At 43.6% G+C, this 72,089-nt stretch overlaps 1 protein-coding gene across 1 annotated transcript; it reads left to right on the forward strand.

Annotated features, from left to right (window-relative positions):
- The first annotated feature begins 17,240 nt into the window (after positions 1 to 17,240).
- LOC126161526 (UDP-glucosyltransferase 2-like) lies at positions 17,241 to 56,280 on the forward strand. The gene is made up of 7 exons (XM_049917446.1): positions 17,241 to 17,296; positions 24,467 to 24,651; positions 29,681 to 29,862; positions 34,285 to 34,744; positions 38,057 to 38,279; positions 49,732 to 49,951; positions 53,935 to 56,280. Exons 2-7 carry the CDS (start codon positions 24,475 to 24,477, stop codon positions 54,212 to 54,214), a joined length of 1,542 nt encoding a protein of 513 aa, XP_049773403.1. The 5' UTR covers positions 17,241 to 17,296; positions 24,467 to 24,474; the 3' UTR covers positions 54,215 to 56,280.
- The last annotated feature ends 15,809 nt before the right edge of the window (positions 56,281 to 72,089 follow it).

Below are 72,089 nucleotides of genomic sequence, written 5' to 3' on the forward strand. Positions count from 1 at the left end.
ATATCTTCTGTCCAATGTGAAAGTCACGGCGTGTACAAACCTGTTTTTGCTGTCTTCTCCGGCGCTCTGCGGCACGTTTGATATTGTTGAGTGCAATGTCAATTATTCCATGATGGCGTAGTCGACGCGATGTAGGAAAGGATACTAATTCTTTAATTTTGTTAGGTGGTTCAACATTTTTCAGTATAACAGACGGAGATAGCATAGTGGATTCATTTGGTATGGAATTAATTATATCCTGGAATGAGAGTATGTGTGTGTCCCAATCAATATGTTTTTATGGCAGTATATTCTACACAGTTTACTAATTTCTTTCATTAATCGTTCACAAGGGTTCGAAGAAGCATGGTACCTGGATATATAGATCGAAGAAATGTTTCTAGCTCGTAACATACGTATCCATATAGCAGATCGAAACTGTGGTCCATTGTCGGAAATTACTTTCGACACATGCCCTACTTGAAATAGAAAATGTTTTACAAATGCTTTCGAAACAGTTTTAGCAGTAGCTTTGCGTAACGGAGTGAAGGTAACAAATTTTGAAGTGAGTTCAACAGCGACAAAGATGTAGCAAAAACCTCTATTAGTTCTGGGAATCGACCAAAAATGTCTTTAGCGGCCATGTGTCTCAATTTAACAGGTATAATGGGATGTAATGGAGGAATATGTGAAGTCGTATCTGACTTAGCTTTCTGGCAGAGTTTGCATGGCGCTAAACTCGTCGAATACGTTTCTCCATGGTGGTAAAATAACAGTTCTGTCTCAGTATAAGAAAAAAATTTCTGGCTCCGTAATGTGCGTAACTTAAATGAGTATACCAGATTAATTTGTTAACAAGCTCGTCAGGAATGCATAATAACCAATTGTTGCTGTCAGGGTGAGAGCGGCGAAACAGAATATTATTGCGTACAGTGTAATGGTTTCTAATGGTAACATTATTCCTATCTTGCCAAAGGTGTTTAAACTCTTTCCATACGTTGTCTTTACTCTGCTCTTGCGTTATGTCTTGTAATGACGACGAAATGAAATTTTCAAATGCAACTTGTTGAATGTACATGACGCTGAAATGTGCTTTGCAGAAGTTGGTTGCGATGTCTTGCTGGTTGTTGCTGAGAGAACGGGATAGTGCGTCTGCGACAATATTTTGTGTGCCGGGAATGTGAACAATTGTAGAATTAAATTCCTGCAAATAAAGTTTCCATCTGCTTAATCTGTCGTGAGTAAATTTAGCCGAAAGTAAAAACTGTATCGCTCTATGGTCTGTATATACGGTCGTATGTCTTCCATAAAGGAAATGCCGAAATCTCGTAAATGCCCATACAACACATAATGTTTCAAGTTCTGTAACAGAATAATTACGTTCAGCAGGTAACAGAATGCGACTCGCAAAGGCTATGTTTTTAATTACTGTAGTGCCATCTTCTTCAATTTCCTGAATAATATGTACGCCTAAAGCGTTGTTAGAACTGTCGGTGGCAATGGAAAAATTTCTAGTAAGATTTGGGTGCGATAAAAGTGGTGCATTCAACAAAGCATGTTTCAGGTTCATAAATTCAGAATGTGCTTGCTTATCCCAGGACCAAATAGTGTTTTTACCTGTCAATTAACATAATCTAGGGGTGTCTAAAGCAGAGTAATGAATAAATTTACGAAAAAAGTTAATTAAACCCAAAAAGCTGCGTAGTTGTTTCTTCGTCGTAGGAACAGTAATGTCACGTAAAGCTTGAAGTTTTTCCGGGTCAGGCGCAATGCCTTCTGCTGAAATTACATGTCCAAGAAATTTTATAGAAGTTTTGCCAAAGTGCGATTTACTGAGATTAACTGTGAGTTCTTGTGCACGAAAAGTTCGTAACAGTGGTTCAAGGATCAGAGTGTGTTCAGACCAGTTAGCTTCTGCAATAATAATGTCGTCTATATACGTTGTGATTCTGTCTTTTAATGCAAAAGTGTGTTATCGGATGTCGTCAAAAGTAATAACATTTTCGTGAACAAGATTCTCTGTGTCAAAAGTATTACTTGCATTACTGGAAGATGCAACCTGTACTGTATCTAGTCAAATTCTATCTGATATGCTATTATTTTCGGGAGGATGCTGTGGCATTTCAACTATTTGTACGGTTTTGTTATTTCTTACGTTCGGGATGATATCTACTGTCTGGTTCATTCATGATAATATGTTGTTGCGGATGATTTTGCTGCTGATAAGACCTACTGTTATTAAATGTACGCTGAAAATTGTGTTCATTACTTTTACGTCTGTCATGATAGTCATTTCTATACGGTGCATTGCGATAGGAATTGAAATGCTGTGTTTTCTGTACGTAAATTCTCGTATCCAGTTCAAAGCGTGTACCTGTGCTCTGTCATTTTTAAATACCTTAGATTTTTTTACGGATAAAAATTGCTTATAATCAACGTTATCGTCTCTGAATGTGTGAACAGGTTCAGGATTGCATAAGAATCTGTTTGTCTGTGTCACTTCGTATTCTAAGTCACGTAGTCACTGTAAATTACTTATACTGGCTGTGTGTGTGTGACAAATGTTCGGAATGTGCCGTATGCTGTGACGTGTTATTGACTGAAATATTTTTCATCTCTGTCACTTCTTGCTGTAAAGTTGACAATTTTCTACGTAATGTATTATTAGACGAATCTATCTCACTGATCGTCTGCTGTAAATTTTGAAATTCAGGTGTTTGATTAAACGAAATCGGTGAAGTATCGTCTGATTTGCTGTCATTATTACTTTGAATAACGTCAATACGACTGGCCAATTCATCATATTTTTCAGTCAGTATTTTTACCTGATCATCGTTTTTAGTGTCACAAGCATTAATTTACGTGTGGTGTCGTTCAATTTTTTAACGTCTACTTTGATGGCATCGGGATCCAGTATTAATTCTAATTGTTCAAGTCTGTCGGTCACTGTCTGAAAGTCTACTGTGTGTGTATCTGTTTTTGATTTAAGATCGGAAATTTCATCACGCAATTCGGTGTTCAACTGTTTGATAGTATTAATTTCGTCTGATACTGTAGCAATATTGTTGTCAACGTATGCTTTTGCTTTCGTAAACAATTTACGTTTATCTTCCTGTCTCTGTGCGGTAAATGTTTCCATGACTTGTCGCTTTACTTTATTCTGTTCCTGTATGAATTTACCGTAACGCGTTTCACTGTTTTGTAGGTGGTGATTAAAACGTTCGTCAATTTGACTGTTCTGTTGGTCGAATTTCGCATCTACTTTTGCATCCAGTGTGCGCGAAAGTTCTGCTGACATTAATTTAAACTCGTCGCGTAACTGTGTTGCGTTTTCAGAGCATTGTTTACCGACTGCACTAATTTCGTCTCTAAGTGATTCTGTTGTAGCTGCTTGCGTATTCCTTAATTCTTGAGCAACAGATCTAAATTCTTCACTACTTTTCCTAGCACAAGACTTAATTTCTTCACGTAATTGTTCTTTTGCGTCATGACATTGCGCGGCAACGGCTGTAATCTGTTCACTAAGCTGTCTAGAATTGTTGTCTAGTTTTTCATTAAGGTTGTCATGTTTTTCATTAAGTTGTTTGAAATTTTCACTAAGTTGTTTGTGATTGCTGTCTTGCTTATCATTCGACTGTTTAAGACTTTCACTAAGTTGTTTGAAATTTTCACTCTGTTGTAGCAATACTGCCATAATTTGATCCAAACCAATATTACCTACTCTATTCTCTGTGCTGTTTGATGGCATACCTGCAATTGTCACGTTTTCTGTAACCATTTGGTCATTCTGTAATTCTTGAAAAGGTTTGCCAATCGAATGTGCACTGTTGGTCACTAAATCGGAATTAAATAAATCTGACGTATTCTGATTACACTGTTCATTTTCGTTAGAAAAATTTATCTGTTCATTACGTAAATTTTGCAAACCGGGTGTGTCAAGCTGGGCAGCGTTCATTGTAACAGAACGTCCCACGTCTTCAATTGTCGTTACATTAACAGAGGACATAATTGAATTTACTTGTTTATCATTAGGATCAAAATCAATATTAGTGATCGGTACGCACTGATTGTCAACAATTAGGGGATTATCATCATTACACTGAGAGTCGCAAATACTATCGGTCAAATTATTCGAGTCGGCTATTTCACTCATTAGACATCGCGATGTACTGTTAACAGTTTTCGCGGCATTTTTCACAAAAAATCAAAATTAAGCACTAATGAAACAAGGACAATGCAAAAATGCAACAAACAATTACAACAAAGAGCAACAAATTGCCGATGATCTGTGAAAGAAAGAGTGACAAATTAGTAAATGCGTTGCGCCAGATGCAAACTACATTTAAGTAAATAAGAGCAGATATATGACTACTTATCAGAAGATTCACTAAGAAATACGATCCTGGCCGGATGTCGCCAAATGTAACCTCCCCACAGAATTATTTTTAAATTAGTAACCATGAACCAAGTGTAAACTCCCCACAGAAATATTTAAATGATTTTAAAAATTGTAACGTCTGAACAAAATTGGTTCCCATTTTTAGTCTCCGTGCAGAAATGCATTCACATTGCCGGCCGCGGTGGCCGTGCGGTTCTAGGCGCTACAGTCCGGAACCGCGGGACTGCTACGGTCGCAGGTTCGAATCCTGCCTCGGGCATGGATGTGTGTGGTGTCCTTAGGTTAGTTAGGTTTAAGTAGTTCTAAGTTCTAGGGGACTGATGACCTAAGATGTTAAGTCCCATAGTGCTCAGAGCCATTTGAACCATTTTTGAGCATTCACATTTAATGTAACCACAAAATTCAATTCCTAAACACCAAAATAATGAAAATATTCAGTATCCTAGTAAATTTTATGACGACAGCAGCGCTGCGCCTTGGCCCTGTATTCTGAATAAAAAAAAAAAGGAAAAATTCTTACCTCAATAAAAACTGCGAATATATCTGCTCTTGTGTAAAAATTTTTTTTTGGCACAGCTTCGTGCAATGCTGGCCTATATTTTTTCTGATTCTTGGAAGGAATGATCATGCATTGGAAATATTCTTTAAATTGAAATGAATGCTTTGCTTTAAAAATTACTTTATATTATAAAAATTATTATTGGGGGGATTTTTTTTTTAAAAGAAATTAATGACAGTTAATATACAATACTAGATATGCGCAACACTGCTTCTTTACCTTCTACAATAATACTCATCCTCCAGAGTCCCGACCAGAGCAGACTGCCGACACGCGCAGGCACGCGCCGACTCCTGTCGACTACAGCAGACTACTCAAGACTACTGCATACTACTGAAGACTAACCCAGACTAATGCCGACTAGCGACAAGTAACATCTAACTACATACTACTCTCTGGTCAGAGACTCTGCCATGCCTCGCCCATCGCCGGCAACGCATACGTCTTACAAAGTGTTTCCTTCAGTTTAGAAATCGAGTTGAGCTCACGAGGGCTTAAATCAGGGGAGTGCAGTAGTGTCATCACTTCTGCCTCTATGCTGTTCATTTATGGAACACAACCTAACAACCAGCTTAGAGACAAAAGTGATGACACTTTCTACAGGACCTGACCATCATTTTGCAGGACAATGCTCAAGCACATACAGTGCAAGCTGTTACTGATTTGTCTGACTGATGGGGCTGCTAAGTGCTATGCCACCTACTGAACTCCCCTGATTTAAGCCCTCGTGAGCTCAACTCGATTTCTAAACTGAAGGAAACACTTCACGGCTTTCGCTGCAGAACTGCTACAAATTCTTCGGGCAATAGACAGCACCACTCGAACTGTCAACACAACTGGCACTGCTAAGAGTATCCTGCGACTTCCACATCGCTGGAAACGGGTTATACACAATGATGGTGACTACTCTGAAGGCCAGTAAAACTTTGAAACACGTATCTATTTTGTACGAGCTGTAAATAAATAGTTGCCACTGTTAAAGTTCCAACCCTCGTAGTTATTCATGAAAAACACGCCAAAGTGATAGTAAATACATTCTGTCTCGGAACCACTCATAATAGGGCGTATGTCCGTAGCGTTTTGTTGAGAATCACTAATACTATCACCGCTCAAAGCATCCTGACTCGCCCTGTATACAGGGTGTTTCTCCTAAGATTCGTTACCCTTGATTTTCTCTGGCGTTTCGGCAGATATTTGTATTTTATTTTTTTTGTTATATGTAGCTAGAGTCAACCCAAACAAATACTGCTCACCACTTCTTTCGCGTGACGCCTAACGCCGACAGAAAGCGTTAGTTTGTTTCCAGTTATGAACGAAATGGTTTTCCAAGCGAAATTTTACGAGCCAAATTAGTCCAGTTTATTATTTGTTTCATCGGTCTGTATTAACACGGAAAGTAAAATATCCAGTACTACAGCAGCGACAGAGCAGTACTGCTGCATAGCGGTAGCAGTCAGTGCGAGCAAGGGTGGCTCTGTTACTGGAATACTGGATGTTCTTCGTGTTTTACCTTTCCTGTTGGTACGTATCGATAAAGCTAACATACACACACACACACACACACACACACACACACACACACACACACACATATATATATATATATATATATGCAGAGAGAGAGGAAGTGAAACTGGCACTTGCTTTTAGATGAATCAGGATTTATGCAGAAGCCATCCTATGGAGGGCCTAGGAGCCTCACCAGGGTTGCTTGTTTCAGCAACAGACGAACAAAAAGAAGAAGAAATTAGTTCTCCTCTCTCTCTCTCTCTCTCTCTCTCTCTCACACACACACACACACACATACCCACCCACCCACCCACACACACACGCTCACAAACAAGCACGCGTCCTCGCTCACACACACAGACACACAGAAAATCAACATAAATCATTTCCAAATACCTGTATTATCAGAAGTCAATCTGGACCAATTATTAGCGACATGTTCGCCGTCATCAGCGGCGATACGGTGCTTCATAGCGTGATAGGAGTCCAGATATGAAAGAAGCAGGAGAATGGGAGTGAAAGCAGTGGGAATCAATGAAAGCTGACCAAGCTCCTCAATACGGAAAGAGAGAAGAACGCTGGGACAACTAGAGAAAAGCATCATAGAGTAGCTTTGACCAGTACTCATTAGCTCCCTGTCAGGGAACACAATGGAATGACCAGTTGCACTGAAGCGCCCCTCTTTATATAGGCAATCGTCACCTATTTCAGGAACGCTTATCGCTGCGTAGTCAATATGATTCCTGTATGCGTAGATGTAAGCAAGCCAGGACATGCCTGCAACATCCTGTGATGAAAAGAATAAGTTTTATACCCACCTCACTGCGGCAGCACTATCGCACAGGTGCCTTCATTCCATCACACGTAGCCACCACGGCATCCTGCGATCAAAGGGTTATTATATTTCAGTGCAGGTGCACGGGTATCATATTCAAGGTCGTACGTGGGCCACCACCCGACCAGCGCTGAATGTAATACCTCCAAAAGTTTCAGGCTCACGTGCTAGAGATTGCCAGCAAGCAACAGCCAGCGGTTGAGCTGCCAGCTGCATACAACTATCTATGTTAAAGCGATCAATCCCACTTATCTAGCCTTGCTCTGGGTCCAGCCGAGATATCTAAAAAACAACGAAAACGACAGCGGCCGCCATTGCAGTTCAGCTCGCTGCTGGCGGATCGCCTGACTGGTCGTGTAATAGCGTTACGAGCATCCGTATGATCGTTCTGCGATATATAAGAAATACTGGGGGAATTTAGGCACTGTACATGATTGGTGGTAGCGGTGGTCATGAGAATGTACGGTCGCAAGAGGACCGGGTTCCAAATGGTCATGAGGGAAGGCCATCGTGTTCGCCGTATGGCTCTGGCGCATCTTACAGCATCTGTAGCAGCAATTTGAGAAGACGTTGGCACCACAGTAACACAACAAACTGTTACAAATTGGTTACTTCAAGGACAGTTCCGACTCAGAAGCCTTACTCCGTGTATTCCAGTGAGCCCAAACCACCGCCGTTTGGAAATTCGATGGTGTCAAGAGAGAGAACATCAGAGGGCAATGTGGAGGTATGTTGTGTTTTATGATGAAAAATGGTTCTGCCTCGGAGCCAGCCAGTGATGGCCGTGTGTTGACTATGACGTCAGTTGAGGGCCTGTAACCAGTCTATCTGAGCTACACACACTGGACGTACACCTGGAGTTATGGTTTGGGGTGCGATTTCACCTGACAGCAGGAGCACCCTCGCGGTCATTCCCACGCACCATCACTGCTAATTTCAACGTCAGGCTGTTGATTCGACATGTTGTGCTGTCATTCACGAACAGCAAAAAAAAAAAAAAAAAAAAAAAAAAAAAAAAAAAAAAAAAAAAAAAAAAAAAAAAAAAAAAAAAAAAAAAAAAAAAAAAAAAGGGTTCAAATGTCTCTGAGCACTATGGGACTTAACTGCTGAGGTCATCAGTCCCCTAGAACATAGAACTACTTAAACCTAACTAACCTAAGGACATGACACACATCCATGCCCAAGGCAGGATTCGAACCTGCGACCGTAGCGGCCGCGGGGCACCAGACTGTAGCGCCTAGAACCGCTCGGCCACTCCGGCCGGCCAGCACTCCAGGGGCTGTTTTCCAAGAGGATAGCGTTCAATATTAAACTTCCTGGCAGATTAAAACTGTGTGCCTAACCGTGACTCGAACTCGGGACCTTTGCCTTTCGCGGGCAAGTGCTCTACCACCTGAGCTACCCAAGCACGACTCACGTCCCGTCCTCACAGCTTTACTTCCGCCAATACCTCGTCTCCTACCTCAGATGGTAGAGCACTTGCCTACGAAAGGCGAAGGTCCCGAGTTCGAGTCACGGTTCGGCACACAGTTTTAATCTGCTAGGAAGTTTCATATCAGCGCACACTCCACTGTAGAGTGAAAATCTCATTCAGGATAACGTTCGTTCACATACCGCTGTTGCTAACCAACATGCTCTTGAGAGTGTCGACATATTGCCCTGGCCTGCTCGATCGCCAGATCTGTCTCCAATTGAGCACATATGGGACATCATCGGATGACAAGTCCAGTGCTATCGACAACCAGCATTATCCGTTCTCGTATTGGCCGACCATATGGAAGTGGCATGGAACTCCGTCCCACAAGCTTGACATTCGGCACCTGTATGTAATGCATGCACCTTTGCCTGCTCGCATTCAACGTAATGGTGGTTACACTGGTTATTAATGTAATAGCACTTGTAATTTGCAATGGCTTATCTGGCCCTTACGTGAAGCTGTGATCTTGTATCGTTAATCAGTTAAATACATTACCTAGAAAAATTTATTTTTGAAATTTCATTTCTCTACATTAATTATTTTTTGGTGTTGCGATTTTTCCGTAGCGGGCCGCGGTGCCCTAGCGGTTCTACGTGCTTCCGTCCGGAAACGCGCGACTGCTACGGTTGCAGGTTCGAATCCTGCCTCGGGCACGGATGTGTGTCATGTCCTTAGTTTAGATAGCTTTAAGTAGTTCTAAGTTCTAGGGACTAATGACCTCAGATGTTAAGTCTCATAGAGCTCAGAGCCATTTGAACCATTTGATTTTTCCTTTGGAGTATACACGGTGTAGCTAAATTCCCTTTGCAGTCTTTGAGAACAGATTCATACACTAAAACAAGAAAAAAAATGTATGGAAAACAATGGACTCTAAAATATATGGCTTGAGAGTTATGAGCACTTGTTCACTAGAGGAAATGTGTTTCACGGTAGCGAAAATGAGCAAGTACTCAGTATGTATTTCAGAGTCCTTATTTACTAGAAATGTTTTTCTTATTTTTGTGTTAGGAATCTGTCATTAAAGTCTGTCATACACGGCTTCTACAGTACAGCCCCACGTGCTTGTCGTAAAACGACCAGATTAAGTCTTTAGTGATTGTAAGTTCGCATTGCAAGAAAATGGAACATTAACGCTTGCTGTTAAACGAGCAGTAAACTGATGGTCTTTCGCAACACGAGTAAGGAAAATTCTCGTAACCAACTGCGCCATTTCGCCGTGTGGCTCATCTAAGAGGCCCTCTACACCGCAGCGAATGGAGGCGAATGTAAGTGAATGCGCATTTGCAAACAGTTCGCAAGTGTTCGCTATACTCGATTGTATAATCAGCACAGTATACAACACCATGTAGTTAGAGCTACTATCCAAAAATTTCACATTCACGGAGTATTATTTTGCTTGGCGAGCTCACTGCTCCGGACGAAGTAAGCAAAATGGTGTTAGAAGCGTGAAATGAGTGGACGTAGTGGTCTTCACACTGAATTGTAACTCTAGCTTTCCTTAACGTTAGTACAAAACTTTGCACGTAAGTCGGCTGACACTTTTCGCTGGCTTCTTATTATAGCCAGGTGTAAATTTAAAACGAGAACAGTAATTATCAAGAAGCAACATAACGTTGGTTATTAGCAACCGGAGACATTAAAGTCTATTAAGTAAGATATTGATCGGGTTAATCACTAGAAAAATGTATTTGGCAACAAACTAAACATATACATACATTATTTATGAACCAAAGAAAAATGCAGATATAAATAATAATACGTACAGTTACCAAAGTATCGATAGTTGCTTGGCATCTCTGAGGCATGCTTGAAACCAAGTTTTCCGCGTATTGCAGTGGAAGAGAACTCAAAGTCCGTCGAATTTTCGTTGACAACTGTTTCAAAGGGAATTTTGCTTGCGCTTGACGCAATGTTAACAATGGGTTCCTGAAAAAATATCAATAATAATTTTTTTTCACTTTTGGAATTACTTTACCGACTAGCCACATTCTCCCAAGTCATACACGTTTTAAGCCAATTTATACGTTCACCCACTTTTGTACGAATGACGAATGACTTCCATTTCCCAACATATTTAGACGTCGTGACGAGACTCAGTTTCGGACCTTTGGGGTGCCTACAGAGGAAAGCAGTGTCAAAACGCGATGTGTAGCTGCACTCATGTCTCTTCTTGTGTATCTAAGTCAAGAATTTAAAGTAAACTAATGCTTTGTGGACAAATGTTTCCTCTATTGGGCTATGAAAGAACTAAGACGATATCTTTTACCATCTGTGTGTAATGCCGACCACGTTTTTAATTAGCAGACTCTACGTTAGAGATGGTTTCACATTTCAGTAGTTTCTATATCCCAAATAACTTCCGCCGGCCGTTGTGGCCGAGCGGTTCTAGGCGCTTCAGTCTGGAACCGCGCCACAGCTACGATCGCAGGTTCGAATCCTGCTTCGGGCATGGATGTGTGTGAAGTTCTTAGATTAGTTAGGTCTAAGTTCTAGGGGGCTGACGACCTCAGATGTTAAGTCCCATAGTGCTCAGAGCCGTTTGAACCTTTTGAACCAAATAATTTCCGATGTGTACAGTGAGATACCTGAAGCGCTTCAAGGATTTTATTAAAGTACGCGTAAAGAAGATAACGTCAATGGAATATGATTAATGAAATATGAAATATTCATACTATTTGTCACGCTATTTGATAAATACAGCTTTATAGTTTGTTAAATGGTAGATAGAGTGATTCTAGATAAAGCATTTTTATTTATCATTAAAAATCTCTAACGTAACAGTGATTCATCTGCCTTATAATTAAAGCTATCACAGACGTAAGTAACGAGAATGATCAGGTCTAACGTGTATTTTTACCTTTAATCAGAATTCTAGATAAATATTCACATTTGTTGATTGTCATGGAAGTTCATTGTGCTTCCTTTTTAATAAAAAGAACTACAAATGTTGTGTTTATTTAGACCTTTCCCGCCTGGTGCAAGCAGCAAATGAATTTATCTCTGTATGCCCCTCTTTATCGTCTTTCTCACGTCCCCAGCAGCATGTTTGATTGCTTCAGTTATTTTATATCAGTCATATGTCTTTTCCTTTGACAGTTGAGCTGTGGTTCCCGTGGATCACAGAAGCACGAGTGATATCTATATTATTCTGTCAGCAACACTACATTCTCTTCGGAGAACTCCATCGCTCACCTAACTCACGCCAACAGCGGCAAAAGTTGATAAGACAGCAGACCAGAGCTTTCTGTAGTGCTGGTCCCGAAGGGGAGAGGCCACGAACTTTTCTGGATGGTTCGCTAAAAGACCGATAACCTGCGGAACGTAAGCGAACTCAAGCGAATACGAACGGAACACGACCGAATGCCTTTTGTCCACTTTTAATTCCCGTCCGATGTTGCACGTTCCCTTGTGTAAAGAAGGCCTAACGTTCACTAGACTCCTAAAGAGTGTCCTCTCACACAGAAGTAGGGATGAGCGCTTCACAAATGAACTAGTTTATTCATCATTTTGATTTGCAGCTCTTTGTGTTGGCCGTGTTTTCAGTTAAAATTGTTGGATGTGAGGTCCGCCAGTTATGCAAAACACCGTTTCTTCTCAGTACCCAAACCTGTTTCGGCACCACTGTACCATCATCAGTGGGTTTTCGTTTTTATTTTTTCTGTAATGTGAACATTTTTGTTAAATGATTATAAAATTATGTGCATCTTTAGTTCAGACAATAGATCGTTTCTTTTTGTAAATACCTTTACATTTGGTGTACATGAATTTTCCGGATCACTTGTGTATTAAATACTACAGATAGCTTGTCATCTGCAACCAAACGATGTTGATGAGAAAGTTTTTGCTGGGAGTTAACCTATCTTCTAGAATGTAGGCGGGAAAACATCTCGAGAAACTAAATTACATTCTAGAGGATAGGTTAACTCCCAGCAAAAACTGGAGATAATTAAATTTGTACAGAACCCTCACAGTGTGTCCTACTCACACTTGTCCGGTATTTTTCTTAGTGGAGCTCTTCCCATTTCTTTCTTGTCTAACTCAACTCGCTGTGGTACTGCCGGTTCCATCTGTGGACTCAAGAACCCTCACCTACTTGATGTTGGCAGCAATTTTCACCAGGCTGCGAATGGTCGCCTTCACCTGGTTGGGTTGTGTTTTATACCTATTCAGTCCACAAGTGAGCACATCTGTGTGGGCTCGATCTCAAAAGAGCAACTGAAAAGTGTCGTATGTTGCACATTGTTTGTAATTTCCTGAAACTCTTTCCCGTTTCTAAATTGTTTTCACGCTGCTTTATTTTTTGAAAATTGTCTAACAAGGAGACAACACGGCAAACGGATTTTTATATTTTTTATATTTAAGGAATTTGAAGTTCGGAATTCAAATGTCAGTTCCCCTAATCATTTCGACGCTACTCTGAAAAATCTTCAAGAAATATCAACTTTGAAGTTTTCTGAGTTCTTAAGAACCCTAAAGCAAGTCTTCATGGCAGGCCGTGTGGCTGCATGGTAGAATGCTCGCCTGCCACGATAACACTCTGAGTGTGATGAAAAGCATTTCTGGGAAGCGTAGAATATATAAACATGAAAACAGTTAGTGTGTTATGTATTCTTTTAATTTAAACAATCTTTAATAACAATCGTTTATAAGAGACCGACAATTAAGACTTTAAATTTGCAATGAAATTTTTTTTTGTAAGTGATATGTAGTTTGAAATAACAAGGCGTGAATTTTTCATAAAAGTGGCAACTAGATATGTTCCGAAACATCAGTCGCAATTGTGAATAATTTTGATATCAACTGCGTTATGCAGTGAAAGAATAACTATTGGTGATATGAAAATTTGTGCTAGACGGGGACTCGAACTCAGATTTCTCACTTTTCGTGAGTAGGCGCCTTAAACACTCTGCTATTCGTGCGGGATTCCAAGGTCGATCCATACCTCCACATGCCAGTGTCTACGCCCACTAGTGCCCACAGCTTTATAAGAATTCTCGCAACAGGGCTATGAGACAAAACTGTTCAACGTTGGTAGTATCGATTCAGTTTTATCGTATTGAGAAATAAGAAGGAGCGATCTGTTATACTTTGGGGAAGACTTTCTAAAGCTAAGATCGTATAAATATTTCTTTATTTTTAAAAAGGCCCTGAGCACTATGGGACTTAACATCTTACAAGGGAACCTCCCCATCGCACCCCCCTCAGATTTAGTTATAAGTTGGCACAGTGGATAGGCCTTGAAAAACTGAACACAGATCAATCGAGAAAACAGGAAGAAGTTGGCTGGAGCTATGAAAAAAATAAGCAAAATATACAAACTGAGTAGTCCATGCGCAAGATAGGCAACAACAAGGAGAGTGTGAGTTTAGGAGCGCCGTGGTCCAGTGGGTTGCGTGAGCAGCTGCCAAAAGAGAGGTCCGTGGTTCAAGTCTTCCCTCGAGTGAGAAGTTTAATTTTTTATTTGCAGACAATTATTATCTGTCCGTCCGTCCGATGCGACGTAACTGCGCCGTAGTATGGGGACGCTACACCTAAACAAACATCGAAACACACGACGTCAGTCGACTACAGCGCACGGAAGAGAGAGTATTCCTGCTAACGAGGCTGCCTGGCTGGCAGTTGACTGTTCGCTACTTTGGAGGAGAGTGCATTAAATAAGTGCGATGAATTCCGTGGGCAATATGAATCCAGCAACTATAGTTCGCACGGTTTTGCGGTGCGGTCGCAAAAGACAGACACTAAACTTATTACAGTGAACAGAGACGTCAATGAACGAACGGACAGATCATAACTTTGTGAAAATAAAGACAGTAAATTTTTCACCTGAGGTAAGAATTGAACCAAGGACCTCTAATCCCACAGCTGCTCACGGTAACCACGGGTCCACAGCGTTCCTGAGCTCGCGCTCTCCTTGATATTGCATATCTTGCGCATGGACTACTCAGTTTGTATATTTTGCTTATTTTTTTCATAGTTCTACCCAACTTCTTCCTATTTTCTCGATTGATCTGTGTTCAGTTTTTCAAGGCCTATCCACTGTGCCAACTTATAACTAAATCTGAGGGGGGTGCGATGGGGAGTTTCCCTTGTTAGGTCTACAGTCCCCTAGAACTTAGAACTACTTAAACCTAACTAATCTAAGGACACCAAACACATCCATGCCCGAGGCAGGATTCCAACCTGCGACTGTAGCGGTCGCGCGGTTCCAGACTGAAGCGCCTAGAACCGCTCGGCCACACGGGCTGGCTCTTTATTTTAACAACCAGTTTCGACAGACTTTGTTGTCATCTTCAGGTCTTCAAAAAATTTTTGTGACAGAACGTGTTCATTGTGAACTGGAACCTCATGCCAAGTTGTCATATTAGTGGATAAAATGTAGCAGATTGGTACCAATGTTGGATCATCAACGAATGGAATATGTCAAGCTAACCTGAACAAATGTGCTACTGTGCATTATTATATTGTTATGTTATAGCGTAATAATCATCTGTGAGCCCTACATGTACGGGCATGACCATGTGCACAAGGTGGTTTTTGGCTATAAATGTTTTATTTTTGACAAACCTTTGTACAACGTAAACTCACTCATCGCAAACTATTGGTTACTTCCTGTTCACATTGAATGATGATATTTGGCAAGAAACAACGTTTCACAGTACAACTAAAGGAAAAAAATGCGAAAACTGTTAATTTGTAATTATATATTACGAAAAAATATTTTAATCATTTTTCATCCGTCTATCTGTTATCTGTCCGTCTGTTAGGACCATTTTTTCTCTTGAACGAATTGGCTTATGATGTTCACATTTATGTCACATACTAAGGTCTGTGGTCTTTTGACAGTATAAAAATTTTAAACCTCTAAGAGAATGCACTCAAAAGGTACAGCCATTTCTGTGACATATTTTGATACTCGACAACTCACTCGTCAAAACCTATCTTTCCGTTGATGTAGAATCATGAAAGTTGGCAAGAAGCAAAGTTTCACAATACAAGTAAAGGAAAAACTCTGAAAATTGTTAATTCGTAATTACTTGTATATAACACGAAAAAATATTTTTTGTCATTTCTCATCCGTCTGTCTCTTTGTCTGTCCGTCTGTTATGACCAACTTTTTTCTTTAACAGATTGTCGTGTCAAGTTCAAATTTATGTCACACAATAAGATCTACGGTATCTTGGTGGCGACAAAATTTTAAGATTCTAAGTCAATGCACTCAAAAGATGCGGCCATTTATGTCAGATATTTCTAATCTCGCAAACTCACTCATCAAAATGTATAGGGTATTTCCAGTTGGCCTGGAATAATGAAATTTGGCAGGAAGAAAGGTTTCACAGTAAAAGTAAAGGAAAAAATCGGAAAACTGTGAATTTATAATTATATCACAAGAAAAACGTATTTTTGTCATTTGTTATCTGACTGTTCGTCTGTTCGTTAAGTAGCGGGCAGACATATCAAGTTAAAATTCATGTCCCATACCAAGGTCTGTGGTCCCTTGACAGTGTAATAAATGTAAGTTTCTAAGTGAGTCCAACGGAAAGATACGGCCGTACCTGTTATATATTTTGATACTCGCTAACTCAAAAACCTATAGGGTACTCCCTGCTCACCTAGAATCATGAAATTTGGTAAGAAGCAACATTTCACAGTACAAGTAAAGGAAAAAAACCGAAAATAGTCTAATTATATCACAAGAAAAAGTATTTCTTTTGTCATTTATTATCCGATGCCGAATTTGAAATTAAAAGTAGTCAGCGAATGTTGATGTAACACACAACTTGAAACGCCATATCTATGTGCAGTGATCGCTCCTGGGGATCTGATGATGGATAAATTTCGAAACGTGTCATATGACCAATAAAGTCATTCCTTCTTGATGATTGACTTTTACCATCGTGACCCACTCAGCCTGAATGGAGAACTAGTGATAATTATAATGCCTAGTGCATGACTTTATGTCACGTTTACATTATTGAAATTAAAACTGTTTGGAAAATTTCGGAATATCTAGGACCAATATCGTGCCAGTATCAGTGACGGGAACAGGCAAAAATGGACTTCGTTCTCGATTCTCGGAATGGATGAACTGACTGTATACATAATTAAGGTTGTACAGAACGATCAGTGCGCGAGTCGTTCTCGCGTATGGCGAATATTTTGCCCATCTAGACTGTAATATTTATTTTTACGCTGTACGTTCCTTCAGATGCATGACAGTTGTGCAATATCTTTCCAAGGGTCGCAGAAATTGTCGCCGAAAACGGACAGCTTCCTCCCGGAACATTTTTAATGGTAGCCGCGGTCTTTCGGGAGTACGTATACTGTGTGTGACGACACATGTCGCAACGAAGTGTAAGGCGCGCGGCAGCCGTTTATCGCGCAGGGGCTAGGCTGCTAGCTGCTAGCTGAGACGCTCCAGGGTCACCACGGCGGCGACCCTATAATAGGGTGCCGCTGCGAGACAGCGGCAGTGGCGAACCAGCCGGACGAAAGGAGAGAGGGCGCAGCTCGCACCAGACACACCAGCTCACACGGAACGTATGTTCTCTCCTGTAGCCTATGCTAGAGCACCACTCTACTCGGTATTCCGAGTACCGATCTGAAGTATCTGTAAACTTACTAATAGCAATATTCGTTCTGTAAACAGAATCGCCTTTTTCATGTTGCAGTGTAACACTAAAGTTTCAGAAGTGTTTCGCTTTTTGTATATAAAGGCAAATTCGGTTGATTACTTTCTGGAACAATACACACACACACAGAACATTACTTTAACATAGGAAAATTAAATATTACCTTGCACTCTTTCAGGAATGGTCAGTTTCCTGAACAATTAATGTGCTTGGTACTGAAGCCGTTTTATAAAAAAAACGAAAAAGGGATAATTTAGAAACTTGTAGACCTATTTCTATGCCGTCAGTCTTTGATAAAGTATTGGAAAGTCTCTATATACAAGTACTGTACAACGGTACTCCTAATTACACTGTTCTACAAAAAAAACCTTTTTTTCTATTTCTGATAAAAATATTGTGATCCTAGTTGTATTTTGAGTGCTGAATTGAAAACTGTTTTTGGTTTCTTTCTGTCAGGGATAGTTTATGAGTAATCGCAATTTTATTTCTCTTTTCAGTTTCTGATATAGTGCAGCAAACGTGAGGTGAAATTCGACAAACAAATGCACATCTTTACGATGTTATAATTTCATCACATTAATGGAGGGTGGGATCTCACATATAACACAGTAACCTTTGTGTATACACTTTGAAGCCTTTATTTGACATGAGAAATTACAGAAAATTGACAAACAATGAGCCACTGCTTTGTAATGCACGTCACTTTTTTCTCTTGTATTGTGAATCTTTCTTCTCTCGAATGATATTCCAGCAATAATCTGCTAACATAGAAGGTACCCACATCCCTTCATAGCGCCTTTCTATGGTAGAAATGTCTTTATGGAATCTTTCCCCATGTACATCCGATACGTCACTGCAACTCTCTGTGAAGTAGTCCAGATGATAGTCCATCATATGTACCTTCAAAGACATATTGCACCCCAAATCCTGATATGCTTTGATCATATCCTTCACCATTGATTTGTAGTTAGTAGCTCTTCATCTTCCGAGGATGTTTTCCGACACCATCTTGAAATAGTCCCAAGCGGTTTTTTCTTTATCAGTTAAACATGCTTCAAAATTTGCATCTTTCTGCTTCTCTCTGATTTGTGGGCCCACAAATGCACCTTACTTTATTTTTGCAGCTGAAAGACGGGGGAATTTGGTAGCTAGATATGCAAACCCACAGCCTGTTGGATCCATGGCCTTCACCAATTGTTTCATCAGGCCAAGTTTGACGTGAAGCGGTGGAAGTAGTATATATTCAGGAGCTACCGGACTTTCACGTTGTTCATTCTTTTCGCCAACTTTCCATCTTCGCCTAGGCCATTTCTTTTTCACGTAGTGAGAATTTCGGTCTCGGCTATCCCACTCGCAAAGAAAACAGGCATACTTTGTGTAGCCTTGTTGCATTCCCAGTACCATAGCAATTACCTTGAAATCTGCACATATTTTCCATTTGTGTTTAATGTATTTTAATGTACGAATTCGTAATTCTCTTTTGTCAAACTAGCGTAAGCTACTGGAACAGAGGGTATTTTATTTCCGTTATGGAGCAAAATAGCCTTCAGAATTGTTTTCGATGCATCTATGAAAAGCCTACACTCCTGTGAAATATAACTGAAGTTCAGTACTTTCATCAGGCCAGCAACGTCATTGCAAAATGTCAGTGCTTCGTCAGTTGATAAATGAGAAATAAAGGCATGTTCTCTTTGCCTGAACACACTGATTTTAGTACTTTGGTGCAGTAGATTATACTCTTGTAATCTTGAACCAAGCAGCTGCGCCTTTTGTTTACTTAGTCCTAGATTACGTACTAAATCATTTAAATCTGCCTGTGTTAACAAATGTGGCGATGACTCACTTGTGCAGTGATATAAAGAATCATCATCTGTGATTTCTTCAGTACTACTTATTTCACTGTCACTCGGAATTTGACCTCGAGCTCTTGAAGGTACGGGAAGGTTGTCGGAATGCTGCACTGGCATTCTCGCTGAAGGCATATCTGGGTAAACGATGTGCCTTTTCGACTTGTTGTTTGTAAAACCCTGAATTTTTGTTAGACAGAAATAACAATCATTAACATGGTCCTTAGGCTCCCTCCACACCACGGGAACAGCAAACAACACCACATTCTCTTTACCTTTCCACCACTGAATTAGTTTGCAGTAACATGTAGCACAACAGAAATGTGGTGCCCATTCTTTATCTTGGTCTCCTACCTCTGCTCCAAAATAATGTTTGTATGCTTTCTTTATGACTGAAGAAATTTTCTTCCTATTTCTGTCAAAAGTGAACTTCCCACAGACGTAGCAGAAGCTGTCCGGCTTATATCGACATCCACGACGACGGTGCCATTTCTGCAAATTTAAAAATGCCACTTTGGTAATACACCTGTATTAAATTAATAGTAGGGAACTAGAGGTACGCTGATGTGTAAAAAGAAGCAGTCGTTTTACCTTCAGCACCAGGCTCAATCAGTTTACACACAGGAACTAAAAAATTCAACCGTGCTCGGAAATATGACAGACAGCTACTTGTCAGCCAAAACACCCACTCGTTAAGACTGACACAAATTGCGGCTAACACCACTGTTGTAAACTCGATGCACCTGCCCCTAGGAGGCGTGAAGCTTTACTGCGGAGGCAGCGACCGGCTGTCACCATTCGAGTTAATGAGATGTTTCAGGTGGTCTTAATGACATAGGTGTGGGTGGCGGGGGATAACCTAATGATGTCTGATTCTTCCCACCTGCTGTTGCACAAGAAATTATCACGTTCTATCACTACCGGATGCGGCAACATACCCGTATTTCTCTATAAAGTCTCTGTGTTTGCCATGAATTGTGAATATACATATATATATACATATTACATAAAAAGTATCCCTGACAACGATATTTTGTTTACACATTTGAATTTCCCAGGGTAAAATGGTCTAGAAGCACATACTTTAATATCAGAAATAGAACCCATGTCGAACAGTGTTATTCGTCAATGGTGTAGTTTGTTTTTAGAAATGTTTTTACAAATGGAAATGCTGTACTCTCTTTTCCTTGCGAGGCACTGGACGGATTAAACAAAAAGTTTCGAATTCTAGGGGTCTTCTTTTATTTAACTAAGGCGTGAGATTGTTTTTATCACAAAATGTTATTGCAAAAGTTGGATGATTATAGAATAAGGTAGAAGGTCTAAGTTGGTTCGTCTCATACTTCAGGAAAAGACAGCAAAGCTTCATTTTCCACAGTGTTGAGAAGAGCTATGACGTGGACTCCGACTGGGGCACTGTTAGGTGTGTGGGGGAGGGGGGGGGGATTTACCACTGGGATCAGTGCTGGGACCACTCCTGTTTCTTATATACATGGTGTTTCAAAATTACGCCAACAAACTCCGAGGGGATGTAGAAGATGTCTTGAGGAATAAAATTAGGATAGGAAATCGTCTCTGGAAATGTGATTCAGCGATACTACAGAGCGTGTATGTATGTATGTACAGGGTGGCTCTGAGATGATGATACACACTTTCAGGCATGATGGAGAAGGATACATGTATCAGTCTGAGATAATGTACCCTGTACCGGCAACGAATGAGTCGCAAACTTATAGGCGGAAAACGTTTTGACACCTCTGACAGTGGAATACCTGTACTGTTGTTGCTAAGATTTTATGGTTGGCAATTTTCAGAGGTGGTAGTATGGACTAAAACAAGAACAAAATGGCTAGTGAAAATTGGTTCTAAAATGCGTACCTTAAGAGCTATGAACACTTGTTAAATAGAAGAGATGTGTTTCACAGTAGCGAAGATGAACAAATGCTCATAGCTCCTCAGCTATACGTTTTAGAACCTATGTTTACTGTAAATTTTCTTCTTAATTTAGTCCTTGCTATCACCTCTGAAAGCTGTCTACCTACAGTCTTAGCAACAACAGTACCGGTACATGTATTCCACTATCAGAGGTGTCAGAACGATTTCACTTATAACTTTCGACTTTTCGTTTATGGTTCAGTGTCCACTACCTCAAATTGGGACTTTTATCGTTCTCCATCATCCCTGAAAGATTGTAACATCACCAACTAATTACGCAGCATATAATGTATATACATATACAGGCACCAGCACCTATAACTTCGGCCGGCTAGTGTGGCCGAGCGGTTCTAGGCGCTTCAGTCTGGGAACCACGCGGCTGCTATGGTCGCAGGTTCGAATCCTGCCTCGGGCACGGATGTGTGTGTTGTCCATAGGTTAGATAGGTTTCAGTAGTTCTAAGTCTAGGGGACTGATGACCTCAGATGTTGAGTCCCATAGTGCTCAGAGCCATTTGAACCGTTTTGAAAGAGTCGGTTTACAGGCTATGTATACATGCTTGTTGGTGCTTATGCCAGTGAGATGCTATTCATAGATAATTTAGCACAATGACCCACATTTAGAAAAAATGGACGTATTAGCTTATGTTACTACTCACGTTGTAAACGAAACACAGATTTTACAACGAAGTAAATATGTTAATACGGTGGACCTCTAAGCTCTAACGTCACGTAACCTTAATGGTATTTGTGACTGCGTGCCTTCCCGGCAACACAACATAAAAGGTGCCTGATGTCTGGTAAGTTGCGCAAAATATGTTTCCCGTTCAGAGAGCCACCAACATCGTAAGCCATCGAGGATTCAATTAGTGCCGAAGTAGTTACACGATGTTTGAACTGTTGTATCAAACATAGCAATTCAATTGTTTTCAATGTCTATGATTTTACGTTTTCGTAATTAGCATGTTCGGCTGATCCGTGCCTATACAAGGTTGTAGAAAGGAAGAAGCTTTTGAGTCTAACTTTCGGTGATCGTAATAATATCAGCTATTTATCACCGTAGTCCTAACAACCAACGATTATGTTGGAAACAGACTTTCAAGACTATCAATGAAGCATTAACTCTGTTTCAATAATTTCACTACAAACAAATTGTCTCGTCAGGTATATAGCCAGAGTGGTATTAGTCTATGTGTAACATATACTTTTCATCAGTTTAGCACGCGTGGTAATGTCTTTTCCTCTTATAAAGCCACTTCATGCTTCAGTTAATTTGAGTTGTAATATTTTTTGTAAAGGAGATGTATGTTCTACTTCTTGAAATTTTCAGTTAAATGAACTGTTGGGCAGAATATTCAACCAAATATCATTCCTCCATTAATCACAGCAAACAAAGCTTGTCTTTCTTCAGGTTTTTAAAACAGTTAATCAATTTTCAATCAAACACGTGAGAACTATTTATTCATTTAATATGCAAATATTATTGAACTCGAAATAAAGTGCAGTTATTGTGAACTATTAAATGGCCGGGAGCAAACTTTAAAAAATAAACGTCTGTACAAAGCAAAATGCAAAACGACACTGAATACAATTTCACGAATACAATCAAACAAACATCACCTTCGATAGCAATTCATTTATTATATTGTCACATCACTATGGCATCAATATAATTGACGTCGCTTCGGCGTCTTCTTCAGGCTGATTTCTGACGTTCAGATATGATCAGTGTTAGGTGAAGTGTGATGCAGCCTCGGCTCTTCCCAGATCTCCGTCAGCATGCATGAAACAAATAACACAAGCAGTTTGTAATACATGTTAAACAAATAACATTACTACAGTCATAAAGCAACAACATAAAATAACGTGTTGTACCATGTATTGTGAAAGATGATAAATCTTTGGTGATACGTTTTAGGCACTGTGTCAGTACATATATTTCTCATAGTGCGATTACTTAGTTAATACTCATATATTTAGGCAAAGGTGTCGAGAAGAAATGTTTTCCGGTTAGGTTTAAAATTTTCCTTCCTATTTTTCAGAAATTTTATGTTACTGGGCAAGTGATAAAGTATATTTATTACCTTATATGGAAATCCTTTCTGAGTCACTTGCAGCTTCAGTAATGAGCAGTTAACGTCATTTTATATTCTAGTGCTGTAACTGTAGAGATATTATCCTCAAATTGTGATGGATTGTTTATGATGAATTTCGGTACCTAGTATAAATATTACGTAGGTGCAGTTAGAATGTCTGTCTCGTTAAAATTACTTTGGATGAACACCACACATTACTCTCAGCGGTTGTTTGCGTGTAATCAATACGTTCTTTCTAAGTCATGGGTTTCCATTTATAGCCCCAGAAAGTTATGCCGTAAGACATATTGATATTATGTCGTCAGCTAGAGGTTCCGCTAACATAATAACAACAGCGCATCCTGCGAGGGGCATCCTGCCACCTCAACGATTTTGGACTGTAAGAGAACGTGTAAAGGAAACTGTGTAATAGTTATTGTACCCAAGGTTAAGAAATCTGAAAACCACTAAACTAACTCGTCATTCACCGTGAAACTAACATGAGTCATTGTCTCCATTCCCCGCCCCCAGTTGGGTCCTGTGTACGTCCATTTCGAACGTCGTAATCGTTCGCCCATCCTCTGTCGCGTGCAACGTTATGCAATACGAAGACATCATTACAAACTTTAGAGAAGGCTCTCTTTGTGACAGCAATAACACAGATTCCAGTTACAAAGCGGCAGTAATCCAAATCATGACAGCAGCAACATTAAATGTTTTTCATTGCTATTTCGTGTCTCAGATTTTCCACACCCATAACCGGTGCAAAAAGAGCTATAATAGAGTGGAAGGAAAGACATGACACTCATTCAGTTGTCGCCGGTACCTCCGCATGACGGTCTTAAATCTCTGAATAGTCCATTTGAAGAAGGAATGACCTCAGGCTGTCCCATTGCCACTTCCTCAAAGACTCGGGAACTGTGTGACTACTATAATACAGAAGGATGTTGCGAAGTATAAAAAGTATTAACTACAATTTTCACTTTTGTTCATGACTTGAACTGCCAGAAAGAAACACACGGCGCCCTGTAATTTGTGTCAACGGAAAAAATTACGTCATTCACACTTAGCAAAATATCCAAACTGTTACGCACGTCATATCCGCTGAGGTCTCACATTTTGTTCGTCTTTTTCCATCAGTGCCTTAAATGTTATTGCTTTTCACAGGCATGATGCGCAAAACAGCCACATGGCAGGTACAAGATGAGCTTGTCCATTGCAGGAGGAACCATGCTGAAAGCGGTTGCAGTGCCACTGTTGGCGGTGGTGACAGCCTGCTCGGCTGCCAGAATCTTGATGATGGCGCCAACCCCGTCGTTCAGCCACCAGCTGCCGTTCCACATCCTGGCCAAGGCGCTGCTCCAGAGGGGCCACCAAGTCACCCTCATGACGACGGACTCGGCGAAGGTACAGGAGCCAATTGTTCATAGCTCAGAGGATGTAAAAGCTGACTGCTGCATCAATGATTCGATTCTAATCTCCACTATTATATATTTTAGAAGATGGTACGAACAGTGATAGTTTTTATATCAGTGCCGGCCGGCCAGAGCTGATCCATCACAGTTTAGCTACACGTCTAAATCCACCTTGCGAGGTGCCGGGGCTAGCAGTGTATTTAACACTAAATTCTTCTAGAATATTCGTATGAAAACTCCGACTGACGCACAGGCCAGTACATTCTCCGAATATCCTCTCGTTCCAAGAGCTCCTGCAACTGTGTAGTTCCATAGTTCGATGCTGTCGCTTATTTTCATTCATAAAAGTGAATTTAGGGTCGAATGCAGCCGTGAAGAATCGCACATGAAGAGGAAAGTACAGTGACACAATAACGTTGCCTGTTGAGTGTCCCTTTTTCACTGATTTGGTCTCCCCACACCATGACACCTGGAGCACCGAAACGATCATGTTCGACGAAGTGCCTGGTTGCATTACGTGCCGTCATAGAGCGAGAGGTGGGAGCAGGACAACGAACACTATTCCAGTTTCGTCTGTTTTATCGGTTGACGGTGATTTGGATGTACATCTTGAGAAGACACGACTGCAGGGAAAGTAGCCACGCTATTTTATTTTTATTGTTTTTGTTAAATTTTATGCTGGTAGCTTTGAGAGGTCCTTGTACAGTAGTCTAATGACGAAGTCTTCGAAACGCGTAGTGTTTTTACTCTGTAAATGAGTGGTTGAGCTGACATATTAACATTAATGAAAAGTTGGTGTTCTAGTGCAAGGGATCAAGAGGAAGAGTAGCATCAAGGTAGAATCGTCTACTGGTTGCCACTGATGTATAGTCGGCAAATGACAGAATGTGACGAAAGAATTCTAGTATTCTTGAAGCTCTATAGTGGGGAGACCTGGATGAGAACCAGTGTGCTGGAGAGTGGAGAGACAATTTTCGGTAGAGTGATGAGATTCGGTGATGACATTCGGAGGACTCTTTCGGTGGAGACACTGAAGTAAGAGTGATGGTTAGTGGTGATACTTTCGAGAGACTTCTTGTTGGAACTATTTCAAGACTTGGGAGTCAGGACTTTGTCCCCATTTGCACTTATAACTTCAGTCCACTCGATGTTGTTCTGCATGCAGTTCCAGTTTTTGTTGGGTTTCATTCCAGTCCAATACTTATTCTCAGGAGTGTTCAACTTTATTTCCTTCCATCCGCTGATGCTGCTTTTGCAGTCAGATTCCAATGATGGTTTGAATTTTAACTCTGCTGTGAATGAGCCATTCTCGTTGTGCCCCCATAATCAGGTTAAGACCTCAGAATGAAATTTTCGCTCTGCAGCGGAGTGTGCGCTGATGTGAAACTTCCTGGCAGATTAAAACTGTGTGCCGGATCGAGACTCGAACTCGGGACCTTTGCCTGGGCAAGTGCTCTACCATCTGAGCCACCCAAGCACGACTCACGCCCCGTCCTCACAGCTTTACTTCTGCCAGTAACTCGTCTCCTACCTTCAAAATTTACAGAAGCTCTCCTGCAAACCTTGCAGAACTACCACTGTCGAAAGAAAGGATACTGCGTAGACATGGCTTAGCCACAGCCTCGGGGATGTTTCCAGAGTGAGATTTTCACTCTGCAGCGGAGTGTGCGCAATATCCTTTCTTTCAGGAGTGCTAGTTCTGCAAGGTTCGCAGGAGAGCTTCTGTAAAGTTTGGAAGGTAGGAGACGAGGTACTGGCAGAAGTAAAGCTGTGAGGACGGGCGTGAGTCGTGCTTGGGTAGCTCAGATGGTAGAGCACTTGCCCAGGCAAAGGTCCCGAGTTCGAGTCTCGATCCGGCACACAGTTTTAATTTGGTTAAAATCTGATTCCCTGTATGCCGCCTCTTTAATACGGCCCCATGAAAACTTCACATGCCTCATAATGCTGCTATCTGAAAAGTGAACGTGCCGTTTCTGCCGGCGCTCCTCGTAGCTATTGCTGTCGGCCTGCACTGAAGGAAATGGCCATTCAACCGTCAACAGTTGTCAGTCATCCACTACGCACTGCCCGGTCGCAGAGGTGAAAGGCAAGACAACAGTCCAAGACACACGTCGCCACAAAGCGACGGCCCCGACAACCAACTCTGGGCCGTCGACGGCCGAGTCAAGACTTTGGCGAGGTCTAACTGACAAGCCAGCTTCTCAGAGAAACCGTTTGCGCCGTGTCTGCACAGCACAAGCGCAATCTTGTTTTTTAAAATATGTTTTGATGTTACTGATACAGCCTTTTCGAGACCCTACGTATACCAGCCACCTGCACAATCTGCCAGGCGGGTCCCGGACCTAGTAGGGGCCAGCCTGTCGGCTGTCAAGCCGGCAGCCGCCAAGAGGAGTCAGCTGCTCGGCTAGAGGCCTCGACGCGCACGAATTAGTTTATTAAGAATAGACACGTCACTGAAAATAGTGAGTGGAATATTATGCGTCGGACAGCCAAATTAAGCCCACCCACAAACCACAGAAGGTAATTTTCACGGAGTAAGCTTCTGGGCCAGGCACCGAGAGCTGCAGCTGTTCCACAATCAGGGGCTTACTACGGTGAATTCAAGAAGATGCGTCGCAGTCCGCCGTCAGCTGCGCCACCGAATCGCCCTCCGGGGGAACCGCAAGACTCCGGACCACTGGAAGTCCGGACTTGTCACTTGCAGTCTAGTCTTAGACGGAAGCACTTGAGATTTCACGACATCCAGAAACAGATAGACCTAGTATGTCAATATCGATAATTTTTGAGAGGTGCACTTGAGACCTGAAAATGGCATATTGAATTGCCGAAACCGATAGAAGAAAATAAAATAAAAAAAATAAAAATCTGCACTGTTGCTAAATATTAAAAAGAATCGGGGTAAAAGAGTCATCTTGTCTAATACCAGCCCTTGATCATGCTAATTTCAGTGAATACCAAAATAAGGTTATTAGTAACTGAGTAACACATTTCTTCATTTAAGTGTTTTACTTCTCCCATGAAGTTACTAAAAAAATTTATAAAAGTCTAAAAAAAGTTTTACTACACCATATACACTCCTGGAAATGAAAAAAAGAACACATTGACACCGGTATGTCAGACCCACCATACTTGCTCCGGACACTGTGAGAGGGCTGTACAAGCAATGATCACACGCACGGCACAGCGGACACACCAGGAACCGCGGTGTTGGCCGTCGAATGGCGCTAGCTGCGCAGCATTTGTGCACCGCCGCCGTCAGTGTCAGCCAGTTTCCCGTGGCATACGGAGCTCCATCGCAGTCTTTAACACTGGTAGCATGCCGCGACAGCGTGGACGTGAACCGTATGTGCAGTTGACGGACTTTGAGCGAGGGCGTATAGTGGGCATGCGGGAGGCCGGGTGGACGTACCGCCGAATTGCTCAACACGTGGGGCGTGAGGTCTCCACAGTACATCGATGTTGTCGCCAGTGGTCGGCGGAAGGTGCACGTGCCCGTCGACCTGGGACCGGACCGCAGCGACGCACGGATGCACGCCAAGACCGTAGGATCCTACGCAGTGCCGTAGGGGACCGCACCGCCACTTCCCAGCAAATTAGGGACACTGTTGCTCCTGGGGTATCGGCGAGGACCATTCGCAACCGTCTCCATGAAGCTGGGCTACGGTCCCGCACACCGTTAGGCCGTCTTCCGCTCACGCCCCAACATCGTGCAGCCCGCCTCCAGTGGTGTCGCGACAGGCGTGAATGGAGGGACGAATGGAGACGTGTCGTCTTCAGCGATGAGAGTCGCTTCTGCCTTGGTGCCAATGATGGTCGTATGCGTGTTTGGCGCCGTGCAGGTGAGCGCCACAATCAGGACTGCATACGACCGAGGCACACAGGGCCAACACCCGGCATCATGGTGTGGGGAGCGATCTCCTACACTGGCCGTACACCACTGGTGATCGTCGAGGGGACACTGAATAGTGCACGGTACATCCAAACCGTCATCGAACCCATCGTTCTACCATTCCTAGACCGGCAAGGGAACTTGCTGTTCCAACAGGACAATGTACGTCCGCATGTATCCCGTGCCACCCAACGTGCTCTAGAAGGTGTAAGTCAACTACCCTGGCCAGCACGATCTCTGGGTCTGTCCCCCATTGAGCATGTTTGGGACTGGATGAAGCGTCGTCTCACGCGGTCTGCACGTCCAGCACGAACGCTGGTCCAACTGAGGCGCCAGGTGGAAATGGCATGGCAAGCCGTTCGACAGGACTACATCCAGCATCTCTACGATCGTCTCCATGGGAGAATAGCAGCCTGCATTGCTGCGAAAGGTGGATATACACTGTACTAGTGCCGACATTGTGCATGCTCTGTTGCCTGTGTCTATGTGCCTGTGGTTCTGTCAGTGTGATCATGTGATGTATCTGACCCCAGGAATGTGTCAATAAAGTTTCCCCTTCCTGGGACAATGAATTCACGGTGTTCTTATTTCAATTTCCAGGAGTGTATGAAGCAAATTACTTTCTACATTGTAAGGCTCTAAAATACTGCAATAGACTACAGTACAGAAAGAAAGGAACGTGCCACAAGGAAGCCTTTTACATCTATAAACATGGGGCGTATTACTACCATTTATCAGTTTAGCTGGGATCCTGTCCAAAATGAAATATGCTGAATGAGGCACGCGTTTCTGTACAACAGGTTCTCCATCTAGGTTTTCTCTGAGTGGATACTGCAGTTCCTTTTGAATAATTCCATGCTATTAAACACAAACCAGAAGAGGTATTACATATATAGGGATGGCAGAGCGAGAATTCGGGAACTCTTGAACAACGGCGTACGCAAATTTCATAAACAGATATTGCAGATCTCTCTGACTCTTCTAGGATAAGAATATTCTTGGTGCACGCCCTGAGTTCTGAAATCTACCATAATTCTTTTGTTCTTAAAAATGATTAACATCTCTATGTCTTTCAAAATGTTTTTGCAGCGAGAAGGAACTATTTGAAACCTGAATTTCTTTCTTGTTTCAGATATCTCACGAAAACTATACGGAGATTGACCTATCAGTGTCTTATAACTACATTCGAGAAGCGTATGATTTTTTGAAGACGTACCATCAGCCACCAACGCAGTCTGTTACTATGCTACGCTACATAGCCCATGCAGTAGCCGACATGGAGTTCAACGATTCTTCGGTGCAGAAGTTTATGAGGTAACTGCAATTATTTAGCAATTATTTTCCTTCCATATATATAGCTCAACAACGCACTTCATACCCTCCGTTGGTGGACAACCAGTTCTGCATATAGCTTTTGCATAAAGCTTTTACGTGTTATTGCAAGCAGCACAGAAATATTCTGAAACAGTATGTGTTAAGGTAACTTGTCATTTACGTCGTTGAGCAGATCATTAATAAGACTGTTATTCGGTTACCCCGAGTGTTGTCATCTCTAACATCAGTCAGTTTATGGTCTCTGTTCTATAAATGTTTGTTCCAGACGTCTTGACATTTTACGGTCTCAAAAAATTAAGCATTCAGTTATGTTCAGTCTGTTTTGTGACGCCGTATACCTGTAGTTCATTAATTTACAGCCTCAAACTATTCCTTTCAGAAATAATCAAGCAACCAATTTTCTCATTTTCGTCAGTTCGTAGAGATATACCCCTTCCCCCAAATTAATTACACTTTCGTCCTAGTTGTTAAATCATCCCTGAGGCCCATAATTAGTTATCTGATCTGTTGAGCTGATCCATTCACTGCTAAAGTTTTTCTGATGTTAATGACAGTAACATCATGAAAAAAAAATCCATCTTAATCTGATTTCATTGCTTTAAAAGTCACTCACAAGGGTACAAGTGTTTGATTCTGAGCAATGCAGTCATCTTGTCTACGACCTCTTGACAGTAAGTTCCTTGATTGGCTGAATGTCGATTCCTTCTTTTACAGTATATAAATTTGGGGGAACTCGAGTATAAATGTGTCTCGAAATCAGTGACTCAAACACAAAAAAGTAATCGAAACTAAGTAATTGTCTTTACAGCCTCCTTTATTTTGAAAGTTGCCCATTGTGCTACATCAAATTCTAAAACCAATTTTTTATGTGTCCTGGTTAATAACTAATGTTAATCTGAAAGACTTGTTAGATTATTTCCAAAATAAGTGGTGCTGATAATTCTTTTTATTTTTTTGTAATCACTTTATTGCCAGCCACATAAATTAAGCCCGTGTTCCTGTTATAGGGTATCACTTTCATATATAGACGTTTTGTGAAACCCAGCAACTTTGGCTTTGAACAACTCTCGATGTTTACTTTTCTACATATATAACGTGAACCAGACGCGTTTCTTTGTAATCTATTGCTGACGTTCCTGTTGCAAATGTTGAGATATTCAAAGTTTCGAAGAAACATTCAAAGACTCGTAGTGCGGTCTATCTGTTGATCGTAACTGTGCCTTCGGACTTCCTGACTGACGCAAGATAATATCTATCAAGTGCAAGTACCCTACTTGTTTCGTTATCTTCATACTACTGTTGTCCTCGGCTGTCTGCCTTAAAATTTTCGCATATTTGTTTCTGACGTCTTCTAGTCATAGTTTATGAGCGCTTTTGTTTTGTGAAATATACTAGTATCATACAGAATTTTGTTATAACCTAGATGTATACGCATCTTCATCAGCTTTCGAATTTCCTCCTATGTTGTATTTTATAGGAGGATACAAGATGACTTGGACAGGATTTGTGATTGGTGTAAGGAATGGCAGCTGACTCTAAATATAGATAAATTTAAATTAATGCAGATGAATAGGAAAAAGAATCCCGTAATTTTTGACTTCTCCATTAGTGGTGTAGCGCTTGACACAGTCACGTTGATTAAATATTTGGGCGTAACATTGCAGAGCGATATGAAGTGAGACAAGTATGTAATGGCAGTTGTGGGGAAGGCGGATAGTCGTCTTCGGTTCATTGGTAGAATTTTGGGAAGATGTGGTTCATCTGTAAAGGAGACCGCTTATAAAACACTAATACGACCTATTCTTGAGTACTGCTCGAGGGTTTCGGATCCCTATCAGGTCGGATTGAGGGACGACATACACTCCTGGAAATTGAAATAAGAACACCGTGAATTCATTGCCCCAGGAAGGGGAAACTTTATTGACACATTCCTGGGGTCAGATACATCACATGATCACACTGACAGAACCACAGGCACATAGACACAGGCAACAGAGCATGCACAATGTCGGCACTAGTACAGTGTATATCCACCTTTCGCAGCAATGCAGGCTGCTATTCTCCCATGGAGACGATCGTAGAGATGCTGGATGTAGTCCTGTCGAACGGCTTGCCATGCCATTTCCACCTGGCGCCTCAGTTGGACCAGCGTTCGTGCTGGACGTGCAGACCGCGTGAGACGACGCTTCATCCAGTCCCAAACATGCTCAATGGGGGACAGATCCAGAGATCTTGCTGGCCAGGGTAGTTGACTTACACCTTCTAGAGCACGTTGGGTGGCACGGGATACATGCGGACGTACATTGTCCTGTTGGAACAGCAAGTTCCCTTGCCGGTCTAGGAATGGTAGAACGATGGGTTCGATGACGGTTTGGATGTACCGTGCACTATTCAGTGTCCCCTCGACGATCACCAGTGGTGTACGGCCAGTGTAGGAGATCGCTCCCCACACCATGATGCCGGGTGTTGGCCCTGTGTGCCTCGGTCGTATGCAGTCCTGATTGTGGCGCTCACCTGCACGGCGCCAAACACGCATACGACCATCATTGGCACCAAGGCAGAAGCGACTCTCATCGCTGAAGACGACACGTCTCCATTCGTCCCTCCATTCACGCCTGTCGCGACACCACTGGAGGCGGGCTGCACGATGTTGGGGCGTGAGCGGAAGACGGCCTAACGGTGTGCGGGACCGTAGCCCAGCTTCATGGAGACGGTTGCGAATGGTCCTCGCCGATACCCCAGGAGCAACAGTGTCCCTAATTTGCTGGGAAGTGGCGGTGCGGTCCCCTACGGCACTGCGTAGGATCCTACGATCTTGGCGTGCATCCGTGCGTCGCTGCGTTCCGGTCCCAGGTCGACGGGCACGTGCACCTTCCGCCGACCACTGGCGACAACATCGATGTACTGTGGAGACCTCACGCCCCACGTGTTGAGCAATTCGGCGGTACGTCCACCCGGCCTCCCGCATGCCCACTATACGCCCTCGCTCAAAGTCCGTCAACTGCACATACGGTTCACGTCCACGCTGTCGCGGCATGCTACCAGTGTTAAAGACTGCGATGGAGCTCCGTATGCCACGGGAAACTGGCTGACACTGACGGCGGCGGTGCACAAATGCTGCGCAGCTAGCGCCATTCGACGGCCAACACCGCGGTTCCTGGTGTGTCCGCTGTGCCGTGCGTGTGATCATTGCTTGTACAGCCCTCTCGCAGTGTCCGGAGCAAGTATGGTGGGTCTGACACACCGGTGTCAATGTGTTCTGTTTTCCATTTCCAGGAGTGTAGAAGCAATTCAGAGGCGGGCTGCTAGATTTGTTACTGGTAGATTTGATCATCACGCGAGTGTTACGGAAATGCTTCAGAAACTCGGGTGGGAGTCTCTGGAGAAAAGGAGGCGTTCTTTTCGTGAATCGCTACTGAGGAAATTTAGAGAACCAGCATTTGAGGCTGACTGCAGTACAATTTTTCTGCCGCCAACTTACATTTCGCGGAAAGACCACAAAGATAAGATAAGAGAGATTAGGGCTCGTACAGAAGCATATAGGCAGTCATTTTTCCCTCGTTCTGTTTGGGAGTGGAACAGGGAGAGAAGATGCTAGTTGTGGTACGACGTACCCTCCGCCACGCACCGTATGGTGGATTGCGGAGTATGTATGTAGATGTAGATGTATCGAAGGTCGTTTCGGCCAGAGAACAGTGAGAATACTATCGGCGGAATAGCTTGGAATTTTTTTTGTTTTTATATGATCTGTTACTGAGCTAGTTTGCCTTGCTGAAACGCCAATGTGAGAACTCTGACATCTACATCCACAGGAGTGCGCAGAATACAGTATTTGCAATTGTCACTGACTATTAAAGGATCACTTGATGCACTAATATTAGTAAACCCTTCCTTGCAGTACACCGTTCATCATTTACAAAAGCACATTTTCGTCTGAGACCTGAATAACTCTTTGGTCCTACTCGATGATGCTGACTGCTTCAGTTAAGTTCACAAACCAGGCAGACGGCTTCCACGCTCGTCTCTGTATTGACCTCTTTGTGGGGGCACTGCTGCTCTGAAAGAGAGGGCGTGTCTTCTTTAGCCTCTCACTTTCGTCGTTGTGGGTTCCAGTGGAACAGCGCTAATGTCTGTCGTATCGGTACGCTTTGCTAACACCGGGTAGCACCACGATCTTTGATCGATACAACACACTACATTGTGTCAAATAATAACAAGGGGTGACAAGGTGTATAGAACCATATAGCAGTGACACGAATACAGAACGATATATCTCCTTCGTCTAAGGATTCCAAAGAAGGCATCAGAACTAATTTTCTTAGGCGAATAGACGCGGTTTTCGCGTACGAATCGCTCAACGTGCAGATGTTGGGAGATTAATTGCCGTATTGTTGCTTCCAGGTCTGGCGAGACGTTTGACCTTGCGATTCTGGAGGGACTCGCCTACCATTCATTCTACGGGCTGATACACAGGATGGGTTCACCGCCTGTGGCGAAGCTTCTGACTCTCACGGCTCCATCGTCCGTCTACTACAACTTCGGAAGCCCCATGGAGCCGGCATACATGCCGGACATGTGGCTCGGCTACTCAGACCGCATGGACTTCTGGCAGCGGCTGTACAACACGTACTTCTACCTGCGGCTGATGTACATGTGGTTCTACCAGGCCATGCCTTTACAAGAGGAAGTCATGAGGAAACACTTTGGTCCAGATCCTCCGTCTGTCTACGAAGCGGACAGGAACGTCAGTCTGCTCATAACCGCCAACCACTTCGTCTTCGAATATCCTCGTCCGCACCTGCCCAACATCATCGAGATCACCGGGATTCATGTCGCCACAAAACAGAAACCGCTGCCCAAGGTACAGCTACTGTAGATTTGTCTCCTCCTACAAATGCCACTTATTATATACAGCAATATTGAGAATCACTGAAAAACAAAATCAGGAAAAACCATATTTCCATTATCGGGAGAAATGTCAGCATATAACAGTGTAATTCTGATAATAAGAGAATTGAGCGAGGCATGTAATAAGTACACCAGTATAAATGGCTCACAGGGGAAGGCCTCATACACGGCTAAACGATTTGGCTCATATTTGCCAGGTCACTTATGTAAAACCTAAAATAAAAGGAGGACACTACATATTTTGGCTCAAATTGCCCCTCGCCTCCACCCGCCGGTTTCGAGAAAACAGCATCCAAAACTGACAGGCTCGTTAGGTAACTGAAAGCAGAGTATTTTTCATCATCTGATATAGGTTCCTCAATCGCATATTTTCATACAAATCTTGGAAATATATTTTTTGACTGCTACATAGGCTGAGGTGATAAACGTCGTAGGAAAACTATACGTAGATGCACAGATGGCGGTAATATAGCGTACACAAGGTATTAAAGAACCATGCATGGACAAAGCAGTCATTTGTGCTCAGGTGATTATTGTAGAATCTAATTCCGATGTGTTTGTGGAATTAACAGACTATGAACGCGGAATGATGGCCTGGAGCTAGACGCATGGGACATTCCATACGGAAATTCAGTATTCCGAGATCCACAGTTTCAAGAGTGTGCCGAGAATACCAAGTTTCATGCATTACCTCTCACCAAGAACAACGCGATGGCTGACTGCCTTCACTTAACGGTCGAGAGCAGCAACGTTTGCGTAGCGTTGTGAGAGCTAACAGTCGAGCGACGCTGGGTGAAATAACCTCAGAAATCAATGTGGGTCTTATGAAGAATGTATCTGTTAGGACGGTGCGCCGAAACTTGGCGTTAAATACCGACTCGAGTGTCTTTTCTAACAGCGCGACATCGGCTGCAGTGGCTTTCCAGGGCTCGTGATTATGTCTGTTGGACCCTAGACAACTGGAAAACCGTGACCTGGTCAGATGATTCCCGTATTCAGTTGGTAAGAGCTGATGGTAGGGTTCGAGTGTGGCCCAAACCACATGGAGCCGTTGACGCAGTTTGTGCAAGCTAGTGGCTGCTCCGTAATGGCGTGGGTTGTATTTACATAGAACGAACTGGGTCCTCTGGTCCAACTGAACCGATCATTAACTGCTTGGATATCATTTGCAGCCATTCATGGCTTCCTTTTTGTAACAATTCGCCGTGTCACCAGGCCACAATTGTTCGCAATTGGTTTGAAGATCATTCTGGGCAATTCGAGCGAATCAATTTGGCCACCCAGATCACCCGACATGAAACCCGTCGAACATTTATGGGACATAATCGAGAGGCCAGTTCGTACACAAAATCCTGCATCGGCAGACGTATGCAATTATGGATAGCTATAAACCCAGCGTGGCACAGTATTTCTGCACTGGACTTCCAACGATTTGTTGAGACCATGCCACTTCGAGTTGCTGCACTGCCCCAGGGAAGAGGAGTTCTAATACGATTTAGGTAGTATCCTATGATTTTTGTCACCTCACTATTTGCACCCATACCGCAACGAAAGGCCCGTGGCGTACCGACCAAGGCATTTGGCTGAGGAGCAGAGAATTTGTGCTCAATTGCCGAGAGCGTTCTTTTTTTTTTACTTCAATTTTTTTTGTTCGAAATTATTAGGAATGGGAGGATTAATAAGGTAAGTAAGGTAGTAAGAAATATTAACAAGGTAATAAAACAAATTTCTCACAGGAATTTGACTAATAAAGAATTAAAAATTAAATGCCTTTCGCTTTACAACGACTGTTTCACAAACTCTCTTACATGTCATTTGTTTCTTCTGAACACCTGGATGGGCAGCACTTGTCAGACCAACATTCGAAGCAAATATATTCGCGTCAACAACAACATCTAATTAACGCAATCTTCGCGCTGTTAAACCGTTACTTTCGAAGAACGGCGGCAAACAGACTTGGCTTGGATTTTAAAATATCTGTTTCAGGGAATTAATTTTGATGCATACCACACATACGATAACATTGTCTGAAAAGTTGGTGCTGAAAGTTCATTGTGAATTTTGCTGTGAATCAGTATTGCATCCGTGCTGTTGTACGATTCCCGCTTGGTTTCCAGGAGCAGATTACGAGTTTGAAGCTGCGAAATAATGTGTTTAATCTGGCGATGAAAGTAAAAACCACCTGGTTGGCACACATGTGTGTAATTTGGTGGTATTACTTCCCCCGTGCAAATCGGCTGACCCTCGCTATTTACAAAGATGCTGTCATACATGACAGTATTAGTTTGTTTACCTCAGGAATCCAATATTGTTATCAGCGACGTATGATTTTAAAATGTTCTCAAGGTATGTTTTGTAAATTTATTTTGTCAATTTACCAGATCTGGAGAAAGTGACGTAAACATTTTTTAATGTGTCGGTTAAACGATTGATCTCTTCTATACACAGAGAACCAAATTAACCATATGTGCATTACAAGCACAGGAGAACGTCAGGCAATAATTTTCTAGGCGGTGTGATGGAATCCTGCGCTGAGTGCGAAGCGTTGTTTTACATATACTACCAAGTGCGATAAGGGTTTGTTTTTCACCCTTATGCGATAAATTGTGTCGAATGCTCGTCTTCGAAGCACTCTTATTAGGAACCGTTTCATATAAATGACGTTTAAAATTTTAATTCTTATCAAATTGTTTGAGAAATTTATTTGACTATCTTATTATTTCCTAATGATTTAGTTACCTTATTAATCCTCCTATTCCTACCAGTTTCTAAACGGAAAAAATATAAAAAGACTTGTGGAATGAAACTAGCAGGGAACACAGGTTTTCGGCTCCGATAGGCAGACGCCTTGTTCGCTACGCCAGCGGAGCTTTCGTAAAATAGCTCTTAACTTTGGTTACATAAGTGGCAGTCAGAAACGTTTCTTTCCTCGATTGATAGGAAAAAATGAGTTTGCAGATCCCATATATAATGATGGAAAGTGCTCAGTTCTGAATTATCTATCCACGTTGTCAATACTGATTAGACTGCGCGTCGTGAATTTTAGCGGTGATTTTCTCGAAAATGGGGGAGGGGGAGGGGGGAAGAGCATGTTGAGCCAAAATACCTCAGTGTTTCATTTTAGGCTGTGCACAAACGACCTTAAAAATATGAGCCGAATCGGCTGGCCGTGTCTGAGGCCTTCCTCTTATTAGTCTGGCGACAGTTGCATAAAATAGCGTATATGCGCCCCAGAGTAATTTGTATGTAATTGTACTGTCCTCAGGACATCAAGAAGTTCCTGGACGAGGCGGAAGACGGCGTGATCTACTTCAGCCTGGGCTCCAACGTGCGCAGCAACGCGATGCCAGACTGGAAGCGACAGGCGTTCATCGAAGCATTCCGGGAGCTGCCCCAGAGGGTTCTCTGGAAGTGGGAGAACGACTCCCTGCCTGGTCAACCAGACAACCTCATGGTCAGCAAGTGGCTGCCGCAGCAGGACATCCTAGGCACGTAGCTTTACTCGCTGATTCTACTTCTGTTACTGCACTACCCAGACTTTTTAATTTATATACACATCAACAAAAGTTCTGCATCACCCTTTATTTCGAAGTTCATGGCACAGAAAATAAAAACTGGGTCTGAGGCATGCATATAAATTCATATGCAATGTTTCCAGTTCACACACACACACACACACACACACACACACACACACACACTACCAGTATATATAACGGTAATATTGACGTTTCCCGTGTTTCTAGTTCTCCTGAGCAACGTCAGTACATGGTGGAACGACCCCTTGGTCGTATGCAGGCTTGAATCCGTTATGGTATACCATCCATGGGATCATCAAGCCAGCCGTGGCCCAAATTGGCTTGCTGTTTAATAGCGACTCTGCGTTAAGTCGTGCACAGTACGTGCTCGTTGTCGACTTCCAGAACTAGTTCGTTTCAATCGATCCTATACATGTTCGATTGGGTTCCTGTCCGGGGAATAGGCAGGCCACTCCATTCCGGTGATTCTAACGTGCGGAAGGAGGGTGTTCACGAGAAAAGCACGGTGAGCTCGCGAGTTGTCATTCATCAAGATCAAATTGTGTCCAAAATCTGGGCAATACCGCCGCGCTATTGGTTGCAGAATCTTGTCTCTGTATCGCAGAGCAACTAGGCTGCCGTCGACAACCACGAGAAGTGTACGGTGCCCATATAGAGAAGTGAGGCTGCCCTCAACAACCACGATAGGTGCACGGTGACTTCATAGAATGCCACCCTAAACCACCACTTCACCACTGCCTTGTTGTACATGTGTTGCAGGCGTTCAATAATACCGGGCTGCCTCCCTAAAATTGGTCTGCCACCATCAGGATACAAACAGATTCGAGTTTCGTCCATAAACTACAAGCATCGCCAACCCTGGAGCGTCCATTCGACATGTTTTCTTGCCTATCGGTAACGAAATCCATGATGTAGTGCTGTACAACGTGGAGCTCGCCATGGTTGCCGGGAATGGAGATTTGCGTAATCAAATCGTCTCCTCTAACAGTCTGATGCGATATGGGACGTCCTGAAGCCTCTCCGAATGCCGACTTCTGGTCTGTAGCACTCAGCCCATGGTTGCTTTGACTTAGAAGACATAGATGCACTACTGGCCATTAAAATTGCTACACTAAGATGAAATGCAGATGATAAACGGGTATTCATTGGACAAATATATTATACTAGAACTGACATGTGATTACATTTTCACGCAATTTGGGTGCATAGATCCTGAGAAATCAGTACCCAGAACAACCACCTCTGGCCGTAATAACGGCCTTGATACGCCTGGGCATTGAGTCAAACATAGCTTGAATGGCGTGTACAGGTACAGCTCTCCATGCAGCTTCAACACGATACCACAGTTCATCAACTGTAGTGACTGGCGTATTGTGACGAGCCAGTTGCTCGGCCACCATTGACCAATTGGTGAGCCATCTAGAGAATGTGCTGGCCAGGGCAGCAGTCGAACATTTTCTGTATCCAGAAAGGCCCGTACAGGAACTGCAACATGCGGTCGTGCATTATCCTGCTGAAATGTAGGGTTTCGCAGCGATCGAATGAAGGGTAGAGCCACGGGTCGTAACACATCTGAAATGTAACGTCCACTGTTCAAAGTGCCGTCAATGCGAACAAGAGGTGACCGAGACGTGTAACCAATGGCACCCCATACCATCACGCCGGGTGGTACGCCAATATGACAGTGACGAATGGCTCTGAGCACTATGGGACTCAACATCTTAGGTCATAAGTCCCCTAGAAGAACTACTTAAACCTAACTAACCTAAGGACATCACACACACCCATGCCCGAGGCACGATTCGAACCTGCGACCGTAGCAGTCCCGCGGTTCCGGACTGCAGCGCCAGAACCGCTGGACCACCGCGGCCGGCGACAGTGACGAATACACGGTTCTAATGTGCGTTCACCGCGATGTCGCCAAACACGGATGCGACCATCATGATGCTGTAAACAGAACCTGGATTCATACGAAAAAATGACTTTTTGCCATTCGTGCGCCCAGATTCGTCGTTGAGTACACCATCGCAGGCGCTGATGTCTGTGATGCAGCGTCAAGGGTAACCGCAGCCACGGTCTCCGAGCTGATAGTCCATGCTGCTGCAAACGTCGTCGAACTGTTCGTGCAGATGGTTGTTGTCTTGCAAACGTCTCCATCTGTTGACTCAGGGGTCGAGACGTGGCTGCACGATCCGTTAAGCCATGCGGATAAGATGCCTGTCATCTCGACTGCTAGTGATACGAGGCCGTTGGGATCCAGCACGGCGTTCCTGGATTCATACGAAAAAATGACTTTTTGCCATTCGTGCGCCCAGATTCGTCGTTGAGTACACCATCGCAGGCGCTGATGTCTGTGATGCAGCGTCAAGGGTAACCGCAGCCACGGTCTCCGAGCTGATAGTCCATGCTGCTGCAAACGTCGTCGAACTGTTCGTGCAGATGGTTGTTGTCTTGCAAACGTCTCCATCTGTTGACTCAGGGGTCGAGACGTGGCTGCACGATCCGTTACAGCCATGCGGATAAGATGCCTGTCATCTCGACTGCTAGTGATACGAGGCCGTTGGGATCCAGCACGGCGTTCCGTATTGCCCTCCTGAACCCACCGATTCCATATTCTGTAACAGTCAACGCATCTCGACCAACGCGAGCAGCAATAGGCTACAATCCGATCTTTATCAAAGTCGGAAACGTGACGGTACGCATTTCTCCTCCTTACACGTGGCACAACAACAACGTTTCACCAGGCTACGCCGGTCAACTGCTGTTTGGAAACTTTCCTCATGTCAGCACGTTGTAGGTGTCGCCACCGACGCCAACCTTGTGTGAATGCTCTGAAAAGCGAATCATTTGCAGATCAGTGCATCTTCTTCCTGTCGGTTAAATTTCGCGTCTGTCGCACGTCATCTTGGTGGTGTAGCAATTTTAATGGCCAGTAGTGTATCTTTCATCTTGCGCACTTACCGAACGTGGGCAGCCTGTGCGGTGTAAGTCCTCAACACTACCTGTCAATTAGAAGCGATTCCGTGACCGCACCAGATCAGTTTGAGTTCAGTGCAGGTGTCCAACACTTTCCCTCGTAGACAACACTTCTGCTCGTTACGTGATGGTGTAGAACCGATCACTTACTGCGACTATCCTTCGTTGCATGATGATGTTCACTCCACTGTTCCACAGACGTCTCTAATGCGTCCTTGCTGGTACTTTATTTAATGCTGAAACACTGTAATTCATTCGAGTGCGGCGTTCTACCCGTGCTTAGCACTCATGCTAATTGTTTGTATGTTTACAAACAGCGTTAGGGTTGACCCTCCGAGTGGTACACGAACAGTCACAATATCAACGCACCCCTGCACGAGATATAGTGGTCATGCAACAGTGTTACTGATACTTGGACCTCGGCGATACGAGTACGTAAAGTCCACGACGAAATAAATCTCGGGTGAACAGCCTGATATGAGTGTGCATAGGACATAATATTTCGGCAATCCACCACGTTGCCATCATCAGGTGCGCTGATGTACTGACCGGCGGTGGGCCGGCGCCATGTATGTATAGGACAATCCCCCTCCCGCTCCTCCCTCAGGCGCTTCCTATGAGTAGGTGCGGTCCGCGCCAGCGTCCGTTCTCCCGCCGTCTGGGCGCTGCGTTCTAGGTCTTCTCGTTCAGGAGGGTCTGCCGGCACCGCTCTCGTTATTCTTCCCTCCTCCCCCGAAGTCGGTACTCTCTGGGAAATATCCTTTTTCTTCTTAATCCTGGTGATCGCGGGTTCCCACGCCTTGCTAAGGATCTAACTGCTGTCACGATTTAGTTGTGGCTCCCTTACTCTGATCTCTATGACTTCTTTGATGACACAGTCCCAGTATTTGGAAGTTCGTGTCAGGACTTTTGTTTGGTCATAATCCATGCTGTGGAGTTCCGACAGGCAATGCTCAGCGATTGCCGACTAACTGGGTTGTTGCAGTCTAGTGTGCCGTTGATCTTCTCGGCATCGGTCCTCAGTGGTACGAATAGTCTGCCCATGGATACACTACCGCATTGGCAAGGTATCTGATAAACCCCTGATTTACGTAGACCAAGGTTGTCATTGACACTACCAAGAAGGCTCTTGGTTTTGCTTGGAGGACGGAAGACGGTTTTCACTTGGTGTTTACGCAAAATGCGTCCAATTTTTCCGGATAAGGCCCCACAAAACGGAATAATAGCCAAGGCCGCCTCCTCCTGAGGTTCATCCGCAGTTTCCGCCGGTGCTGCAGGTGTGGGATGTAGGGCCTTCCGAATTTGCCTTTCCCTGTAACCGTTCCTCCGCAACACGGTCTTCAGATGGTCCAATTCTTGTTGGAGACTGTCCCTGTCGGAGATGGTGTGAGCTCTGTGTACAAGAGTTTTGAGCACGCCATTCTTTTGTGCCGGGTGGTGGCAGCTATCCGCATGTAGGTTCAAATCGGTGTGCGTCTTCTTCCTATACACGCTGTGGCCCAAAGTGCCGTCAGCTCGTCTCCCAATCAAAACATCTAGGAAAGGGAGCATCCCATCCGTTTCGATCTCCGTAGTGAACTTAATATTCTCGTGTCTGGAGTTGAGATGTGTGAGGAAGTCTGCCAGTTTATCAGAATCACGTGAAGTCCAGTTTGAAGCAAGTATTCCAATAGAGAGAGAGACACTATTTTACCCTGTCTCTTATATGCGGAACATGCTACACATTTGGCTGCAGAAATAAGATGACCTACAAAATTATTTACTAATAGGGAAATAAAAACACATGGCTTTTAGCCGCGTGGGGTAGCTGCGCGGTCTCAGGCGCGTTGCCACGGTTCTCGCGGCTCTCCCCGTCGGAGGTTCGAGTCCGCCCTCGGGCACGGGTGTTTGTGTATTGATCTTAGCGTAAGTTAGTTTGAGTTAGATTAAGTAGTGTGTAAGCCTAGGTACCAATGACCTCAGCAGTTTGGTCCCATGGGAACTTACCATCACCATGGATTTTAAGGAAATAGTCCCTAAAATATAAAAAATTGTTGAATGTAAGGGAGATTTTTTTTTCTTATGGTTTTTATATAGAGTTCCATACTTAGAGGTTGAGTGTGACAGAGCTTACACAGGGTGGCCCCACTTAAACGCTTCAGCGCAAATATCTGTGGAGGAACAACAGATATTCAAAAACGACTTCCGCAGGTATGTAAGGCAGGGGCTCATGAAAGTAAATATTATGAGATAGTCTAAAACGTAACCAACTATTATTTTCAACATACGTTTTTGTAAATGGACACCCCATATTATTTCTTACGCATTGAGTGACATGAAAAGTCCCAAAAACAATGGCGTTGGTTGCATCGCAATACGTTATTCACATCCAGAGATATTGCAAAGCGTAGCTGACGCGAAACGCGCAGCTATTGCACATCCCGAGACGCAAGCGTGAACCCTACCAGCACGCAATCGCGATATGATTGACGTACTACCATCCAACATACGCTGCACTTATTGCTGTTTACTGGAAACACTACAAATGTCCAGTCACATATAAACAGAAAAGTGTTTACTCGTTCGTGCTTTATTGATCCTTGCTACAGTACTAGTATGGACAAAACGGTTAGGAAATACGGATATCACCGGTAAGAGTAAACATAATTAATGACTAACCAATGATCTAACAGAGAGGTAAATGCTAGTTGTACATCAAATGCATAATGATACGTGGCACGTACAAGTCACGTTACTGAACAATTTTAATGGTTACGTTACAATTGAACTTTTGCACATGATCAAACGATTTCATAAATGTACCACAAACATTCGTCTTCTCACAAACACACAAAATGTACGCCGGTATGCAGTCACATTTTTCACAGCAGAAACGCTGCGTCGTATGTTCAAAGAGATCGCCATTCATATGACAACACCGCTGTACCAGCTCCAATACAGATCGACTCACCTCTGTCAGTGTTTCTGGTGTTATTTCAGCATACGTCCTTTGTGTTTTGAAACTTCTGGTACACCACATTTTTGAGTTGTCGTCAGACAAAGAAGTTCATGGGGATGAGGTCCGGAGACAGCGCTGGAAATCTCTGAACAGGACTGCCCAGTCGTATCCGTCGATTTGCGAATTGCTGGTTTAGTACAGACTGGTACCGTACCGTAGTGTGTATGTAGATAAATAGCATACGCAAGTGGGGGAAACCGTTATGTACATATCAGTATTTGTGGAAGTAAACCCTATTACTACTTTCGGACCTCATGCCATCAGTGAGAGCAAGACTACCTATGTCAATCACATCGCAATTACGAGCAACGTGGGGTTTACGCTCGCATCTCAGGATGTGCAATAGCGGCGCGTTTTGTTTATTTTAAGCGTCAACTTCTCTTTGCGTTTTCTAGGAAACTGACATATTGCGATGCCACCAACGCCATTCTTTTCGTGATTTTTCATGTTATTGATTACATAACGAATAATACGAGGTGTCCATTAAAAAAAAGAAAAAAACCAAAAAAAGTAAGTTCGTGTTGAAAATAATATTTGCTTACGTTTTACAATGTTTCATAATATTTACTTTCATGAGCCTCTTCCTCACATTCATACCCGCGAAAGTCGTTTTTCAATATACGAGGGTGGGTCTAATGAAAACCTTAAATATATTTTTAAATATTATTTATTGGTCAGAAGTGGTACAAAGCTGTATAGCTTTTCAACATAATCTCCCCTACGCTCAATGCAAGTCCTCCAGCGCTTACAAAGTGCATAAATTCCTTTAGTAGAAAATTCTTTTGGTACTCTGCGCAACCACTCATGCACCGCGTGGTGTACCTCTTCATCAGAACAGAACTTCTTTCTTCCCACTGCGTCTTTGAGTGGTCCAAACATATAGAAATCACTTGGGGCAAGGTCTGGTGAGTATGGTGGATGAGGAATACACTCAAAATTCAGGTCTATGATTGTTGCAACTGTTGTACGGGCAGTGTGGGGCCTTGCATTGTCATGTTGCAAAAGGACACCTGCTTGATTTGATTGCAGGCCGCAGATGATTATTTAGAAGATCTGTGTATGATGCACTGGTGACAGTGGTCCCTCTAGGCATGTAATGCTCCAAAATGACGCCTTTTTCCTCCCAAAAGAGAGTCAGCATAACCTTCCTTGCTGATGGCTCTGTTCGAAACTTCTATAGTTTTGGTGATGAGGAATGGCGCCATTCCTTGCTCGCTCTCTTCGTTTCCGGTTGATGGAAGTGAACCCAGGTTTCGTCCCCAGTAACGATTCTTGCAAGGAACCCATCACCTTCTCGTTCAAAGCGCCGAAGAAGTTCTTCACAGGCATCAACACGTCATTCTCTCATTTCAGGAGTCAGCTGCTGTGGCACCCATCTTGCAGACTCTTTGTGAAACTGGAGCACATCATGCACAATGTGATGTGCTGACTCATGACTAATCTGTAAACATGCTGCAATGTCATTCAGTGTCACTCGGCTGTTTTCCTTCACTATGGCTTCAACTGCTGCAATATTCTGTGGAGTCAGAACTCGTTGTGCTTGACCTGGACGAGGAGCATCTTCCACTGAAGTCAAACCATTTGCGAACTTCCTACTCCATTCGTAGACTTGCTACTGTGACAAACATGCATCACCGTACGGAACCTTCATACGTCGATGAATTTCAATAGGTTTCACACCTTCACTACTCATAAACCGAATAACAGAATGCTGTTCTTCCCTGGTGCAAGTGGGGCGGCCATCATTATACTGATACGAAGACCTGGCTATGGAATTCATAACGCAAAGTCCCATGGGCGGTCTGGTCTCACAGACTGTTAGCAGTGTAGAACCACAGTGCTTCGGAAAGAACAACCAGACAACAAAGTAATCTTCTATCCTCTCTCTGGGCATTAGCAACAAAGTAATGATAAACGTTAGCGGTCTGTGGGACTGCACTGGGACGTTAAGGGTTAAGTAGTTATTTTTATTGAACTGAAGATGACTCGTTAATGAGCTGAAACCAGTAATCAATGAAGGAGTTGTGATCAGGTTTTCACTAAAGATTTGTCACAACTTGTTTCATTAGTGTCTCCTTTCATAAAATTTTTCATTTAGTCGGTTAGATTAGTTCCGTTTCGTAAAAATGTCAATTTCTAACCGTATTAGTAAGCAGCTATCGTTCCGCTTTTAACCGGTTTTAATAAGGCACCGAGCAAAACGCTTGACTTCATACAAATCAAAGGGGCTGCCTTCTGCTCCTTTTTCTGTATACTCTCTATTCTGAGACCACTTCGTCGTTCCTCCTGCTCTTATAGTTGAGTTGCGGCTCTGAACTGAAGTGGCTGTGAAGTTTTGGCGCCCTTAAAACTCGAACTTGTCAGAGTTTGGTGAGCAGCGCTTCGCGACAAAATTTTGAGACTACCTCAGCAAAAATGCTTCTCTAATCTGTGACGATCGAAAGACAGCGTTTGGTGAGTCAGCCACATGCCGTCGACCTTGTTCGTTGGAACAAGATGTTTCAATGTGGCCGGGAAATGTGCGAATTGCAAAGAGAAGGAGCGCCTATCACGCCCTTTACAGAGACAGAGACAACATTCAGTACTGGTATCGCCATTACCACAATGGTACATCTCTTATTGTCCCACAACTCGCACGAATTATAACGATATCAGCTGGAGTCTTCAACAGTTTTAAAGGATCATTTGCGTAAGTCTCCCTAAGTTCAAATGGCTCTGAGCACTATGGGACTTAACATCTGAGGTCATCAGTCCCCTAGAACTTAGAACTACTTAAACCTAAACCGGACATCACACACATCTATGCCCGAAGCAGGATTCGAACCTGCGACCGTAGCGGTCGCGCGGTTCCAGACTGAAGCGCCTGGAACCGCTCGGCCACAGCGGCCGGCGCTCGCTAAGTACCACGGCCACTTACTACGAAGAAAAAGTATGATCGTGTTCAAGTGAGCTATTACTGGTAACAGTGAGCTGAAGATCAGGAAGGTGCGTTGTGGCAAAACATCATCGCTACATGAAACGTCGGTGTACTGTTATAACCAAGAAATGAACAAAGTAACACTGAATGGGTCCACATGAACAATTAGCCCAGAAAAAATCGCATTTACAGGAAGTCAGAGTGTGCATCCACTGCAGCATATACAGACAGGTCTTGACCCAACTGATAAAAGGATCAGATTCCAGAGAAGAGGTAAGAACTTGTCGGGCGATGGAAGCTTCATCGGGATAGTGCGACGCCTCTCCTTGCCGAAACTAGGAAAAGGTATTTCCGTGATACCACATCCAGCTTACAATGCGGAACTGACACCGTGCGACATCCTTCCCTACGTCGCTACTAAAAGGGTCTTATGGGTCGTTGATTTGACTATGGGATCCTGGCAGTGAAAGTTTTAGAGGCGAGTTCGGAGTGCAGAACAAAAAACGGCCTGCACCAAGTCTTCCACGAGTCGCAATATAGGTGGGACAGCTGCATCACATTCGGTGGGGAGTATACTAAGGATAAGAAAAGTATGAATTTAAAAACTTTTGAAACTTAGTTTCTAGGATATGAGTGCCACTCATTACTGAACATCCCTCGTAGTATTTATGCACTGAGCATACAAATTTCGCCCCTATGTACTATCTGTCGTTACCAATGAGAGCAGTCTATACCACAGCCAAATTAACTTCTTACCTGACGATGACGCCCCTTCTGCACCGTATTGTGCTGCGGAAAAGGAGGGACAGCTGTGCGGACAGTCAGAACAAATTAATATTGCATAACTGACAGAAACCTCAGTAGTCGATACTGTTCTTAGCCTTGGCGAATGAATGAAAATGGATAAGAAAATACGTAGAAGATACGTAGTTACAAAAAAAAGGCTCATTCTTTTTAGTGTTTCGTCTATTGCTGAATACTGGTGGCTGTTGACAAAATTGCACAAATAACGGTTGAAAAGTGAACAGACCGCAACTGAGGTTACAAACGAACAAGTAATTCGAGCGTTCGGCGCGTCGCCTATTAAAGTGGCTACACATGTAACTGTACCCTTGACAAGTACTCATGATCAAGTGTTGGTAACGCAGTAGATATAAACTGGCTATCAAAATAAATACATTAATAGCGATCTTGGCTTCTTGAAACTTTTTCTGGGTTTATTAGAGTGGCTAATTATTGAAACTTCCTGTCAGGTTAAAACTGTGTGCCAGACCTAGACTCAAACTCGGGACATTCGCCTTTCGCAGGCAAGTGTTCTACCATCTCAGCTACCCAAGCACGAGTCTCGACTCGCCATCACAGTTTCAATTCCGCCAGTATCTCGTCTCCTACCTTCCAAACTTCACCGAAGCTCTCCTGCAACCTTGCAGAACTAGCACTCTTGGAAAAAAGGATATTGCGGAGACATGGGGCACAGTTTTAACCTGCCAGGAAGTTTCATATCAGTGCACACTCCACAGCAGAGTGAAAATTTCATTCTGGAAACATTCCCCAGGCTGTGTCTCCGCAATATCCTTTCTTCCAGGAGTGCTAGTTTTAAAAGTTGCAGGAGAGCTTCCGTGATGTTTGGAAAGTAGGAGAAGAGGTACTGGCGGAATTGAAGCTGTGAGGACGAGTCGTGAGCAATGCTTCGCTAGCTCAGATGGTAAAGCACTTGCCCGCGAAAGGCGAAGGTCCCGAGTTTGAGTCTCGATCCGGCATACAGTTTTAATCTGCCAGGAAGTTTCATATCACCGCACACTCTGCTTCAGAGTGAAAATTTCATTCTGGTTAGTTATTATTAAATGAAGCATAGTTCTCACAAGCGTACGGTCAAGCACGATGGTTTACCACTGTGCGTAATGTTCGTCACATATTAAAAATATAAAGTGTAATCCACGTATATCTGAATTTATTTTTCTCATATCTTGTAATTTTGCAATTACTGGTACTATCAAGTGTTCATTACTTAGACACATATGTTAACATTCCATGAAGATACTGGAAAAGGTTAAAGGAATAAACAAAACAGATAAAGGACCTGAAAAAGTAGCAACCCAGCAAGATAAAGTGCCTAAGAATCGTCTTTGGGTGCAGCGAAATTCAAATTTTTCTTCGTCTCCAGGAGTGTTAACATCAACATAAAATAACTGTATAATCCTGCTCCCGTTTTAAACTACCTATATATCGAATAGTAGGATGGTATATTCTTCAGTATTTGTCAACGAACTGACGGCTTTCGATATTATCAATATAAGCAGTGGAATAATTTCGGCATATACCATGACACTGTTTGGACACTGTGATACAATCACCAGCAACACGAGAAAAACTAATCAAACAGATAAAAATCAGCGCAGCTTACACCCGTTTCCAGGGGAACAATGCCAGAGTCTTCTGTGAGCAAATAAAAACGAGATGAATTTGAAGCAATATGTTTTGGTAACGTTTTTGTTGTTTTGTTATTACAGCCCATCCAAACGTGCGGCTTTTCATCATGCAAGGCGGCCTGCAGAGTCTGAACGAAGCCACGTACCACGCCGTGCCGCTGCTCGTCATCCCGTTCTTCTCCGACCAGGCGCACAACGCCGCCAAGATACAGCAAGCGGGGATAGGCGTACGGCTGGAGTACAGTGACGTCACCAAGGACACCTTGCTGAGAGACATACGAACTGCCCTGCAAGATCCCAAGTAAGCCATAATTTACGTGATTTTGCTGCATTACCTTGACAACCGACACTCCGTCTTCAGGCCACAAGTGGCCCATCGGTACCATCCGACCGCCGTGTCTTCCTCATTAGGGATGCAGATGGGAGGGGCGTGTGGTCAGCACACCGCCCTCCCGGTAGTTATGATAGTTTTCTTTGACCGGAGCCGCTACTATTTGGTCGTGTAGCTCCTCAATTGAAATCATGAGGCTGAGTGCATCCCGAAAAATGGCAACAGCACATGGCGGCCTGGGTGGTCACCCATTCAAGTGCCGGCCACGCCCGACAGCGCTTAACTTCGGTGATCTCACAGGGACCGGTGTACCCACTGCGGCAAGGCCGTTGCACCTTGACCAACCCGCTATAATTGAGCGTTTCAGCTACCAAGATAAACACTGAGGTGACAAAAGACACGTGATGTCACCTAACATTCTGCCGGACCACCTTTACCCGGTGTAGTGCAGTAACTCGACGTGTTATTGACTCAACAAGTTGTTGGGGGTACCGTGAACAAATACTGAGCCATCCGCTGCAGCCATCTGTGATTGCGAAAGTGTTGCTGGTGCAGGATTTTATGCACAAAATGACTCTCGATTATGTCCCATAAATGTTCGACTGGTTTCATGTCGGGTGATCTGGGTGGCCAAATCATTTGCTTGAACTGACAACAATCGTCTTCAAATCAATTACGAACGATTGTGGTCCGGTGGCTGGCATACTGTCATTAAAAAATTAGATCGTCCTCTGGCCTCCAAGTAGCTGAACACAGCTATTTCCAGCCAATAATCGGTTCAGATGGACCAGAGGACCCAGCCCATTCCACGTAAACACAGCCTACAAATGGTTCAAAAATGTTTCAAATGGCTCTGAGCACAATGGGACTTAACATCTGAGGTCATCAGTCCCCTAGAACTTAGAACTACTTAAACCTAACTAACCTAAGGACATCACACACATCCATGCCCGAGGCAGGATTCGAACCCGCGACCGTAGCGGTCGCGCGGTTCCAGACTGTAGCGCCTAGAACCGCTCGGCCACCCCGGCCGGCCACAGCCTACACCATTTTGGAGCCACCACCAGCTTGCACATTGCCTTTTTGACAACTTGGATCCGTGGCTTCGTGGGGTCTGCGCCACACCCGAACCCTACCATCAGCTCTTACCAATTGAAACCGGGACCCGTCTGACCAGATCTCGGTTTTCCAGTCGTTTAGCACCCAATCATATCGTCACGAGCCCAGGAGAGGCGCTGCTGGCGATGTAGTGCTGTTAGCAAAGGCGCTCGAGTCGGTCGTCTGCTGCCAAACGCCAAATTTCACCGCACTTTCCTAAAGGGTACACTCCTCGTATGTCCCACATTGATTTCTGCGGTTATTTCACGAAGCGGTTTTTGTCTGTTAGCCGCGACAACTCTACGCAAACGCCGCTGCTCTCGGTCGATATGTGAAGGCCTTCGGCCACTGCGTGGTCCTTAGTGAGAGGTAATGCATTAAATTTGATATTCTAGGCACACCCTTGGCACTGTGGATCGCGGAATATTGAATTCCCTAACTTCCTAAATGTAGTGTCCCACGCTTCCAGCTCCAACTACCGTTCCGCACACAAAGTCTGTTAATTCCCGTCGTGTGCCATAATAACGTCGGAAACATTTTCACCAGAATCACCCGAGTACAAATGGCTGCTCTGTCAATATATTGTCAGTTTACTGCTTGTGTACGCGATACTAACGTCATCTGTATATGTGCACATAGCTATCCCATGACTTTTATCACTACTTGTCTGCCTACACAAAGTGAATACTATTCCTGAAGCAGAATACTTGGTACTGTAATTGAAGGTGGAGGGTGGGGAAAACAAAGAAAAAGAAGGGAACTAATGATATCAACTTCATCGGAACTTAATGCAACGATGAGTGACAGACTGGGATTCGAAACCAGGTTTCCCAGCATACTACGCAGTCGCATTAACCGCTGCGCCTCCTGGACACAGTCTTTAGCACAAATGTGCAGACTATTTCGGTACACTCCCTGACTGACCCACACTCCCACCCAGAGTCGCCCATCCGCTGTTCCCATCCGAGACCCCATGACTGTTAGTTTCAGGTTTCACTGGCGGTTGAACACAAAATGCATCCTCTTGGAAGGTTGCGGATGAATTACCCATCGAGGAGAATCAGGTATATGGAAGTGCTGTATCTATTCTTTTGAGAATTTAAAATTAGCGAGCATGGAGGACATGGACGAGTGGTGAGGATATCAGGATAGGTGGTGATAGATGGGAGTGTGTGTCAACCGAGGACAGTAGCGAGAAACGCAGCTACGTAATAAGCAGGCAATCCCAGGTTCGAGTTCCAGTCGGCACACAGTTTCACTCATCGTGCTGATTCTGCATGAAGTCCTGATGCAGCTGATGTCATTAGTTCCTTCTGTATCCTTTCCATCCTCCCCTTTCGACCTTCATTTACATACACAACTGGCCATTAAAATTGCTACACCACGAAGATGACATGCTACAGACGCGAAATTTAACCAACAGGAAGAAGATGCTGTGATATGCAAATGATTAGCTTTTCAGAGCATTCACACAAGGCTGGCGCCGGAGGCGACACCTACAACGTGCAGACATGAGGAAAGTTTCCAAGCGATTTCTCATACACAAACAGCAGTTGACCGGCGTTGCCTGGTGAAACGTTGTTCTGATGCCTAGTGTAAGGAGAAGAAATGCGTACCATCACGTTTCCAACTTCGATAAAGGTCGGATTGGAGCCTATCGCAATTGCGGTTTATCGTATCGCGACATTGCTGCTCGCGTCGGTCGAGATACAATGAGGATCCCAACAGCTTCGTATCACTAGCAGTCGAGATGACAGGCATCTTATGCGCATGGCTGTAACGGATCTTGCAGCCACGTCTCGATCCCTGATTCAACAAATGGGGACGTTTGCAAAACAACAACCATCTGCACGAACAGTTCGACGACGTTTGCAACAGCATGGACTATCAGCTCGGAGACCACGGCTGCGGTTACCCTTGACGCTGCATCACAGACAGGAGCACCTGCGATGGTGTACTCAACGACGAACCTGGGTGCACGAATGGCAAAACGTCATTTTTCCGGATGAATCCAGGTTCTGTTTACAGCATCATGATGGTCGCATCCGTGTTTGGCGACATCGCGATGGACGCACATTGGAAGCGTGTATTTGTCATCGCCATACTGGCGTATCACCCGGCGTGATGGTATGGGGTGCCATTGGTTACACGTCTCGGTCACCACTTGTTCGCATTGACGGCACTTTGAACAGTGGACGTTACATTTCAGATGTGTTACGACCCGTGGCTCTACCCCTTCATTCGATCCCTGCGAAATCCTACATTTCAGCAGGATAATGCACGACCGCATGTTGCAGGACCTGTACGGGCCTTTCTGGATACAGAAAATGTTCGACTGCTGCCCTGGCCAGCACATTCTGCAGATCTCTCACCAATTGAAAACGTCTAGTCAATGGTGGCCGAGCAAGTGGCTCGTCACAATACGCCATTCACTACTCTTGATGGACTGTGGTATCGTGTTGAAGCTGCATGGGCAGTTGTACCTGTACACGCCATCCAAGCTCTGTTTGACTCAATGCCCAGGCGTATCAAGGCCGTTATTACGGCCAGAGGTGGTTGTTCTGGGTACTGATTTCTCAGGATCTATGCACCCAAATTACGTATATATAATATATACATATATATAGTATAATATATTTGTCCAATGAATACCCGTTTATCATCTGCATTTCTTCTTGGTGTAGCAATTTTAATGGGCAGTAGTGTAATTTGTATCACATGTATTGCATTAACATAATATAATATTTGATATTAAAATTTTGTGTGAGTAGCTGGACTTTTGTGTTGCTCATTCTCTACCGTTTCTCAAGTAATAGTACGCTATAATGTATGATTTTGTGCTTTTGTTTCTCTAGGTACAAGGAAAACATGAGGACTTTGTCATCAATATTCCGCGAGCACAAGGCAGACTCTGTAGAGCGCGCAGTGTGGTGGCTGGAGTACGTGATACGTCACAAGGGGGCCCCGCACTTGCGCAGTGCAGCCCTCGATCTGCACTGGTGGCAGCGGCTACTGCTGGACGTCATCGCTTTCGTCCTTCTGGTGACCGCCATTGGAGCCTATCTGCTGTACCTGTCTACTCGGCGACTTGTCCAGTTCCTCTCTGAATTTAGAGTGAAATTCAAAACCGAGTAGATCTGCTGATGCACAGCTACTGAAAAGCGTATCTGTGATATACATCCAAGCTCGCTAAGACTTTTCTACACGTCAAACCTTCACGAGACATTTTCAGCAAAGAATAACGGGAAATTGTCGTCATCACAATTATGTTGACGCGTTGGGACACCTGGTAGGCTTTATTTTAAAATTACGCCTGTTTCTGGAACGTCACACACTGCATATGTCTGAAAGAGTTTAGTGTATAGCTTATTTTGGTAAACATATTCCACTGTAGCGTCAATGTTCATTCTGGAATTTTGGTACATATTCTTGATTGATTCTCATTGATCTCTAATGACCTCGATATCGACGAGACATTAAACCCTAACCTACCTTCCTTCCTTCGTTCTTTTCTCGTCACATGTTTGAACTATTTATTCTGATATACATTACTAACCATGTCTTGCAGTGGTAAGACACTAGACTGTAATTTGGAGGATGGTGGGTTTTAGTGATTTTCCTAAATCCTTTAAGACAATAGTTAATAGTTCCCTGAAGAGGCGTGACCAGTTTCCTTTACCAGTCTTCCCGTTTTTGAGCGTATACACTGTCTCTAAAGGAGTCATCGTCAGTGGATGTTATACCCTAACCTTACTGTAACATTACAGCATGAATCTCTGGTTCTTTTCCAAAAAAATTAGTTCTTGTGTGATCTCTCTCAAAGGAGCTCTTAACAATATTTTATTTCTGCTTGTTCTGTAATTAAAATTTGCATTTTAGCAGCCTTGTCTCTCCCCTGTGTGTCAGAGCTGGTATAGACATTGTTTTGTAGAATTTAATTTGTGTTTCTCCAACGCAGTACGTCAGCAGCATGCTACATACTAAATCAAAACGCGGTTCTCCTCAAATGAATGATTTCCTTCTACTTACAGTCTTCTGGAGAACGTTGCTGAATCTAAGTGGTGTCCTCTGATTATCATTCTCAGACCATTTTGTCAACGAATAAAGTGAATAATACTGGAGAGAGAGCGGAGTCTGATGTAGCGTGTTTGTTGATTTTTATCGTTTTATTAGCCTCATCAGTATTATTGTCTACTGAAATGGGATCTAATTCTACATATGTTTTATACCTTGAGTGATATAGCACGAAAAACTTTTGTCAGAAAGTGTTTCACACTGATTCTATTTTAAAACTCTATTGATCGCTTTTGTATAATCAAAAAAGCAATGTGCATTTTGAAATCATAATGCCAGCACTTCTCGATTATCTGTTGCTTACTAAATACAGAATAAAATTATGAGCAACCTTTGTAGAATCCGTTTAAGCCTTCGTCCAAGGTGACATCTGCACTTTTTATGATTCCTGTATTTTTATACAACTCTTACAATCAATTTATTCCTCTTCTTAACAAATGGCACGAATTTGACTGAAATCCAGTTTTTGAGGATTTTTTCTGATTCCAGAACATTCAAAAGATGTAACAGTCACTGTTGTAGCAATATACAGTTTAGCATGTTGTCCGGTCCAATTTTTCAATTTTTTGAGTGTGTCTCATACTTCTTCATATAAATCAGCTGTGTCTTTCTCCTCATTACTTCAGTGTCCCAATCTGTCGTGTGCATATTCCTGTCTACCATGTAGACTATGTTATATGTTACTTATAAATGAACTAAGTTTTACTGATGGGCATGACGGCATACTGTCCGCCTTGTTTCTTTCCTGTTTGTAATTTCTTTCATTTTAAAACGTTCCCTGGTAGAAGATTGTTGTAAACGTCTGTTTCCCTTCAGTGCCTTATTAATCTCTTCATTCAACCTTCCTGATTCCCATTGTTTTTAGTTATTGGACATTTGCCACAGTGTTTCATATGTTAATGTGCACATATTTTTCGTTAAGTGTGACAGAAGATATTCCATATTACTGTAGACAGTAAGTGCTGTATCACAATCTGACTGATATCACTTACAAACAGATTTTTAGGCGATTTTTTAATAAAGTGGTATTTGGTGTGAAACAACTTGGCAAAAATAATTTTCAGATGTAACATTAACAAATATTACATCAATATGACGGTTTTCTATATGACAATGAGGTTTAAATGTATCTGTATTTATTATTAGGAAATAAATACTATATTTCTCACAAGGTGTCGTTTTGCTCCTTTTTTTTTTTTTTTTTTTTGCTAAGCAGTTTTGTTTGGGGTGATGTGTTTGAGGCCTGGTAGTCAGGGGCGGGCAGGATTTGGTTACAATTGTGGACGGGGCTTGTAGTCAGTTACTATTGATTGCCGTTTATAGTTATACGCATTTATTTTAAACCAGTAATTCCAGATTCAATAATAAATAAAAAACCACACGCTAGTAATGAAGGAATGAACAACTGTGTAAAATAATAGTGTTTTCAGTACATAACATTTTAGAAAATCACCATAATATATAGATACAACAGATAATGTTCTAAAAACAAGCCACTGAAATCACGGCTGAAGGCCTTATACGCCAAGAATGGCAATAAATTAAGAATGTTTAAGAACTCGCTGCAATTTACAACTTACAAATATTAAAATATTACAGATAAGTAGCCACAAACACGGCAGAAGGCATCAAACGCCTGACATGACAGTAAATAAGATTTTAGGTTTACTGCTAAAAATGCCAATATCAAATTAGAATTTTAAGGCAAATTACCACAATTACGGCTGAAGGCCATACACGCCAGGAACGGCAATTACATTAAAAAAATTAGAAACGTGCTGCAAAACAGAAAATACAATAGCAAAGGTTAATTTTCAAAAAACAAGCAACTGATCACCAAACTGGTGAAATAGTGATGGTAAACCATGTAAGACAACCCTTACACTGCTATATTTATTTCAGAAGGCGACCAGAACTATTAACTAGGCATACATTACCTTTAATGTAGGCATTACAAGGTATTATAATAAATAACACAATAATATAACACAAGGACCAGTCACAGACGGTGCTCCAGGATTCGACCTCGGTTTGGATAATAAATTTATTATTAAAATCAGGAACTCCGTGAACCGGAGGACTGGCTAAAGCTGCCTTAATGTGCTCAAACGCGGCCTCTTGGGCACGTCCCAATTCAAAACGCACCCGTTTCCAAAGCAGTTCATTTAAAGGAGCCACCAACTGAGCAAAATCAGAGACAAAACGCCCAAAAAAATTCGCCATCCCCATGGACGTGGCAATCCCTCGCTGATCAGTGGGAGGCGGAAGGGCTCTCAAGGCCTTAGTCAGCTCCTGATCGATGTGAATACTCTCGCCTGATACTAGGTGACCTAAGAAGGATACCTGCTGCCTGGCTAATGTCACCTTATTGGGTTTAACAGTCAAATCAGCCCCCTGCAACCTACAAAAAACTTACTGGATATGTTCCAAATGCTCTTGAAACGAACGACTATAAATTACCAAATCGTACAGGTAATTGTAAACACAGACTAATTTCAAGTCTCCAGGAACATTATCCAGCAAACGAGTAAGGACGGCTATTCCAGCAGCCAAATCAAAGGGGACCCTATTAAATTCAGATTCCAATCAGCACAAAATGCAGTGACATGTTTACATTCTTCGGATAACGGAACCTGATAATAGGCTTGATTCATGTCGAGCACAGTAAACCAATTAGCCCTGGAAAACCAAGTAAAAGAGTTATGAAGATCAGGTAAAGGAACCGTTTCGAGGACAACCTTCTTATCTAGGCGACGGTAACCAATAACAGGCCGAAAGTGTCGCTCCTGAGACTTAGGGACGAGGAATACTGGGGAGGCATAAGCGGGTGTAGAAGGCCTAATAACTTCCTGTTCAAGCATTTTGGAGATCTTTCCCCTTAGTATCTTCATCTTAGGCGGTGAGAGACGATATGGGGACTGCCCGATGGGATAGTGATCAGACACACGAATATGGTAGTCAAGAGCATTAGCAACCCCAGTGTATCACAGAGAAGCTCTGGGAACCTCTGCAACAAACCCCCTAGTTCAGAGGCCTGCTGGGAAGAGAGATGGGTGAGATCAAACTCACTAACCTTAGCAGCAACAGCCAGCATTCCCGCATCTCGATGCACCTTTCGTTTAGTACACTCACAGAACCCAAATTTCTGACAAGAAGCGAACTTAAAGAAAAAGGTGTACCCCAAAAAATCCAAGACCAAACCAGTTTTACCGATAAAATCACATCCCTAAATCAAATCGACAGGCAGCTCCTTAACCAAGGCCAAAGAAAAGGGCCACGAGAAATCCCCAACCGAAATACTCCCTCGGACCCAACCATGCAGAGGCAACACCTGCCCGTTGGTAACCCAACATCTCTGCCCTGAAAAAGGGACCGGCCTAAGTCTCGCAAGATGACCAAATTCAAGAATTCATTCCAAGCTCAACACTGTAAAGCAGCTACCAGAATCCAAAAGCGCACAAATAGGTTCGTCACCTACTCGAGAACAAATATAAGGCAGAGGGGGTGATGATCAAGCAGCGACACGGGCACACCAGAGTTTAAAGGCTCGACCCCGTGGTTGCTGTCCAGCCGGGTGGCATCTACTGACTCTGGGTGTCAGCGGCTAGATACAAGTACGAACTAAATGCCCTGTTGGGCCGCACCTGAAACAACACCGCGATTCCCCTTTAGCAGACTCAGCTGATGTATGCAGTTTGGAGTTCCCCTCAGTGACGCCCAAGGGCTGAACCTTAACTTCAGGCTATCTATCGTCCGAGAGCGGCAACGCGGATATCGCTACAACGGCGGCACGTAGTTCTTGCCAAGTGGAGGGACGACCATGAAAAACAAAATGTGACTTATCCGCCGCTCGCATTCCCCTGAGGACAATTGAAACTAACTCCCGTTGTGGCAAGTCTGGCAAGTCGACTAACAAGTCCAAACAGGGCGTCTTAACCCTTTCCACGTATTGATTCAGCTCCTCCCTATCTTGCTGCATCTACCAAATATAGTGACACTCGAGCTGTTTTCGAACTCCTGCGGCCAATCTTTCGCTGATTACAAGCTCCCTCAACTGCTGCAATGAAATGCCTCTAGTTAATGGATACAAAATTACATGCATCAGCGTGTTGCTCAAAGGGAACCAACAATCACAAGAACCTTTCATTTTGCTGGAATCGATCTATTGCTAATTCTGTGATGTCTCGCAACAGATGCACCAGGGGATTCGGCAATTTTGCAAACGACCCGGCTAACCTCTCAGAGGACATAAGGGCGTTGTTCTCGGGCTCGATAGCGCACCGCCCGGAAGATAACAAATCCTGCCCTTCCGTCCACTTCACATCAAGCTCAAAACATGTAACCTTAAACTGCAATTTATTAACCAAGGATCCCAATACAGCGGTTGATTCCTTATCACGATACTCTGACCTTAATGCCCTTAAATCAGATATCCGGTTGGTTAAATGTATCAGCTGTGCCCGCACCCTGTCTAACTGACTGCCACTAGATTGAGTGCTCTCTAAAAAGCCGATTGTCCTCAAGACTCTTAACAGGTGTAAACAAAACCTCAGTGGTTGCCTTTGTCTCACCTACAACATCCGGCGTGACGTCAACCGGCGGAAGAACAGTAACGCGCAAGCGGGATGATAACTCCAGAACACTACCCTCTATAGGCTGGCGTCTTATCGCCAGCTCATAAGTGAGGCGGTCCTTTCTCAATAGGCCGATCACAGGGCACTGCCTGACCGCCTTTACAGAGTTGATCACCTAAAACAGAACACAATACCAAAGGCAGAAATCGTGCAACACTAAGAGAGTTTAACAAATGAAATTAACAGTAACAGAAATAGCGATATTACAATCGTAACCACGCTCTGCTACCATTTGAGTCCTGGTAGTCAGGGGGAGGCAGGATACGGTTACGATTGTGGACAAGACCGAAGTCAGCCACTATTGGTTGCCTTTTATAGTTATACACATTTATTTTAAACCAGTAATTCCAGACTCAACAATAAATAAAAAACCACACGCTAGTAACGAAGGAATGAACAACTGTGTAAAATAATAGTGTTTTCAGTACATAACAATTTAGAAAATCACCATAAAATATAGATACAACAGATAATGTTCTAAAAACAAGCCACTGTAATCACGGCTGAAGGCCTTATACGCCAAGAATGGCAATAAATTAAGAATGTTTAAGAACTCGCTGCAATTTACAACTTACAAATATTAAAATATTACAGGTAAGTAGCCACAAACACGGCAGAAGGCATCACACGCCTGACATGACAGTAAATAAGATTTTAGGTTTACTGCTAAAAATACCAATATCAAATTAGAATTTTAAGGCAAATTACCACAATTACGGCTGAAGGCCATACACGCCAGGAACGGCAATTACATTAAAAAAATTAGAAACATGCTGCAAAACAGAAAATACAATAGCAAAGGTTAATTTTCAAAAAACAAGCAACTGATCACCAAACGGGTGAAATAAAGTGATGGTAAACCATGTAAGACAAACCTTACACTGCTATATTTATTTCAGAAGGCGACCAGAACTATTAACTAGGCATACATTACCTTTAATGTAGGCATTACAAGGTATTATAATAAATAATACAATAATATAACACAAGGACCAGTCACAGACGGTGCTCCAGGAACCGACCTCTGAGAACAAACACTTTCGCAAGCGATGAGATAGGCAGCCAAGAGTTGCATTCACTTCACAAGATGGTAACTCAGACTAGTGTCAGTCCAACGAATGACTAATGATGACTTGCTGAAGCTACCTGACGTCCGACAAACCAAATACAACGATAGAACAATACACCAAAGCCGGAACCGGCGGTCTGCACTACGTACCCAGAATACAGTGTTTAGAGCGCTCGGAACGAGAAAGGAATCACTACCACCAGAGTAGAAAAATCACCAACAGGCCTACAATCAAGAAAGCTGTCAAAACGTACCGGAAAGCATCGGCAAGGTGAGGAAACGTACGCTGCCGTTACATACACCAACCCACGAGGCAGGTAACTGGGATGTTAGAGGCTACCAGGCAGGAAAAGTACCGCTGGTTGAACTTAACAAATTGTAACAAGCTGCCGGCCGGGGTGACCGAGCGGCTCTAGGCGCTACAGTCAGGAACCGCGAGACCGCTACGGTTACAGGTTCGAATCCTGCCTCAGGCATGGATGTGAGTGATGTCCTTAGGTTAGTTAGGTTTAAGTAGTTCTAAGTTCTAGGGGACTGATGACTTAGCCCCATAGTGCTCAGAGCCATTTTTTTGTAACAAACTGAACGCAGTGAACAGTAATATGAAGTCGAGGAAAGCTAATCAGATCCGCCTTCCCCAAACAGTCCACTCCCTGCTCTTCACCTTGGCTACACTACGAGCAAGAATACAACCCAAGTCACTGGAAAATCGTGAGATATCACACTGGTGGAGGCTTCTCTACTTGAATTCAAGTGCACTCATCTTAAAGCTTTCAGGATTCGGTTTACGACGAGGTCGTGCACCCTTGTGTCCACAGCCCTTCGATCCGGCAGTCTATGCGCGCCACCAGCGGCCCCGGCATGTTCTCGCACTGGGCGGACCAGGTTCCTCCTCAGTCCCCAACCGACTCCACACTCGCACGACCCAGAAGAACAACGACGTCGCCCCAAAGTAGGACAACAGTTACTACATATCGCTGCTGCGACTAGCAGACAGGCAACGCTTGTGAAATGGAGTGGCGCCAGTCAACACGAGAAGAAGAGACAACTGCAACCGTGCCAACTAAACAATACGGTCTGGCCTCCAACCGAGGGCGGGAAAATACACAGCACCAACGCGAGCTGCAGCTCAGTGTTTATTGCTCATTTCAGTAAATTTTGCCGGAAGATCTTTTGCTCTTATTGTATGATTTTTCGAGTATCTTGTCGCTTTTTTTATTTATTGAGGGTGACTAGCTTAGGACACCTGTGTCCATTTTCAAACCATCTATATCATGAATGTGACAATACAGGCAATAGCCTATGTATAAAAGCAGCCCTCGCAGTGATGAGCAAAACAAAACTGCAGTTTCTGTACATATTCTATCGCCTGTATCGTCACACTCATGATACAGATGGTCTGAAAATAGACACAGGTGTCCACAGCTAGTCTCATCAAGAAATAACGAAAGATGCTTCTCAATACAAATTGTAATGGAGCTACAACCATTGATTTCAATTATAAAACACGTTTCTGACCTATTTTTCGCCTGCAACATGCTGCAAGTTCATATGTAGCGCATACTTTGTTTTGAGACATAAAGTGACAGCCGTGCGGCTGGTACCCATTTTCACCTTCTGCCCAGAGATTTGATACCCCGCTACCGTTCGCCATTCACCGGCACCTTTGATTCGGGAGAAGCAGCAGCATCAGGGATCCCAGATGGCGCTGTAAGCTGCAGAGGTGCCAAAGCATTCGTGTCAGGTCCACCAACATCACGGCAGCCCAGAGCGATAGCCTGGAGCCTGTCAACCGAGGTCAACGCAGCTGCCAACCTGTTTACAGACAATGGCCAATTCCTCCTGCATCTGTACACAACACTTGCAGTACCTATCCATCTTTAATCAGTGTATAACTGCATCACAAATAAAGTAACACTAACCCAAGACGTCGCTGGTTGCAATCTACTTTCTGCTGCCACACAATATCTATCTTATGTTCCATCAGTAAATCACCTCACACAAAGGATACACTAAAATTTACGCAAAAAAATTCGAATTTTACGAACTACCTAGAAGAGAACGGTTTATTGACACATAGTCAATACGGATTTAGAAAACATCGTTCTTATGAAACAGAACTCTCTCTTTACTCACACGAAGTGTGGAGTGCTATCGACAAGGATTTCAAACCGATTCCATATTCTAGATTTCTAGATTTTCAGAAGACTTTTGACACCGTACCACAAGAGCTGTTTCTAATCAAATGGCATACTTTCGGAAACTGGAATCGTGGTTTCCTATCAGAGACGTCGCAGTATCTGACGGAAAGTCATCGAGTAAAACGGAAGTGATTCCTGGCGTTCCCCAAGATAGTGTTATAAGCCCTATGCTGTTCCTTATCTATACAAACGATTTAGGAGACAATCTGAGCAGCTATCCGGTCTTAGATTGTTTGGAGATGATACTGTCGTTTATTGTCTAGTAAAGTCATCAGCAGATGAAAACCAGTTGCAAAATTGTTATTTTGCTAGCAGGTCTCAGGGCTGTGGGAGAGTGAAAGGACCAAGCTCACAGAGGATCCCAACCACAAACTTTATTTACCAGCCATCGAAACAAGCAATACTGATAATAGCAGAAAACAGTCTTCATCTTGCGTTACGGCCTCTGTAGGACCACGGGAAGCCCCTTCGTGGGTTGCATTTTCCTCTTCTTCTCCCAGAACCTCTTCGTTCTTTCTGCTCTTCTCTCCCGCTCTTCTTCCGAGATCTTCAGTGTCCTTTTCTCCTGTCGCCTCCACAGTTGACATTCTATTCTATTCCTGTATTCTTCTCTGTCGTTGATCTCCAGCATATTGGTCGATGAATATTTTTTCCTCCAATTTTCCTTTCCTTCGACCTGGATCCCCAATTCCAACCATTCGTTCCGAAGTTCAACAACCCACTTGGTTCCTGTCTTTCCCCTTGTCCTCCCTGTTGTTTCTCACACTCTGTTCGTCATTCTGTCCATACTTATACTAATTACATACACAGCAAATCCTGCCCTTTTGAGTCTGATTTCCCCGGATATTGTTCTCATGTTCCGGTACAGTTCTTCCCTAGGTCTTCTCATCCATCTCTCTCCACCTCTTTTAGGACCTAGTATTTTTCTCAGTATTTTCCTCTCTTCTTTCTCTGCCCAGTTTTTTCCTAGTGTCATCGTCTCAGCAGTATGTAATACTGCATTCCTCAATGTTGCATTGTAGTGGCTTATCTTTGCCTCTGTGCATATATTCATTTTATTGTATATCTCTCTCGTCATACCTCATCTTCTTTATCCTCTCTGTTATTCCCTCCGTGCTTCTGTTCCTTCCTGTTATAAATTCTCCCAGGTATTTAAATTTTTCCACCATTTGCACAGTGCTTTCTGGTGTTTCCCAGTCTGCAGTGGGATTGAATGTCTTTGTCTTGTTATAGGCGACCCTCAGCCCACAACTTTCTCGCCACCTTACTTAAGTAGTCGAGTTGTGTCTTTGCGTCTTCTTCCGTCTCACTTACTATTGCTATGTCCTCTACAAAGGGTGGGCAGTCCACTTCAGCCCTGTTGTCCTTTTGCCCCCCCTCCCCCCCCCCCCCCCCCCCCCCCCGCCACATGAGTCTTTAGTATTCCAATTTCCTCATTATTGCAGAGAAACAATGATATTACAATTTACTTTTTATTCAAATAATACATAAAGTAAAAAATTCAGAAAATTCTTGCAAAGCAACAAGCATAACGTGTAAGAATACGTATTTTGATGTAATCCAATTGGCAGTGACTTCCTTCAATAAAACAAGGAATTTTTAAAAGGTGGAACTTGTGACAAAGCTTTATTCTTCTTTTAAGAAACAAGAAGGTTTGAGGAAAGACTTTACAGATATTCTACTTTTCCAATGCAAATACTTTAGACAAAACTATTTGACAGAGGACTAACAAGCCTGGCGGTTCCGGAAGGGTTTGAAATCTTTTGAATAATTTAAAACATCAAAAACAAGCTACAGTTTTAAAGCAGGAAAAAAAATCTTAAAGGTAGAATGCAAGCATCAATTCAGTACGGCTCAGTCTTAGCAGCATTCGGCAGTCGTAGACCCACTTAAGGCCTGACAATACAGAAAGCTGTCTGGCGGCGCAATTCACGCCGCTGCGGTCGGCAGCGTCTTTCAGCGGCGAGTTACGCCACACAAGAAGCTGTTCCCATAGAGCGGCTGACAGAGGTTCACGAGAAAAACGAATTTTCAGAAATTCTTTCTGTAAAAATATTATGCCTAAATGAAGCAAAACTAAATCAATTCTTGTGGTTTTTTTTGTATAATTTTCTTGCCCAATCGTCGTGGGAACGTCGAAATGGCAGATATTGGGCCAACCGACCGCAAAATTGAAAAGCAGCTACAATTGCTTAGTAGTGGAAAGGCTTCAGGACCAGATGAGATTCTATAAAGATTATGCGAAAGAACTTGCTCCCCATCTATCAGTAATTTATTGTAGATCGTTTGAGCAACGAAAGGTACCTAACGACTGGAAAAACGCGCAGGCCATTCTCGTTTTTAAGAAAGGCCGTAAGACAGATCCACACAATTGTAGACCTATATCGTTGACGTCAATCTGTTGTAGAATTATGGAACATGTTTTATGCTCAAGAATTAAGACGTTTTTGGAAAAAGAACAGCTCCTCTGTAAAAATCAACATGGATTCCACAAACAGAGACCCTGCGAAACTCAGTTAGCTCTGTTCCTCTACGAGATCCACAGCGCAGTGGACAACGGCGCTCAGGTTGATGCCATCTTCGTTGATTTCAGTAAGGCATTTGATACCGTCCCGCATTGTCGTTTAGTGAAAAAAACATGAGCTTCCGGAGTATCGGAGCAGACCTGCGATCGGATTCAAGACTTTCTTGCAGATAGAACTCAACACGTCGCTCTTAACGGAACAAAATCGACAGACGTATAGATAATATCCAGAGTACCACAGGGAAGTGTGATAGGACCGTTGCTGTTTACAATATATATAAATGATCCAGTAGAAAGCGTCGGATGCTGTTTAAGGCTATTCGCAGACGATGCAGTTGTCTGTATCAAAGCAGCAGCGCCAGAAGATAGTAAGAATATGCAGAACGACCTACAGACAATTGATGAATGGTGCACTCTGACAGTTGACCCTGAACGTATATAAATGTAACATATTGCGCATACACAGGAAAAGAAGTCCAGTACTACATAGCTACACTATTGATGACAAACAGCTGGAGACAGAGCTTGCCGTAAAATATCTAGGTGTGACTATTCAGAGGACCTTAAGTGGAATGACCATATGAAACAGATAGTGGGAAAAGCAGTCACAAGACCCAAATTCATCGGAAGAATCTTAAGGAAATGTAACTCACCCATGAAGGAAGTGGCTTATAAGGCGCTTTTTCGCCCGATTCTTGAGTATTGTTCATCTATCTGGGATCCCTGATCCCTGATACAGATCCAACGACGAGCGGCGCGTTTCGTCACGGAATCTCGTAGCTGGCGAGAGAACACTACAGATATGCTAAACAAACTTCACTGGCAGACGTTACAAGAGAGATGTTGTGCATCACGGAGATATTTACTACTGAAATTTCGGGACAGCGCTTTTCAGGAGGAGTCAGACAACATATTACTTCCCCCCCACATACATCTCAGGTATTGACCACGACGAGAAAATTCGAGAAATTAGAGCCAATACAGAGGCTTACCGATAATCATTCTTCTCACGCACTATTCACGAGTGGAACAGGGTTGGACGGATCAGACAGTGGTACCGAAAGTACCCTCTGCCACGCAACATTACATGGCTTGCGGAGTATGATGTAGATGTGAAAGAATTAAAAACCGCTTATATCGGTTTTGTGTGTTTTCTTCGCTAAAAATACTTCTCATTCGATTCTGAAGAAAGCAGTTGACAGGTTGAGCTGTACTGTAATTGATGCTTGCATTCTACCTTTAAGAATTGTTTTCCTGCTTCAACAGTGAAGCTTGTTTTTGATGTTTTAAATTATTCAAAAGATTTCAAACCCTTCCGGAACCGCCAGGTTTGTTAGTACTTTGTCAAATAGTTTTGTCTAAAGTGTTTGCACTGAACAAGTAGAATATCTGTAAACTCTTTCCTTAAACGTTCTTGTTTCTTAAAAGAAGAAGAAAGCTATATTTTACAACTAAGCTTTGTCACAAGTTCCACCTTTTAAAAATTCCTTCCTTTATTGAAGGAAGTCACTGCCAATATCTTATTGTTTTACATTTTAGTTTGGTGTCGAAGTGCCTATTTTGGCGATGTTGATCATAGTTACTGTGATACCCAGTTACGAAGTACTATTTAGCATAAATTTTGAAGGGTTTGCAGCGCAAAACGCTGTCGCTGACTACTTTACGTTTCGTTAGTTTTAGGTGATATGTTGCTGCGAACGAAATGTAGCTCATGCATCGAAATTGTTTTTAAAGTTGGAACGAAAGCCATATTTCAATACAGTATGGAAAAATTAGAAGTTTTACTTGTGCCGACTGGCGCCGCGCATGCTACCCGAGCGCTCCACGGACAGGACCTGTAGCCTGCGTCTCAGTCGTGAACATTTCGTGGAAATACACGCACATTTTTCAAATTATTGATCGTGAATTATTGTTGTACTTACTATTGGAAGAAAATGAAGAAGGCATTTAACTCCAACAGTTGCAAGTTTAAACATGTCCTACCTCTAAGACAAAGTTTCATAACAATTTAGTTTACGACACTCATCGATCGTCATTTATTAAACGAAGACAAAGTTATGTGTTTTCTTCAGGTTAAACAATTCCCAGTTTAACTACAAACATTAAAAAAAGGTTTTACTTCACCCCGGTTCCCAGAACTCCTGAAAATAGATGTTGACTGTGGGTATTGTATTGTATCACAGAGACACTCTATTTGACTGTTTAGAGATGTCACTAAACCCGTCCAAAGATGTAAACAACCATGCATGAGCAGCGCCTATTAGACGAAGGGGCTCTGACAGCCGATCAGTTCTAGTCATTCCACTTGTCTGTAGTTCCACCATGCCTAGACGGTCAATATCGCGGTTCGATCGCGTCCGCATTGTTACTTTGTGCCAGAAGGGCTCTCGACAAGGGAAGTGTCCAGGCGTCTCGGAGTGAACCAAAGCGATGTTCGAACAAAGAAGGAGATCCAGAGAGAAAGGAACTGTCGACGGCACGCCTCGCTCAGGCCGCCCAAGGGCTACTACTGCAGTGGGTGACTGCTACCTACGGAGGAACCCTGACTGCAATGCCATCATGTTGAATAATGATTTTCGTGCAGCCACAGGACGTCGTGTTACGACTCAAATTGTGTGCAATAGGCTGCATGAAGCGCAACTTCACTCCAGACGTCCATGGCGAGGTCCATCTATGCAACCACGACAATATGCAGCACGGTACAGATGGGTCCAACAACATGCCGAACTGAGCGCTCAGGATTGGCATCACGTTATCTTCACCGATGAGTGTCGCATATGCCTTCAACCAGACAATCGTCGGAGACGTGTTTAGAGGCAACCTGGTCAGGCTGAACGCCTTAGACACAGTGTCCAGCAACTGCAGCAAGGTGGAGGTTTGCTGCTGTTTTGGGGTGGCATTATGTGGGGCCGACGTACGTCGCTGGTGGTCATGGAAGGCGCCGTAACGGCTGTACGATATGTGAATGCCATCCTCCGACCGATAGTGCAACCATATCGGCAGCATATTGGCGACGCATTCGTCTTCATGGACGACAATTCGCGCCCCCATCGTGCACGTCTTCTGAATGAATTCCTTCAGGATAACGACATTGCTCGACTAGAGTGGCGGATGGTCTCCAGACATGAAACCTATCGAAGATGCGTGGGGTAGCTGGAAAAGAACTGTTTATGGACGACGTGACCCACTAACTTCTGTGAGGAATCTACGCCGAATCGCCGTTGAGGAGTGCGCAATATGGACCAACGGTGCCTTGATGAACTTGTGGATAGTATGCTATGACGAATACAGGTATACAATGCAAGAGGACGTGCTACTGGGTATTAGAGGTACCAATGTGTACAGCAGTCTGGACCACCACCTCTGAAGGTCTCACTGTATGGTGGAACAGGCTATACGTGGTTCTCATGAGCAATAAAAAGGGCGGGAATGATGTTTATGATGATCTCTATTCCAATTTTATGTACAGGTTCCGGAACCCTCGGAACCGAGATGATGCAAAACCTTTTTGACGTGTGTATTAGAAATGGTCCGTTTTTCGCCCTCTGTGAGGCCAACCTATATTTTGCATGCAATATTTTAGATATTGACGTACAGCCTCGCAAACAGCCAATAAGCCCGAAGTTCTTAAAGCAAATTGCAATACTTTAAAGAACATAGGAGAATTTCATTGCAACTTTTGCCGTCAAATGAGTTGAGGAGGAGGCTTATTGAAATACTCTAGCAGTTCTCAAAGCAATAAAAGCACAGCTGATTATACGATTAAGATGAAATCACATCTCTTAAATAAGAACTAAAACGGCATTGCATAATTTGAGTTGCTTGCGCACACAGTAGAGTAGAGGTAACTAATACACAATCTAGTACTACAAGAGTAACCGTTACCAGTAATGTGACTGTCTCACACTCAAGACTACACACGCTGCTACTCAATATACCATAATTGAAACAACATAACAGACTTTACCACAGTCGCGCTCTCAGAACTTTCCAGGCATTTGGCTTTAAATAAACAGGTATTATTCCAGGAGAATTTCCCGGGCGCAACGTCTATACAGTATGAACAAATTGCACAGCTTTCAAACGTTGGACCCAGTACATTACGCAATAGACACAGGTAGTATTTGTAAACAAAACGGCACCTACAGGGCGAGGAAGTACCACACACAAAACGCGACAGCACATTTGAGATACCGGAGCTCAATGCGAAAATCGTAAAGTGCTACTCACCACTTAATAGTTCTTATACGATCCTGGATGGGAAAACAGCTTGCCCACGACAATTAACATAGCTGAATGTGGCAGCGGCAGTCGGTTGTATTCAGGCCTCGGCATGGTTACACTGTCCTCCAGACGCAGCAAGGTCCCAGTTCCGCTATTAGCGTGAAGTGTGACGCCACGTCGTCCACTCACGAGAGCTGCTTCCGTACTCGGCCAAAATAAACTCTGGCCGCATACAGCTCACCACCGACCACGGTACGACGACGACTGACAGCGTCGCTGCTCTCTCTCGGTAACCGGCGTAAATTCCACTGCGTGTCGCTGCTGCTCGACTGCCCTTTGAATCTTTTTTTTCTGGCTGGTTGAAATACAGCTTCACCGTTGGCTCACGGTCTGACTGTCTTGGTGGATAGTAAAACTGTTCCATTCGACAATGATGTAATTCCAAAGACATCACTGGAGCGCACATTGGAGGTGTGGCAGTGGTACTTGAACTTCCATACCACCCTGTGATGGCGAAAGTTCAGATTGCATGCAAGAGGTAGCACGCCATGTCTCCACCTCGCATTCCGCATCCACCTTCTGTCCCCCACGCGCATCCTCTACGACCTCATCGCCTTCCCCCACCTTCTCCTTTTCCTTGAACACATCCGCACCCTATATTTGTCCGCTGCCTCGATCCCCCTCACCCCCTGGTTTCTCCCTTCCTCTTCACGCCCAGCCTGTTGCCGCGCCTTTACCGTTGTGTCCCACACACTCTACATCTCCACACCCTCCGTCTACTTTCCCAACGCAACTTCCAGGATCTAACCCTCCCGGATGATGAGCTTCGCCCTGACATCTATTCTTCCTACCAACTCTAACCCCACCTTCCCCCTGCCTCCCCCTTCCTTCTCCTGAGTGGCTTTCCCCTCCTATACCCCCTCCCACTCCTGTGCTCCCCTTCAGTGTCTCTGCACTCCCTCCTGCCTTGTCTTCCCTCTTCATCTCCCACCCCACCTGTCTCTTGCCTCTTGGTGCACCAGCTGACACCCCTATTCTTTTCATCCTGCCCCTCACCTACTGCACCTGATCTCCCCTCCTTTTCCATCCTCTCAGGCCTCTCCCTCGGCAGGTCTACCTGACAGTTTATTCTTCATAGTGTGTGCTCCAAGTGGGTTTAAAGTGTGTTGTTCTGGAGTGTTTTTAATACTGTGGCCAACTTTTAACCTGTGTGTGTGACTTCAGTGTCCATTTTGCGTTCTACGAATAGCCAACTGTGTTTTTTAACTTTATGTGGACTTTTTTAATTGTCTCCCCATGAACGTCTCCATGTCAGTGTATTTTTCCCTCCATTATCAGCCCTTACTCTGTTTTTATGTTCCCATTTTTTTCGCCTTTATATGTAAGATTTTCTTCTTCTATTAGCTGTCATGGCACTCAGCTGAAGAGCAGCGGATTGTGCCACTGACAGCTCACCCCTGCCCATATGGGGCAGGGGAATGAATCACAATAAAGAAAAAAAAAGCCCATGTAGGAAAGAGAGGGCAACCATCTGGTACAGCTGGAGCTTGGTGTCGAGGTTCAGTTCTCTGCTGGTGAACATTGGGTGCGCTTTTATCAGCTCGTGTCCTGTTTGGGTTATGTATTCAGCACGGCGATGGAAGACCAGTTTTTTATCCGTCCAGACCCCTAAATATTTGGTATCAGGGGACCATGGGACCTGGACACCCGCAACAGTGATGTTGCAGCAGAGGATGGGGCGCCGTTAAGTGAAGTAGACTGCCGTAGTTTTGGCGGCATTGAGTTCAATATTATTTGAACAACACAAGATCACTGTTGCGTACACCAGCCTCTGGAGGCGAGCAATGAGCTGGTCTGTGTTGCGGCCGGTGGTATAGAGCGTCGCATGATTGGCGTATTGCGCCAGGTGGCAGTGTGGAAGGACTGGCATATCGTTAACATAAATGTTAAAAAGGATGAGAGACAACACAGAGCCACGAGGTGTGTTGTGAGGCGACAGACTTTGAGAGGCGGATCTGAAGACCGCAGTTTCTGTGGTAAAAATCGCGGCAAAGTGGCAGTCTAGAATCTGGCGTGTTTACATCTAAGATGGGTGTATGTCAGCCGTCTTGACAGCAGCAGAATCGTCCTAGTTTCGGCACTGACCGACAGATGGCAGTACTTTAAAATGAGTACGGTCAGTTTGGGGTCCAGTCACGTGACGGGGAATCTCAACGGCCAGCACGCTGGCTCATGGCGGGCTTTCTCCAGGACGCTTTTAGCATAGAGCTAAAGTGAATGTATG

Source organism: Schistocerca cancellata, chromosome 2, assembly GCF_023864275.1.
Source record: "Schistocerca cancellata isolate TAMUIC-IGC-003103 chromosome 2, iqSchCanc2.1, whole genome shotgun sequence".
In the NCBI taxonomy this organism is placed as follows: domain Eukaryota; kingdom Metazoa; phylum Arthropoda; class Insecta; order Orthoptera; family Acrididae; genus Schistocerca; species Schistocerca cancellata.

Excerpts from the sequence above, each read along its gene's own strand:
- LOC126161526 (XM_049917446.1), top strand. The coding sequence starts at position 24,475 with ATGCTGAAAGCGGTTGCAGTGCCACTGTTGGCGGTGGTGACAGCCTGC. Across the intron at positions 34,745-38,056 it reads AACAGAAACCGCTGCCCAAG|GACATCAAGAAGTTCCTGGA; the intron begins GTACAGCTACTG and ends TACTGTCCTCAG. Across the intron at positions 38,280-49,731 it reads GCCGCAGCAGGACATCCTAG|CCCATCCAAACGTGCGGCTT; the intron begins GCACGTAGCTTT and ends TTGTTATTACAG.